The 69,432-nt window shown below is 50.6% G+C and overlaps 3 protein-coding genes across 9 annotated transcripts in view; all 3 read left to right on the top strand.

Moving 5' to 3' along the window:
• Nucleotides 1-15,983: 15,983 nt before the first annotated feature.
• Nucleotides 15,984-37,975, top strand: Itga5 (integrin subunit alpha 5). 2 transcript variants are annotated; one of them, XM_020164083.2, is made up of 30 exons: nt 15,984-16,248; nt 22,209-22,339; nt 24,162-24,274; nt 24,406-24,526; nt 24,716-24,777; nt 24,863-24,908; nt 25,159-25,284; nt 25,679-25,723; nt 25,860-25,903; nt 27,676-27,732; nt 27,906-27,958; nt 28,256-28,464; nt 28,749-28,940; nt 29,287-29,332; nt 29,480-29,581; nt 29,757-29,812; nt 29,946-30,100; nt 30,371-30,508; nt 30,633-30,700; nt 31,114-31,264; nt 31,349-31,441; nt 31,600-31,679; nt 31,822-31,902; nt 31,980-32,085; nt 32,461-32,613; nt 34,257-34,340; nt 34,451-34,564; nt 35,165-35,266; nt 35,816-35,938; nt 36,593-37,975. In XM_020164083.2, exons 1-30 carry the CDS (start codon nt 16,031-16,033, stop codon nt 36,674-36,676), a joined length of 3,153 nt encoding a protein of 1,050 aa, XP_020019672.2. In that variant the 5' UTR covers nt 15,984-16,030; the 3' UTR covers nt 36,677-37,975. The 2 variants fall into 2 exon arrangements, with proteins under 2 accessions (XP_020019672.2, XP_073939654.1); XM_074083553.1 differs by lacking the exons at nt 15,984-16,248; nt 22,209-22,339; nt 24,162-24,274; ... (3 more) ...; nt 25,159-25,284; nt 25,679-25,723 and having other exon boundaries at nt 25,869-25,903; nt 27,647-27,732.
• A 2,963-nt stretch (nt 37,976-40,938) lies between these two features.
• Nucleotides 40,939-63,763, top strand: Znf385a (zinc finger protein 385A). Of its 6 annotated transcripts, none has more exons than XM_074083547.1 (8): nt 40,939-41,037; nt 48,428-48,564; nt 56,790-56,900; nt 58,512-58,674; nt 61,202-61,444; nt 61,791-61,960; nt 62,183-62,278; nt 62,419-63,763. In XM_074083547.1, exons 1-8 carry the CDS (start codon nt 41,028-41,030, stop codon nt 62,647-62,649), a joined length of 1,161 nt encoding a protein of 386 aa, XP_073939648.1. In that variant the 5' UTR covers nt 40,939-41,027; the 3' UTR covers nt 62,650-63,763. The 6 variants fall into 6 exon arrangements, with proteins under 6 accessions (XP_073939648.1, XP_020019658.2, XP_073939649.1 ...); XM_074083548.1 differs by lacking the exon at nt 40,939-41,037 and adding an exon at nt 47,287-47,381; XM_074083549.1 differs by lacking the exon at nt 40,939-41,037 and adding an exon at nt 47,436-48,312.
• Nucleotides 63,764-68,858: 5,095 nt separating this feature from the next.
• Gpr84 (G protein-coupled receptor 84) overlaps nt 68,859-69,432 on the top strand; it is a 2,317-nt gene continuing 1,743 nt past the window's right edge. The window contains exon 1 of the mRNA XM_020164066.2: nt 68,859-69,139. The gene's annotated coding sequence lies outside the window, so the exon portion shown is untranslated. The remainder of the gene's footprint in view (nt 69,140-69,432) is intronic.

Raw genomic sequence — 69,432 nt, 5'->3', positions numbered from 1 at the left:
AGAGGTATGCCTCTCCTCTACAGAAACCCTGGCTCTTCCCCTAAATGAGTAGTAAGCGACTGGGAATCTAACCACAGGGAGAGATAGGAGGTGCTATTGGGGTCAGACAGGGTCCAGTAGCCTGGACTCAAGCCAGCGGAAAAGGCCATTGTGTAAGTTGATTTCTGGATTTCCTGCCCTCAAACACCTACCCCATCCAGCATGCACACTCAATTCCAGGCCGAGCTCCATCTCCCCCATCACTGTGAGAAGGAGATGACTACTGAGATTCTCCTCAAGCGAGAGGGAAAATCTTCCAGACCCATCCACAGTGGGGAAAGGGCAAAAGGATGACACAGTGCAGGCTTTTAGGGCCAGTAGAGAGGATGTTTCCTCATCTTAATAAAGATCCAGGATCCTCTTATCTCTCTCAACCCCCACTCATTTTTCCTAATTCTCACCCAGATCTGGAGTCTGGGGGCAGAAGTGAGCAACAGCTGATGGGGCAGGGGGCGGGGCGGGGAGGTGGAGGTATGTCTGTGAAGGTTCCTGTGCCTCTAGGTGTGTACCAGTGGTTTATGCCTGGGGGAGAATTCAGCAGACTGGGTGAGACTGTGTCCTGACTAGGATGAGGAATCTCCAGCCCACTTCTATTGAAATCCTTGAACTCCCTGTCCTACCAGCCCTAACCCTGATCCCATCTCATGATCCTGGTGAGACCAACTTCCCATTCCCAGCTGACTCCTATTCCCAGTCACCCACTTCCAGCTCCTCAGCCCTCCCCCATGCACATACTCACTCTTCTGGCAGGCTAGCTGGGCTTTTGGCTGGGAACTGAGCTCAAAGCGGAAACGGGCAGTTGGGAGGTGTGATTTATGTCTCTGACTTCACCCAGGCCGGAGCCCAAAAACACTGACCCTCCTCCAAATGCCCTTTTGGCAAATTTCCTCTCCCTCAAAAACCTCAGGCTCTTCTAACTAGTCAGAAGTCATCCAAGTCAGCCACCTCATCCTCACTCCGAGCTCCCCTTCATCACCACTACCACTCTTACCTCCTGCCCCTTTCAGAGATGAAGAATGCATTAACTTTACCCACAGGAGGCAATCTCCTATCAGCCCCAAACAATAGGGAAGTCTCTCTATATATCTAATTTCCTTTTCTCCTGCTGAAAACAAAAGGGAACCTAGCATGCTCAGAATTTTGCTTCTGGTCTCTCAAGATCTTTGTAAGCCCTAAGATCATATCTTTCCCTAAAGACTTCTCAGTAAGTCGGTTGTGGTAGCAAAGGTTTGTAATCCCAGCACTTGGGAGGCTGAGACAACAGATCCAGAATTCAAGGCCAGCCTGGGCTATACAGTGAGACCCTGTCTTTAAAAAAATTTTAAAAGACTTCTCAGAAACATTCTTAAGATATCAAGGTGCCATTTTCTCACTCCTAATCAATAACATGTGATGTAGATATATATCTTTAGCTCCCATTTGTAAGGGACTACAAAAAACACCCACTGGCACCCCAATCCAGAGCCAGGAGCCAGAAAAGATCTTACTAAGATATCAGAGTTCCCTAATTCCTTCCAGGAGCTCTCACCTTTAAAAACAGAAAGACCTTCTGGAAACCTATTTTCACCTTTTTCTGCTTTTTAAAGATTCCTCATCAGTCAAATGGCTTTGTCTTCTTTAGAGGGTGGTTGGGAATATTAAATGAGAAAATTAATTTGAAAAATATCAAATGCTACCTCATAGAATTATTCTGAAGTTAAATGAAGTAAAATGTGTAAAATGCTTAGATCCCTCATTGATATTTAACAACTACAGCTATTTTGAGGTAGCATTAGTACCTCAGAAGTTGCAGAGGACCTGGGAATTTGCCCTTCCTAGATGTCTAGAGTTCAGGCTCTCACTACAACCTCCTTGAATGGGACACTCAGATTCCTAATTTTCATTTCTGAAGGTACATGGTTGGATGAATGAAAGATCCGTCCTCTTTTTACTTTTCTGGAGTCTGGCCTTGCCTGACCTGGCTTCTCTCCCAACACCCCCTACAGAGCCTTTCCCCCAGAGCCCTGAGCTCATCCTGGTTACCAATTATTTGTTTATTCCTGGCCCCAATACTCCAGCTCCCACCCTGGTTTTCCCCTGAGTTTCTATATAAGAATCTGAATGTGTTGGAGGGAGTAAGATGGAACCTCAAGGATCACCTAGTCCGATTTCTTTGGTTTAGGAAAGACAAATTTGAGAGGCAAAGAAAGGCAGTCTTGCTCAAGTTGGAACTTCCAGGACAAGTACCTGGATCCATCCCAGGGAGTCCCTGTGTGCTTTCAGGGCTAAAAGAATTCTCATCCCCTTCTTCCTTTCTTCCTCTCTATGGACAAAATAAATCACTATATTTAACTGCCTGGAATATAGGTAAAGGCTAGGAGAAGCTCCAGGAAGTCCCTCCACATACAACTTTATTAGTTTCTTCCTCCTTCCTCCTCCCAGGTTTTCCTCAACTTTTTAATTTTTTTGTGGGACTGGGGTTTGAACTCAGGGCTTCACACTGGCAAAGTTGGGGCTCTGCCAATTGAGCCACATCTCTAGTCCATTTTGCTCTGGTCATTTTGGCGATGGGTTCTCACAAAAGATTTGCCTGAGGTGGTCTCAAGCCATGCTCTTCCTGATCTCAGCCTCCCAAGTAGCTAGGATTACAATAAGGAGCCACCAGCGTCTGACTTTACCTCTTACTATTCTACACACACACACACACACACACACACACACACACACCCTCTAGTCACATTTATTTGTTTTTTCTGCTAACCTGTGTATCATTTGTATATCACTCAGCAGATTTGTTGTTGGTTGGTTGATTGGTTGGTTATTTGAAACAGTGTCTTGCTATGTTGCCAAGGCTAGCCTGGAACCCACAATCCTCCTGTTTCTTCTACCTATCCAATGCTGGAACTACAGGTATGCACCCTATATGAAGCTCTACACTTTTACATCTGAGGGATGGGGTCATAGTGGCACACACTTGACTACAGATTCTGTGAGCATCACCACTCCATAAGGGAGTGCTTCTGCCAGTGAAGCTCAAACACTCCAAAGACAAACTGAATGGGTTGGTCTCGCCTAGAGTGTAACCACATTGCTTCAGAGTTTGAATCCCAGCTTTCCCACTCACCTTAGGTAAGTTAACTAACCTCTGTGTGCCTCAGTTTCTTCATCTTATGAAGAGGTCAATAGTACCTCCCTCATACAGGGTCAGTGTCAAACAAATTAATACATGTAAAGCTCTTTAAATACATACTGTGTACCATAAAACATAAGTTATTATTATTGTAGGAGAGTCAATATCTCCCCATCCCTATCCTGTTACATACCTGGGCCATGTGGCCCAATTTCTCTATCTTTCTGAGATTTCATTTCCCTTCCCCAAACCTGCCCATCTGGCCCCTGTACAGTCTCATCCTTAGCCAGCCCCTTCTCTCTCCCTGGGCCCCAAACCTAGGTGGGTGAGGCAAGGAGGAAGAAAGGGAAAACGTAGCCATTTTAGGGCAGAGGAGCTGTTGGAGGGGAGAGGGTGGGGGCAGCAGGGAAGTGGACCCAGAGTTGGGAGGCTCCTTATTGGGAAAGGCCCCTGTCTGATTCTGAGAGACAGAGGCCAGGCCTGGGCACTAGGCCAAACCCAAAGAACAGGCCCCAGCCACTAGTCCAGGATCCAAAGCCAACACCGGTGAAGAGACTAGATGCTCAGTTGCTTTGGACCCTTCTCCAGTCAATCCATGACCCAACCCCCCCTCTTCTAACCAAACCCCCAAGACTATTAAACGTAGCTAGAACCAGGAGTATAAGTTGGAAAAAGGAGGGACTCCTGCTTCTGGGCCATAATAAGATCAAACCACTGTTCCAAAAGTGGCTGTCTCTAGGATGCTGTCCACTACCCCCACTACCCCTCTATGTCCAACGGCTGGCTGTGAGCTCCTCCTGCAGGAATTCAGCCAGTTCTGGGGAGACTGCTGGTAAGGGGGGGCCCAAGGGTGAGTAACTGCTCCCATGGGGATCGGGGTGCCCATGACTAATCAATGAGAGAGTGAGAGAGGAAACTTACATTCCTTGACTTGTAGGGCAGTAGATGGAGGTGGGAGGTGGGGCAGGGGCAGACTGAGGCACGGACAGCCAAGTAGGGACACAAAAAGGGAGAGAGGCTAGGCTGGGGTGAGGGTGGGGGTGTCTTTCTAACCCTGCTCTCCACAACTCAGGCAGAAGTAGAAGCAGCCCCAGGTAACACACACCTAGGTCTCAGCTTCCCATCCCCTGGCAAATAAGCCACTTCTCCAATTCACAAAAGCCAGGGCTACTGACTTTGAATGGGTTGAGGAAAGGGCCCACTGACATCTCAGATGTCAGATGACATTTCTCAGACCCTATCCCACCCATCTAGGGTCCCTTTGCCCAGAAGACCCAGCTTAAAAAAACTCTGCTGGGCAAATCTGAGAGCCACACTAGGGGCATAAGAGCGGAAATGAGCTAGGAGCAAAGGTGCTGAGACAAGGAAGGAAGCCAGCCTGCACCACAAAGGAGTCAGGAAAGAGAGGGAACAAACAGCCAAGTGCTTCCTGCCCACCCCCTTCCCTACCTCCCCACAAAACTCCAGCCTGAGAAGACATCTCAGGGCCCCAGGGAGAGGGAAGAAGGGATGCAGAGAGCCACACCAAACACTGCCTAAAACTTCCAGCTCAGTAGCTTTCATGGCAAGAGCCTGAGCCCTTCTCCCAGCAGCCCTTGCATCCCCTGCTTCAGCCAGCCCCAGAAGTCCCCTTGCCCTGATTTCCTCCACCTAAGCAACCCATTCCTCTGTGTTAGGGTTTGATCTCTCTGACCCTAGGCTTCTTATTAGGGGCTGAAAGAAGATCTATGAGTAGGTCAGGGGTGAGTGGCCAGAAGAAACGGGGGTGTTTGAAAAACAGGTAGCCCTCATCCCAAACCTGCCATCTCACCTTCCACTGCCCGCCAAAGGGTTCACACACACACACACACGCTCACACACACACCCCTACACCTCTCCTCACATATACATTTGTATCACAGGATCTTTGTCCAGCCTGGCCAGAAAAATGGTGAACATTTACATGGAGGATGAAGAAACCTAGAACCTAGTCACTTGGGCCCACAATCTATCCCAGCTTTGGCTCTTCTCCAGGACTTTTTCTCTTTTCCTTGCTTCTCCCCTGGGACTGTCCCCTGCAGAATGAAACAGAGGGCAGAGAAGAGGCACCTAGAGTGCTCCAGCCTTCAGCCTGCTTGTTGTGAAACTCCATCAGCTGTCTGGGCTTCTGGAACCCAGCCCCCTCCCTGAGGTGATCACATGGAAAATGTCCAGCTGTGGTTGCTTGGAGAGATGAGCTCAGCCAGTCTGAGTGGGGCTGGGGGCCTGAACTCATCGTCAGACTTTCCACCTCGGACCTTACCCCTCCTCCCACCCCAAAATACTACCCCTGGGATTCAGGAGCAGGAAAGGGGCCAAAAGGGTTTCTGACGCAAACTTCTTAGCCTTGCACTGGCTGGGGCGGTGGGGGGAGGCACTGAGCAGAGTAGATCAGTGTGGGGTTGTACCTCCAGTCTATTTCACAGCCACCCCACTCCACTCCTACCCCTCACTGCAGGGAAATGAACCCAGAGGAGTGGACCAAAAGAGACCAGGGAGACAAGCCTGGGTAGGATGAGTGGAGAAGAGATTGACTTCAGAAATATGTGCCCAAGAGGTAGGATCTGGAAGGGAAGGGGACCCAAGAAAGAATAGTCAATTTAAGGACCTAAAAATTATAAAGGATAAGCTGGGTGTTAGTGGCTCACACCTATAATCCTAGCTACTTGGAAGGCTGAGATTGGGAGGATCACAGTTTGAGACCAGGCTAGGGTTTTTGAGACTCCCATCTCCAAAATAACCACAGCAAAATGGACTGGAGGTATGGCTCAAGTGGTAGAGTGCCTGCTTTGCAAGTGTGAAGCCCTGAGTTCAAATCCTAGTCCCACCAAAAAAAAAAGTACAAAGGACATTGAAATCTGATTAAGGTGAAAGTAGGGAGGGATGGGGGACAGAGCAAACCAGGTGGTCCACTTCCTGCCCACTCCTGCTGCTTCCTGTTGGCAAGTCAAGAGCTTCTGACCCAGAGGGAGGAAAGATTAGCCCCTCCATCCAGGCTTCCAAAGTCCCCGACCTCCCACTGTCCATACTCCGTACCTTCCTCTTTGTCCCCACATCCCCCCACCTTTCTTCCCTTCCCCTTCCCTTTCTCCTGCCCTCTCTCCCACCATCTCTCTGGACTCTCCTTCCTGGTTCCTCCATATTTTCTCCTTTACCCACCACTCAACCATTCCAGGATCTCCCCTGCCAGTCACTTTGCCTGCTCTTTGAGCCCTCTCTCCATCTGCCTCTCTGCTCTTATTTGTCCCCAACCTAGCCCAATTCCCCCTCCTTCTTCCTCTTTATTCCCCCCACCGTAGCCTGCAGAGCTTTGAACATGGTAAGCACTCAATAGTGTATACAGAATTTGATCACAGTCCCCTTCTCTGTCCCTTGCACAGTTTGAGGCACTTTAGAGCAGACAGAGATCCTTACTGGTTCAGATGTGGAGCCACAGAAGGTTTGAGCTGAGAAGTAACATCCTTGGAGCCTTGGCTTAGAATGATTCAGTTGTCTGAAGTGAGTGCGATGAGTTACAGAAGAAATGAGACCCTTTTCCTCTTCCTCCTCCTCCTGCTCCTCCTCCTCTTCTTCTTCCTCTTCCTCCTCTTTCCTTGTTCTCCTTCTCCTTCTTCTTTTTCAGTCTTGCTATGTAGTCCAGGCTGGCCTTGGACTCAAGATTCTCCTGTCTCAGCCTCCTGAATGTGGGGATTATAGACATGCACTACAATGCCCAGCACAAAACCGTCTTTCATTTCCTCTTTCTCTTTCCAGCTGTTCTTTCTCTCTTCTTCCTCATCTTCACAGGCTTCTTTACCTGACAGTAACTTCCTTTCTCCCTTCCATGAACCTTCTCCTCCATTTTATTTTCCTTCCCTTTACTTCCTATTCTGCCTTTCCTCCTCTCAATACCCCCCTTTCCTAGAACATCTGTAAGCAGTTGGCTTGGGGGTAAGGTTGAGATCTCTTCCCAGCCAGCTGTGAGGGTGTGGCCAGCCATGGCAGCCTGGGTAGAAGGGTGTGGCCTGAAGGGAGGGCTATCTCCCTGAGGTAGAAGCTTTCACCTCCATCCCACTTTTCCCTCCTCCAGCCACTCAGCTTTGCACCTAACTCTTTCAACTTTCTCTCTTCCCAGGTCAACTTCTATCACACATCCCTCCTCTGTCTTAGAGACCTAGAGGCCCTAGTCCTATCCTCCAGTCCCAGAGTTCTGTTATGTGGAATCCTCTGGCCAAATATTGACCAGAGACTGGGGCAGAGAGGCCTCTGGTAACCAGCCTGAGCTGCTGGACAGCTGTTGAATGAGATCTAAGGCAAAGGGTCATGGAGCCTCTCCTCTTTGCTTCTCCCCTGGGGCTTTAAAGACTAATCAAGGGTTGAAGGTTGAGGCCTGAGGTGGGAAGGGATGGATGCTTAAAGGGCATGGTGTTCTCATCCTTTACTTCGGGTAAAGAAGGAAGCCTATACATTTTTGGTACATTAGAGCCACTGTAGATTATAAATTTGTAAACTGTGTACAACACTCCTTTATTATTATTATTATTATTTGTGGTACTCAGGTTAGAACTCAGGGCCTCACACTTGCTAGGCAGGCGCTCTACCACTTGAGCCACTCCACCAGTCCCCTTATTATTATTACCTTAAGTTTGTAACTCACAACCTTGGAGTCCAGGGGTTAAAAATCTTCTGGGGGTTGGGCACCAGTGGCTTATGCCTGTAATCCTAGCTACTTAGGAGGCAAAAATCAGAAGGATCGTGGTTCAACAAAGCCAGTCCAAGCAAATAGTTTGAGAAATATCTAGAAAAAACCCTTCATAAAAAAGAGCTGGAGGAGTGGCCCAAGGTGTAGACCCTGAGTTCAAACCCCAGTACCACAAAAAAAGAAAGAAAGAAAGAAAGAATCTTCTTGGATTTAGCAAACTTGAAGTCCTGAGTTCAAACCTCATACTGCCAAAATAATAACAACAATAATCTTTTGGGCTGAGGATATAGCTCAGTGAGAAAATCCTTGCCTGGTATGCCTAGCTTGGGGTTTGACCCCCAGCACCGCAAAAGTATCTTTTTGTTTGTTTGTTTGCAGTACTGAGGTTTGAACTCAGAGCCTACACCTTGAGCCACTCCACCAGCCCTTTTTTGTGAAGGATTTTTTTTCAAGATAGGGTCTCATGAACTATTTGTCTAGGCTGGCTTCAAACTGCAATCCTCCTGATCTCTGCCTCTTGAGTAGCTAGGATTATGGGCATGAACCACTGAAGCCCAGAAAAAGTATCTTCTAAGAGCTGGGAGCATGGCTTAAGTGGTAGAATACCTGTCTAGCAAGTACAAGGCCCTGAGTTCAAACCCCAGTATCACCACAAAAAGAAATCTGCAAGGGGCAGGGATGCATACCTATAATCCCAACTACTTTAGCGCAGGTGACTAGCATGCCTAAGACCCTGGGTTTGATCTCTGGCACAGGAAAAAAATATCTTCTAAGGCATCATTCTAAGTATGATATAGCAACCTACTACTGGGTACATAGCCGAAGGAAATGAACTCAGTGTATGGTAGATACATCTGCACTCCAATGTTCATTGCAGCACTATTCACAATGGCCAAGGTATGAAAACAACCTAAGTGACCATCAATGGATGTGAAAGGATAAAGAAAATGTGGTATAGTAGAATACTATTCACCCATATAAAAGAATGGAGTACCGCCATTTGCAACAACATGGATGAACTCAGAGGCCATTATGTTAAATGAAATAGGTCAGGCACAGAAAGACAAATGCCACATGATCTCACTCATATGTGGAATCTAGAAAAGTAGACCAGATAGAAGTAGAGAACAGAGAGTTGGGGGAGAGGGGAGAATGGGGAGATGTTGGTCAAAATATACCTAACTATAGCTAGATAATTGGAATAAATTTCAAGAGATATATTATACAGCAAGGTGACTACAGTTAACAAGATATATTGTATCTTGAAAAATATAAAAAGAGTAGCTGGTGCTTTCACCACAAAATAGTAACTGTGATATAATGCATTTGTTAAAATTAGCTAGATTTAACCATTCCTCAGCACATATATATATATATTTCAATTTCAAGGTATCACATTGTACATGATAAAAACATACAATGTTATTTGTAGTTTTTTCCTTGTTTTTTTTTTTTTCGGTGGTCCTGGGGTCTGAACTCAGGGTCTCACACTTGCTAAGCAGACACTCTACTGCTTGAGCCACTCTGCCAACCCTTCTTTGGGTTGGGTATTTTCAAGATAGAGTCTCATGAACTATTTGCCTAGGGCTGGCTTCGAATCATAACCCTCCTGATCTCTGCCTCCTGAGTAGCTAGGATTATAGGCATGAACCACTGGCACCCAGCTAGTTGTTTTTTTTTTTTTTTAATTTTTTTAAGGCAGACTCTTTTAAGACTTGGTTCCTCCTCAAGCTATTGCTTTGGGGGAAAAAAGGGGTGGGGGGGGGCAGTCTCTGCTTCCAGGACTGCTCCACATGACTGAGTTCATGACTGTCAGCCCTGGAGACTCTATTTTACCCTTGTGAAATGCTGCTGGGAACATCTGGAACCCTTGCAGGGTTCCAGCTGTAAACTCCATTTACCTCATAGTTCAGTACTCCAGCAGGTTAACGAGGGGGAAGGACAAGGAGATGGACCTATTCTTAGTCTTTTACATGATCCCTGGAAAACAAATGTGCTCATTGTGAGGTGCTGATGGACAGGGAGGAATTTACAGCCAAGGAAGGAGTATGTGTGTTTGTTTGGGGGTGGAGAGATGAGGAGAGCCAGAAGTCCAGGGATCTGATAGGAGAACTTGTTCATAAAAAGCAAGGGGGGGATGGGACTGGCCAAGTGGCTTAAGCAGTAAAGAGCAACTGCCTAGCAAGCATGAGGCTCTGAGTTCAAACCCCAGTGCCACAAAAAAAAAAAGGTTGTCATTTTTTCGTGGACCAGTAGGCTGGTGGCTCACACCTATAATCCTAGCTACTCAGGAGACAAAGATCAGGAGGATCAAGGTTCGAAGCCAGTATGGGCAAATAGTTCTCAAGACCCTATCTCAAAAACAAACCCATCATAAAAAAAAGAGGTAGTGGAGTGGCTCAAGGTGTAGGCTTTGAGTTCAAGCCCCAGTACTACACAAAAAAAAAAAAAAAAAAAAAAAAGGGTGTGTGTGTCATGCTGGGCCTCATTTCCAACTTCATGCCATTGTGTTAAAGACAATGGGAGCCAGGCCAGTGGGTGGCTCATGCCTGTAATCCTAGCTATCAGGCTCAAAGCCAGCCCCGGCAAATATGGGAGACCCTGTCTTGGAAAAATAAATAAATAAATAAATAAATAAATAAAAGGCTCATGGAGTGTTCAAGCAGTCAGAGCTCCCAAGAGAGAAGCCCTGAATTCAAACCCCAGTGCTGCCAAAAACAAAACAAAACAAAACAATGGACATTCTAAGCCACATGCATACTGACAGACTCCTATCTTATCAGAGATGCTATCCTCTCTAAAGAGCCAGGAAGAGCTGAAGCTAGTGAAACAGCATATCTGTGTTTGGGGTGTGCAATCCCTGGCCCTCTTGCCCTCCTCCCTGGCCCCTTCCAATGCCCTAACTTCCTGTCTGAACTATTAATCCTTCCCAAGAGAGGGCTAGAAATGGCAGGCACTCCCTTCTACTCTTGGGAGTAGAAGGGAGTGGGGAGTGCCTGGCTCATCCACAGATCTTTGAATCCCCAATCGGATGTGCACTGGGAATCTTGGTGCTCCAGGTCCCTCCCTGATGGGCTCCAGATGTGCTTGCATCTGGGAAGGCCATCCCAGGAAGCTAACACAGCCGCCCACAGCTCCCACCCCAATGGCTCTCTCCTCCAGCTTCTAGGCCCATCAGCTGAGAGGCAGCAGGAATCTTTTTCCTCTCCAAAGGTAGGGACAAGAAGCAAAGAAAGGAAAGCAATGCGAGTGGGGCGAGCGAGCAAATAAAATGAGGTCAATTGTTAGGACACCCCAGAGGATCTTATTTTCCTTTTAACTTCCTATCTGGGGTTGTTACATTTTGCTATAAAATCCTGGTACCTTCAAAAATGTTGAAAGAAATAGAAAAATTGAAGAACGTTTGGAAGAGAAAACCTTAGCAGGAATAGGGAAATTCCTTAACATTGTTCTGCTTGTTCTGGGCCCTTGGGTCTTGCATTTTTTTTTTACCCCAGAGTCCCCTCATCCCTGCCCTTCTCTGTCAGTGCCTATCGCCTAGTCCCTGTCCCTCTGACCCTCCCCAGCCTAGCCTGACCTGGAAAAAATATCCCAGTTTGGTGTCTGAAGAGATATCTGGTCATAGTCTCAATCTCTACATTCAGAGTCCTAGAAACCCAAGAGAAGCTAAGCATCTTATCTCCCAGGACTACTGTTGTTGTCACCCAAGCAAACATCTTTCATCCACCCCTCTGATACTCTGAGCATAGTGGGGGACTGAAGGGGAGGGAAATCTGGGTTTAAGTCTAAGACAGGGGGGGTTCTCCCAGGGCAGACAGTGGGTAGGAGTGGTGGGTGGTGACTCACAGATGATGGAGCCATCAGTTCCCCTAGGCAGAGACCTGAGTCAGGGCAGTGACAGCACCAGGGTTCACAGGGCCTGCTCCTGTACCTTCCAACTTCCCTCTCTTATACACACAGCACTTCAGCAGGCTCTTCTGGACCCAGACTCCTACTATACCTGGGCTCCTACTCTACTTCTGCAGATCCCCCACCCCTGCAGTTCTGTAATTTTCATAAATGCCCCTCCTTCCTTCCTTCTATGAGACCCAAGTCCTGCTCATCACCCAACCTCAGTGCAGGAGGAATGGGGCCTAGGGCCAAATCTAGAAGCCACAAACTAACAACCTCTCTAGCCCCTTTTTCATTGCACTCTTTTTTGCACCATTGCACACTGCGAACATAAATTTGTGTGCAACCTCCCAAAGTAAGCGAGAGGGGCTGCTCTAGCCAGAAGACCAGCCTGGGGTCACTGGCAGTCCCAGGTCTTTCCATGCTCCAACGACTGAAAGGATCAACATCTGTCTGAGTACACCTATGATCCGTCTGTGTTTGTGTCAACACACCAGTTGCGAGGGTATTTTTTTTTTTTTTTTTTACATTTTTGTTTGTTTGTTTGAAACAGGGTGTTGCTATGTAGTCCAGGCTGGCCTTGACCTTGTGATCCTCTGTCTCAGTCTCCTGAGTGCTAAGGGTACAGATACATGCCACCAAGTCCAATTTTTGCAGGGTTTCGTTGTTGTTTTGCTTTTGGTTTTTGTTTGTTTGGGGGGTTTTGTTGTTGCTTGTTTGTGTTTTGTTTTTGAGACAGGGTCTCACTATGTTGCAGCCCAGGCTGGTCTGAGACTTTCAATCAACCTCTTGAGTTTTGGGGATTACATATTTGGGTCACCATACATGGCTTAATTGGCAGATTTTAGTTCTTAGAGACCTCAGCCTACACCACCTCTTACCACCCAGGCTTTTACAGGATCAGTGAGGCCTAAGCCTATTTCTTTTTCTTTTCTTTTCTTTTTCTGGAGTGTGAACACAGGGCCTCACGCTTGCTGGGCAGGTGCTCTACCACTTGAGCCACTCCACCAGCCCTCTATGGTGCTGGGTATTTTCTAGATAGGATCTCTCAAACTATTTGCCCCAGAAACCTCGAACCACAAGCCTCCCAGTCTCAGCGTTGGGTAGCTAGGATTGTAGGCTCTCGTCAGCTCTAAACTTATTTCTTGAAATCAGAGCACCTAGACTGTGCTTTCAGAATTTCTAGGCATTTGAAAATCTGAAAGAACCCAGAGTCATGTCCCATGCACACAGAGCTTTCCATCAGTTTCAGAGGATTAATGGATTGTATATACAACCTTCCCTTCACCTACCCCCAAGGACAACAGCTCTAGATTAAGATCCCGCTTCCCCCTTGTAGAAATGCAGTCTGGTTTAGAGGGCTAACAATGGGAAAAGCAAGGGCTTTAGAATCCACTGAGATTGGGTTTGGACTCCCCCTCTGCCCTTTCTTTCTGCTGACATTGTCAGTTACTACACTAAGACTCAGTTTCCTGATAATAAAATGAGAATCACATACCTTCAGTGTGGAGAGTTGGGAAGATTAAATGGGAGAGGTAGGTTAAAGGTCAAGTCTGGCATATAGCATGTTAAATAAGTCATTGTTAATACTTCCCACCCTCTCCTATGCCGCCAAAGCTCAGCATGACTCCTGACTTTAGAACTTGCACCTGAACTCTTCTGTGTAAATTCATGTTCTAATTCTAAAACTGAAGACTTCAGGGTAGGCAGGCTGGTGACAGCAGAAGCTTGGTGAGTGTCCTGACCTTGTCCTTCACCCCCTGTGCCTCAGTGGAACAGATCATGATTAATAATAGTCAGTCATCACAGCAAATCATTCCTACTGAGCCATGAAGGCACAGACAGTACCAGAGAGGTCATATCTGAGAGAAAAACCAGAGACACTTGGAGGCATGCACACTGGGCTAGAGATAAGTTGAGAGCTACACAAGACAGAGAAAAAGAGAGAGGGGAGAGAGAGGGCCAGTGGACTCAGAGGAAAGGGCAATGGGCTTGGAACTAAAACACTTAGGTTCTAGACTCACCATAACTGTCCAGCCATGTGACCTTGGGCAAGTCACTTCATTTCTCTATACCCATTTCCAATTCTGAAAAGGATTGGATGGATAGCCTATAGGGACCGCCCTCCTAGCTGGCCTTTCTAGCTTCTAGGCCTGGAGAACTATGCTAAACCAACTCCAACTAGGAAAGAACCCCAAGTTCAGGCCAAACCCAAAGCAGAGAAAAGGAAGGCTAGACAAAGACAGGCATGGCCAGAGGGAAAGCAGGAGGTGTTGGGACCACTGGGAGAGGACTTATAAGGGCAGAGAGAGCCAAGAGAGGAGGGATATTGGGGAGAGTAGAAAAACCAGCCAGAGAATGACTAAGGGGCTCCCGTGTAAACAGGAGCAGGGAATGGACAGGGAGGGAGCCTGTTTGAATTGGCCAAGGCTTGGGGGGAAGGGGGGAGGACTGGGGCAGGACACTATGTCCCCTGTCCCCCACCAAGACTCCTGGAAGGAGCTGAGTCACACACCTCCTTCTCCACACCCCTCCCCACCCCAAACTCCCAAATCCTGGGAAAATCTAAAGAAAGCCTGGCTGAGAAAGGCGAGAACTTCATTCACATACATGGGCTTTGCTGGGCTCTATGGCAGTCAGGTCTTGGTTCTCCTCCCAAAGGGGGTTCCCAGCCCCTGAGCTGGTTTTTACTAGTGGTTACCTTAGGGCACTGCTGTGCTTAAGATCCTGACCCACAGATTCCTTGGGTTTCTCACCCAAAAAAGGGTTAGGACCTGCAGATGTTAGAGTGGGACATAAGCCAGCACCTCCCCCGCCCCCCCATCTGCCCAGTCAGCCTTTCCCTAGCTGCTGGCTCTGGAGAGGGGCTTTTGAACATCTAGCTGGGTGACTTGGGACAGGAAGCAGAGTAACAGAATGACAGAGTGAGGGAAAGAATATGGCAGGGAGAAAACTGTTGAGTCTGGGCACTTTTTTCTGACCGCTCTCCCTTCCAGAGAAGAGTGGAGCAGAAGATAGGGAGAGAGGGGCAGGGTTTAACTTTAAGGTGTATTATTCTGGAAGAAAAGAAGCCCTGGAGGGAAAATGTGGGAAAGATACTGGAAAGGAGAGGGGGTTAGGCGAGAGTCTAGGCCCCTCCACCCCCCTCCCCCAGACTAAGATAAAGACTAGAATCCTGAAAGGTGATCTCATCATTCAGAGCCAGAGGTGGGGGAAGGGGTGGGCAGGGGGTCACTGCCATCACTTCTACAGCCCCTTCCTCTACTTCCACAGATGTGGGGGGAATGGGGAGCTGGATTCCAGTTCCCAGAGTTTAGGGCCAACAGAAACTGAAAGTTGGGCCCCTTTGAAGATACCCCCCCACACACACCACCCCCACCACCATTACCATCCCGCACAATTCTCCAGGCTTGTAGGAAATCCGGCCGGTTTGATGAAGGCAGTAAGGGACGGGCCAAGCATTTCCAGGCTCCTGGTCACTCCTAGATCCAAGGAAGGGGCTTAAACAGAGACTTCTATGCATAGCCTACAACCAAGAAAGCTGAAGAACTGGGGCAGAGTTTGAGTCGTGCTGGTGAGCGACCCAAACTCCTGGGTTTTCAATTCTAGCCGTTTGGAGGGGGAGGGGGACGAGAGAGACAGGAACTCTAGGAGCTAGCGTAGGTCTTCTGTCAGGCTGATTGCAAGCACTCTGTACCTCGACTGCAGAGTCCCAAATCCAGCTGGCCGGAACCCAGGCACCCGATGGCCCCGGAAGGCAAAGGGGAATCCCAGTTGGCCAGCCGCCAGAGGAGTCTCCAGCCTTTTTAGACCCCAAAGTCTTCTTCCTGAAGAAGTGAGAGAGACCCCACATACAATATACGGGCTCCCTCCGCCCTCCAGAGGTGATTCCTTTCCTCATTAGGAAATTCTCCGCTCCCTTTTTCCGACTCCTTTTCCGAGCGTTTACGTTGTACATCTGGAAAGGAGGGGGAGAAAGGAGGGGAAGCGGAGAGGAGGAGGGGGAAGAGCCCAAGCCCGCCCAGTCTGACCCAGGCCAGACAACCGGCCTCCAGCTGGGGCTGGGGAAAGGGGGTGGAGAGGTGCGGCCCCCCCACGCCCCTTCGGGGTGGGGGGCGCGGGTTCGGCGTTCCGAGGACCCAGGAATGCCCCCCCGCCAGTCCCCTAGGCAGGCGGGGGGAGGGCTCAGCCGGGAGTTTGGCAAACTCCTCCCCGCGTTGAGTCATTCGCCTCTGGGAGGTTTAGGAAGCGGCTCCGGGTCGGTGGCCCCAGGACAGGGAAGAACGGGCGCTATGGGGAGCAGGACGCCACGGTCCCCTCTCCACGCCGTGCAGCTGCGTTGGAGCTCTCGCCGCGGACCCCCGCTGCTGCCTCTGCTGCTGCTGCTGTTGCCGCCACCACCCAGGGTCGGGGGCTTCAACTTAGACTCGGAGGCCCCAGCAGTGCTCTCCGGGCCCCCGGGCTCCTTCTTCGGCTTCGCGGTGGAGTTTTACCGGCCGGGAACAGACGGGTGAGTGGCGAGGGTTGGCGGCCGGATAGGGGACGGGGAGCCGCATGGAGACTGTGGACGCGACTGGGATCTGGAGGGGACCAGTTTGAAGGCAGAGTTTGGAAGAACCAGGGCTGCAGTTGGGGGGCCCGCGTTTGGGCAGGGAGGGTACCGTGGCCGGCGTGGAGGGGCCTGGACTTTGAGAGCAATCAGTGGGGAGACGTGTCCGGTGGAGAGAGGGCACGAAGCTAGAAGCTGGAGAAGTCCGGACAGAAGTCTCAAGGCCAAACGAGAGAAGAGAGTGTGAATGGAGAGCTGAGAGGGACTCCGACTGAGATCTGTGGGCTGCCGGGGACCTGAGGCGGATGGGGGCGGAGAGGGGGCGCGGAGGCCGGGAAAGGCTTGGCGGGGCACTGAGAGGACCTCAGGATCCATGGGGCCATTGTGCGGAGAGGAAACGCATCGAAGTTGGATAAGCTATGTGTAGTAAGAGGGGAGACAGACTGAGGGGGTCGGAAGGTTAAATGGGGACTAGCCTCATCTTCCCCTCCCCCCCTTAACTCAGACTAAGGAAAAACCGGGGAGGGAGACGGCGGCTCCCTCCCCTTTCTCCTCGGTCTCCTGCTCCGCCTTCCACCCCCAATCTGTTCAGACTAGGGGGTCCTAGGATTTGGGTAGAGTCCCAGGACCCTGGCAGTGGGGGCGCTGGAGCTGGGGGCGGTCTGAGCCTGGGCGGGTGCACGGATGTGTCGGGAGGGGTGTGTGTGCGCGCTTGAAAGGGGGTGGGTGGTTTCCCTCTTCCTTTAGCTCTTGGGAGGAAGAGAAAAGCTGATTTCCTGTAGCTTGTCGGCTGGAGCTGAACTGAGGCCGAGACTTCTGGGGCTGGGGTCGGAAGCTGGGGAGACACAGGTTCCCTCGGGCCCAAGAGCATTAGAACCAAGGTCCTAAGAACCCTGAAAATTGCAAAGAAGGATCCTTAATCCTAATTCATCAGGATGACAAGCAGACCCAGATACTGAGTGCCTGGAAAGTGGGTTTGCCCACAGGCTTGAGGAAATAGGGATTAGAGCCAAAGGCACATTGGAACCAGAGTGTTTAAATGTGTGTGTGTGGGGGGGTGAAAACTAAGAAGAAGGTGACTGCTTCTGCTCTGGGCCAGGGACCCCAGATGCCAGATTCCTAATCCCCCACAATGACAGCTGTAGTTCTCTTTCTCCTTCACCTCTAAACTTGGAGCCTCCCAGAGTTTGATAGAACCTCTGTCTGGGGTGAGCAGTTTTTGCATGTGATAGTTAATTTATCTCTACTCTCTTTAATTATTTGGAGGGAGAAGGAGTTAATCTACCTAATTCAGTTGAAGAGAGGGGCAGATTCTCCCTTGTTTGGGGAAGTTAGGGATGGGAAAGAGAAAGATGGTTAGGCCCCAGCTGTTAGATCTGGGCTTTTCAAGGTCCCCACCCAACCCCCACCCCACCCCCCCTGGCCTCTTGCCCAGACCCCATTGCATCACCCTGGCCTAGAGATCCTGCCAGGCCTTGCCTTCCCCAGGCCCCCTTCAAACTTCTTACTACAACCCTAATGTAGTAGAAAGGAGGGGATGGTGGTCTCTTCCCCCTAGCACAGTATCCAGTGTTCTGGCTTTTAACCTTTCCCTTACCCCCACTCCATCCCATGCAAGACTGTCATTTCCCGTTTAAAAGACTCCTCTAAAACATCTGGACTTTGACACACTCCTGGTCCCCTAGGTGTCTTCTGGCCCCTAGCCTGATCCTATAGTCCCTGAAGCCCCCTTCTAAAACAGGACCCAGTGTTCTCACCCCTTCCCTTTCCATTCTGCTCATCTGCCCTCCCAAGAGAACCCAGGTGTCCAGCTTGCACTCCTCCCCCTCTCCTTTCCTTTGTGTGAGACCTTCTTAGAGTAGCACTCACAACAGTCTCCCTCCACAGCTGGGCCTTCAACCCCCTCCCCTTCACTGGAGACAGCATAGCCTCAACTAGGGCTACAGCAAGAGAGGGAGGACCTCAGTACTGCTGCTCTCTCCTGCATCACCTCTCCAGGAGAACATTGAAAACACACCAAAGGATGGCAGGAAGGGACAAAGCCTGAAGCCAGGTAGCCCTGGGTGTGTCCTCACTATTTAAAGAACTGTGGCCTGGAGGGATTTAAGCCCTTTGAGTCTGGACTTCCCATGAACATCAGACGCCCAACTTATTCTAAGGACCAAATGAGACAATTTATATATATATACACACAGTGTATGATATCTGCCCACAGAGGGTGATCAGTACATGGGAAGCTTAAGTTTGACGGGGTAGCTGTTTTCTGGTTCTGGTTTTCACTTTCATATCAAATTATCCATTGGATTGTTACAAAAACCCTTGTGTTGGCCAGAGAAAGCATTATTGCCCCATTTTAGATAAATGAAAAGTGAAGCGTCAGGGGTCATAGAAATTTAGAACTAGAAGTTAGTTTAGGGACCATTCACAGACCATCATTTTTTAGGGAGGGAATCTAAGGTGTAAAGAGGAGAAATGACATGGCCCAGAACACTTAAATGCTTGGAAGTGAACCAGTCTCTGCTCAGATCCTTGATCAGCTAGAGGCAGCTGTTCCTCCCAAGCCAACCAGGTATATTGTTAATGTACTTTGGGTTCCAGAAGCAGGTGTCCCTTTCTGGCTTGGCTGGTGCTGCTACAGAACCGGCACAAGCTCGGCCATGTCAACTTGCTGCTATGCATCCTGACCTTGTCCAGCCAGTGGAGTCAAACAGTAACTGAGTATTGAACGGGGACTTGGTTAATCAGAAGTCTGGCTGGGGAGATAATGAAGAAGAGGACGATGAATTGGCAGCGGAGTAGGCCAGAATGCAAGCTTCTGGTTGTTATGCTGGGAAGGATTCAGGGTGACCCTCAGCATGTTATTTAACTTCACTCAGAGTTAGTCTTCCCATCTGTTAAATGAGGACGCAGGACTAGGTCAGCAGTTTGGGACTTCTGGAGGAGTGTGGAGATCAAGCTGGCAGGTGGTGCTGACTGCATATGGCCACCCTACGGCATGTACATCAGTCTTAAAACCAGTGGAGGCTCTCTGCGGTGTCTTCTAGTTGTGGCAGTCTGTCTCCAGGGACTAATCTAGAATCTCAGGCTTCTGAGGCTTCAAAATAAATTATGGCAATCATTTTTTTCTTGGACTGTATTTCTGAAGTTTTTCTGCCAAACTACATTTAGTAGGGAATAATTAATTACCTTCTCGTTTTTCATGGACCGGAAATATAGCTGCCAATCAGAGATTCTGACCAGCATGAGATAACCAGGTTCCCCACAAGAGTTATCATTCCAGCCAAAAGCAAATATAGTTGAAGTTTTAATTAGCCTGGGCTGCCTTATCAGGTAAATGCATGATTTCCGTTAGACTTTCTGAAATTTTGAAAATGTCCCAAAGACCCTCTATTGTTACCTTCTTGGACCCTCAGGAGGACCTAATTGTTGCAGGATTTAAGAACCAGGAACCAGAGAAGGGTGAAGAAGGGCAAGCTAGCTTACATGCCTCTCTGGCACTTGACATGGGCAGCACTATGTGTTGTGTTGACTTGGGGCTGCTGGGATGGGTGGGACACTGAATCTCCTCAGGTTTAAGCCATGGGTAGTGGGGGCAGATCTGGATCTGTGTCGCCTGTCTATATGCAGGTGTTCTGAGCCTTCTCACAGCCAGAGTAGGTATGCCCGTGGTCTATGCTTATGGGCTTCATAAGCTTTTTAAGAACTCTTATACCTCCCAGTCCTGCTAAACTCCACACTTCCTCTCCAGACCATGCCAGGAGTCTCAGGCTTAGCTCCTATGCAAGAGCAAGCTGTGCTGGAGAAACAGGGTGGTAGGAATAGGGTCCCTTGATCTCAGCCCTGTGTTCCAAGGGACTTTGAAAAAAGGGACAGGGACTTGTGCCCAAGTCCACACTGAGCTAGCTTCTTTGTCCAGTGGTCTGGTAGGGTTGGTGGCCTTTCTGCTTTCTGGAGCCTGAGGGCATCAGCCACATTCTCTAGAAAGGCCACACTCCTCTCTCCTCTCCCAGCCCCGGGGCCATGCAGCTTCTCACTGCCATCAGCCTCACCCCAGGGAATCAGAATTCCCAACTGAGCATATCACTGGGTCTTTGCTGTGGCTGGTTCCCACCCCTCAACTGGTGGGCAATGCCTGAGTGAGAGGGGGTGGGGCTTGGTTGGTGGGAGACAAACAGAGAAGTGAGAGGTTGGAAACAGACAGGAAGCCACAGGCAGTAAACATTTCCTGTCCCCAGGGTAACTGAAGCTGGTACCTCCCTCTCCAGGCCCCCCATAATTTCAGGAACTCCCTCTCCTGCATCACCCCTCCTATTCCTCCAGACCCTGTCTTCTCTCCCCATTCTCAAATTTTGGGGTTCATTACACCCTGCCCCCACCACACACATACCCTGCTTTAGTACCCTTGGGCCTGCTCTCCCTCATGTTCCCATCCCATTCCTCTTGGACCTTAGCTCTCCCCATTCAATATACCTGGTCCTCTTGGAAGACATCCCCAGCCTTTGTGACCTCTACCAAAATCCCCCTCTTGGGCCTTCTTTCTTAGTGAGAAAGACTGAAGAAGATTCTCCTAGACCAGGAAAGACGCGGATATTGGGAATGTTGAAAGCTGAAAGGGGACAGAAACCAGTAGAAGTGGAGAAACCTAAAATTTCAGATCAAGAGATAGAGAGGACCCAAAATCTTAAACCAAGAGCGCAAGCAGTCCTAGGGGCAGAGGGACAGAAATTGAGGAACAGTGCCAGAGGCAGACACAGGAGGCAAACAGAGGCCAAGTCTAGCAGGGAACTGGCCCAGAGGCCAGGGCAAGTTGCCCAGGCTGCCAGATGGAGTCCTTGCAGGAGACCCTGGAGAAGAAAGCCAAGAGAACTGAGGGCTGTGTGGAAGCCCTGGCGGCAAGGGACCCAGGGATGGTAGAGGCCAAACTGAAAGCAGGAAAACTGCCCAGGATATTAGCTGCCACCACCCCATGGTATGGACCCTGTCAGAGGCAAACTTTTCCTCTGGGGAGAACTGAGCCACATGTCCAGGACGAATACCAAGTAGTAAATTCAGTCTTCTAGGGCTGATATTCAAGGGATTCAAAGGCTGAGACAGAGACCCAGAGAGGAAGGTGAGGTCCACTGAAGGGCCCCAGGGTAGGGCAGGCCTTGGCCCAGGGGAACAGTCTGTTTTCATCACCCTCCAGCTCCTCTCTCCAATTCTACTGCCTGATTTCCAAGACTCACATTTTCCTCCTACACGCCCCAAGGCTGAGCAACCCAGTGCTGGACGCCTGGTCTCAGCCCAGGGAAGGGATTTGGCTTGGGAGGAGAGGACATGGGCTGGGTGAGAGGACCCTGAGGTTCCAGAGAAACCAGGGGCTCCAGGGGCTGTACATCTAAATTGTCCCTTTTTAAGAAAAAAAAAACATTTTGATTCAATTTCCAATCAAAGGCCACATGTTGCATTTGAGTGTTATGGTGTTTTTGTTTTTGTTTTTGATTTTTTCTGGTGCTGGGGATCAGCCCAGGGCTTTGCACATGCTGAGCACACACTACTACTGAGCTACACCCCCAACTGGGCTGTATATCTAACCTTGGTAGGTAGATAGAGGAGATGGAGAAACTGGGGTTCAGGCCCACTGGCCCCTCTTCTCCCTCCAGGAGTTGATTCTGGTTGCCCTTCTCTATTAACAGGGAAAGGTAAGAGAGGAGTGATGGGAGGAGGGGAGGAGTTGGGTTAGTGACAGCGGCACATGGGGACCGCCTGACTCCAGCCCAGGCCTCTGGCATCTGTGGCATCTTCTGAGATATAAATACAACCCAGGGGGCATCTACCCCACCCCCAGCCAGCCAGGACCAGAAGCCTGGGTCCCTCCTGCCTGCAAAGACTGACAAAGAGCTTGGAGCCCCTCTAAACTGCCTCTCCTCTCCCCTCCACAGGGTCAGTGTGCTGGTGGGGGCGCCCAAAGCTAACACCAGCCAGCCAGGAGTGCTGCAGGGTGGTGCTGTCTACATCTGTCCCTGGGGCACCAGTCCTGCACAGTGCACGCCTATTGAATTTGACAGCAAAGGTAGGCTAGTGGTGTTCAGGGAGTGCCTGAGGGTCGGTGGGACTGCAGCTTGGGGGTGGGGCCTGGGTGGGACTTAGAGCAAGGGATGCAGGCTGCTCAGCCTGCAGCCAAGTGCCCTCCCAGCAGCAGCTCTGGAACTGCAGCTCGGAGCAGTGACTCCCCATGGCACTCCACGTTCCCAGCCCAGCCCAAGGAGGGCGGGCATGATTCAGAAACATGTGGCTCTCATTTCCACTGAATCACCCACAACCCGGGGAGGCCAGGGCCATAACAACGCAGACAAAGACAGGGAGAGTCTCACAGACGATTCAGTTCCTTTAACTAAGCACTGACTGAGTGACAGTTCATACCACTGAAAGATGACACGCCACTGCCATTGGGGACCTCAGTCCCCAGACTGACAGATAACACTCAAAGAGCACTTGCTGTATGCCAGGCACTGTTGTGAGCACTTCACATCCATTAGTTCACTTAATCCTTCCAACAACTTATGAGGTATTATTATCCTCATCTTATAAGTGAGGAAGCAAATGTTAAGTCACTTGTCCAAGGTTTCACAGCTAGTAAAAGGTAGAGCAAGTATATGAACTTGGGCAGTCTGTCTCCAGAGGTAAAGATTGGGGTGAGGAGACAAGAAGAAGAGAGTATAACAATGTGGAAGCCATAGGGATAAGAAATGTGAAACAAGACAGTGGTGCATGCCTATAATCTCAGCATTTGGAAGGATTCAGAACAGCCTGGGCTATATAGCGAGACCCTGTTTATATCATATGTGTATATATGTGTGGATAGATAGATAGATAGATAGATGTGCTGGAGTTTGAACTCAGGGCTTGACAGTGCTATTCAGGCACTCTACTGCTTGAGCTGCTTGAGCCGTATTTCCAGACCTGCAAAACCCTGTTGAAAAAAAAACATGCCAGACACTGGTGGCTCATGCCTGTTATCCTAGCTACTCAGTAGGCAAAGAGCAGGAGGACTGAGATTGAAGGCCAGCCAGGACAAGTAGTTTGAAAGGCCCTATCTCAAAAATACCCAACCCAGGGCTGGCGGAGTGGCTCAAGTGATAGAGCATCTGCCTAGCAAGCTTGAGGTCCTGAGTTCAAACCCCAGTACCATAAAAAATAAAAATTAAAAAAAAAAAAAACCTATGAAACGGACTGATTTGAGCATGGGGATGCTGGGGATCAAATCCAAGGCCTTGTGCATGCCCCACTCCTAAACAGACTAATTTTTAAAAGCCTAAAAGAAGAGAATCAGAGGAATGAGAAAGGTGATAATGACAGGCATGGTGGCATGGGCCTGTAATCCCACACTTGGGAGACAGAAGCAGGAGGATCTTGAGTTCAAGGCCAGCCTGGGCTACATAGCAAGACTCTACTCTGTCTTGGAAGGAAGGAGGGGGGAAAAGGGAAGGCGAGAAAGAGGAAGGAGGAAAGTCATAGAAGACCGAAACTAGGCTCAGAAAGAAAGAAAGAAGAAACAAAGGTCTAGAAAGGAAATGAACAAGATGCTTTGGAGGCACAGGACCAGGTACAGACAGAAGTCTGAGAAACAGTCACTCTTCTCCACCACCCTCCTGCCCCCACCCCACTGCAGGGGCAGCCAAGGGGAGGCAACTCTAGAAACCCCAGAAGAGTGAATGTATGTATTTAGAGGGAACAGGAGGGCAGACCCTTCCGCACTTCCCTCTCTCCTGGTCACTGGGGCTCAGGGCTTAGAGCTTGGAAGCTGGGTATCCCTAAGCTGGGGTTGGGGGCCTCCCTGGAGCTCAGCTGCCCAAGGCCCAAAATGATTTGACTCCCCTTTCTCACCTCCCAAGGCTCCCGGATCCTGGAGTCCTCACTGTCCAGTGCCGAAGGAGAGGAGCCTGTGGAATATAAGTCCTTGCAGTGGTTTGGGGCAACAGTTCGAGCCCATGGCTCTTCCATTTTGGTGAGGAATTAGGGGGCTCAGTGGTGTGGTGGCTAGAGGATGGGCAGTAGTTGAATAAGGCCAAGCCTGAAGGGAGGGACAAGGGGCCTTGCTGAACTAAACCTGAAGCTCTTCCTCCTGGGCTCTCTCAGGCATGTGCTCCTCTATATAGCTGGCGCACAGAGAAAGAGCCGCTGAGTGACCCCGTGGGCACCTGCTACCTCTCCACAGACAATTTCACCCGAATTCTAGAGTATGCACCTTGCCGCTCAGGTAGGGACCAGAGAGGGCATTTGCCTCAAGTCTGCCTTCTCATGGGAGGGTCTCATGTGGTCTGAGTTGACTCCCTCTGGCCTCCAGGAGGCTCTTTCTCTGGTTCCCTCTCCTCCTCCTACCTCACGCTTTTTTTTTGTGCTGGCCCATTTGTGTACGGCTCCTTCTCACCTCCTTCTCCCCACACAGATTTCAGCTGGGCTGCAGGACAGGGCTACTGCCAAGGGGGCTTCAGTGCTGAATTCACCAAGGTAAGAGGGTGATGGGAAAGAAGGAGAGGTGGGTGTGGGCATGGTATCAGGAGCAGATGTTGAACTCATCTCTTTCCCCCTGCAGACTGGCCGTGTGGTCCTGGGTGGACCAGGGAGCTATTTCTGGCAAGGTAAGTCCTTCTCCCTACCCTCCCGTGGGCCCTGGCACCAGCCTCCTATTCCCACTCCCAACCTGGAGTCACCAGTCTTCCCCACGTCTGCCTCCTCATCCCTTCCAGTTTTTGTTCTTCTCGCTTCAGACTCACACATCCTAATCTGTCACCCTCCACGCACTTCCCTTTCCCGAGCCAGACCTCTAAAATTCTCCCCAGAGTCCCTCTGCCACATTCTCTCCACCATTTCTCTGCTTCTCCTCCCCAGGCCAGATCCTGTCGGCCACTCAGGAGCAGATTGCAGAGTCCTATTACCCTGAATACCTGATCAACCTGGTTCAGGGGCAGCTGCAGACCCGCCAGGCCAGCTCCATCTATGATGACAGCTACCTAGGTGAGTGAGCAGGTGGAGAGAGGTGGCAGGGGAGAACTCGAGGGCCCCTATCTCTACTCACACTCTTGCCTACTTCTCCCATTTGGGTACCCTAGCCCTTTTTTTTTTTTTTCCAGTACTGGGCCTTGAACTCAGGGCCTACATCTTGAGCCACTCCTTTTTGTGATGGGTATTTTTGAGATAGGGTGTCGCAAACTATTTGCCCAGGCTGGCTTCAAACCTCAGTCCTTCTGATCTCTGCCTCCTCCGTAGCTAGGATTACAAGCGTGAGCCTCTGGCACCCAGCCTCCTTCTGCCATTCTTGTCATGTGCAGACTACTTATGAAGGGTTTGGGGAGCCAAGTCAAAGAGTCCCTGAGGCAGGAATGCTAACATCTACCCACTTGTCCCCCAGGATACTCTGTGGCTGTTGGTGAATTCAGTGGTGATGACACAGAAGGTGAGTGTGTTCCCAGGCTGGGCCAGCAGAGGGGTGGACAGAGAGCCAGGTCCTAGGGGTTGCAGTACTTAGATACGCACCATTTTGCTGCTCCCGTTCCCCCACCTTAACCCACAGCTGTCTCTTCTCTCTGCAGACTTTGTCACTGGTGTGCCCAAAGGGAACCTCACCTATGGCTATGTAAGACCCAGCCCAGCTTCCCCCTTCCTTCCCTGGCTAAGTAGAAAGAACTATGCATGGCAGTTTGTGGGCGCTCAAAAGCTAGATCAGAACACAGGCTCTAGAGTCAGACCTGGGTTCAGGTTCTGGTACTTATCTGGATAAGTCATTCTGTTCATTATTCCTATCCTGCTTCCTGCTCAACCTCTCTAAGCCCCATTCTTCTCTATGTAATGGGATAATAATAGTTCTGACCTCACGAGGCTCTTGTAAAGGTGAAATGAGATAGTGCCTATGAAAGTACTTAATGAATTGTTAGGCAGTGTGCAACAGGCAGCTGTTATTATTAGACAGTGACAAGTGCCTGTTAGATAAGGGTACCATACACATCTGTTTGGTTAACATTTATTAAGGTGAGGTAAAGATAAGATGATGAAGAAGGCATCTTACTCCATCTCATAAGGTACTTTCTAATCAAATAAGTAAGATAAGACACATACAATTCTCATGTTAGTGGAGGGGCAATTCATGAGCCCCTCTGCTCCATGCGCTGACCATGTTGCTGTTCCTCACCACAAGTCTATGGGATAGATATTCTCATTCACATTCTGCATATGAGAAAAACTGAGATCCTAAGAAGCCAAGTAATTTGCATAAGATCACCCAGTTAGTAAGTGGCTGGATAGATTTAAAGCCAGTCTACCTTATTCCAAAATCAGCATTCTGTTTGCACTATGATAAGTTTGGTTTTCATTTGTTTTTGTGGGACTGGGGTTTGAACTCGGAGCCTTGTGCTCACTAGGCAGGCACTGTACCTCTTGAGCCACACTTCCAGCCCTTTTGCACCATGATACGTTTCAGAAAAGCAATCAAGGTGATATAATAGTTTGATGGAAGGAATAACCTCTTTCCAGAGAGGGGTGGATCACAGAAGGTTCTGTGAAGGATCAGCAGTGATGAGGCAAGAAGGCATACTAGACAGGAGCATGAACAGAAGAACAGGAAAGTAAGGAAAGACTGAGCAAACACAGATGAGTAGGGCCAGCCAAGAGGCTGAGATTGGGCAGAGGCTGCAGGGAACCACAGGGAACCTGCTTATCCAGGACAGAGATAAGCATCCTGGATCTTCTCTGGGGTAGGCAGTCTACTGCATTGGAGGGAGGGTGACAGCAGCAGAGGGGATGTCTAGCAGTCCCGGGGAGGACTCACACCAGAGTCACAGCAGCAAGAGTGGATCCAAATGACTTGGGGACCTGGCAGAGGCAGTGGCTAGGGGAGAACATAGAGGAGACATTGAGTGTTTGTGGTTTGGGGTATTGGCAGTTGGGATGACTTAGGTTTGGAACATGTAGGGTTTGAGACCCCAGTGTGCATTCACTTCTTCTTCTTCTTATTGGTGGAATTGGGGTTTGAATTCAGGGTTTTGTGCTTGCAAAACAAGCACTCTACCACTCACTCCCAATTTATTGAGCGTCTGTTGCTTGCCAAGCACTACTTTAGGCTTTGGGGAGAAGCAAAAACAAACCCAAGCTCCTGCACCACTGATGTTATTTTCTGGTAGGTAGACATGGATACCAAACAGATAAATGTTAATCTGTCAGTAGTTGATAAGTGATGTGGAGAAAAATGGTAAATGGTCAGCTGGAGGCAGTAGGATGGGAGTGGAAGGGCGAAGCTCAGGAGGGAGTAGGGATGAATAGCCAGTGTCTCTGAGGAAGGCCTGCCCCCAGGCACTCATTTATCCTTCACCCATGGGACACATAGGACCAAGAGGCCTATCTCCTCATCCCCAGGTCACCATCCTCAATGGCTCAGACATCCGATCCCTCTACAACTTCTCAGGGGAACAGGTGAGAACTCCCCATCCCAGCTTGGTCCTCTGCCAACCAACCCTCAGCCCTGACCCAAAGATGTCAAACTTCCTGAACTCCCTAGAGCCTCTGAACTTCTGCTCACAGTCTCAGTCCTGTTTATTGACCCCACCTTGTTCTGATCCAGTGTTGCCCCCTTCTCTGCCCCCCAGATGGCCTCCTACTTTGGCTATGCCGTGGCTGCTACCGACATCAATGGGGACGGGTAAGTAGTCAGAAAGGAGCTCTCTGTGATGTCCTTTCCAGGTCTAGGAGGGAAATGGGATGGGACAGAATGCAAGCAGTGTTTCTCCAGGGCATTTCCTCTGGATCCTCACTCTTACTTTCATTCCCCTTGCTTAAAGACAAGGAGAGAGCTGAGAGCTAAATCAGAGCCCTTGGGTCTTCTCACCTGGGTGGGAAGGAGCCTGGTGATCCAGAATGCCTGGCATTTGTGGCATTAGGTCTGGGAGACATGGCAAGACAGTGTGTCAGGATGCCTGGGTCTACCCTTCTCCCCCAGGCTGGATGACCTGATAGTGGGGGCACCCCTTCTTATGGAGCGGACTGCCGATGGGAGGCCTCAGGAGGTGGGCAGGGTCTACGTCTACCTACAGCACCCAGCTGGCATGGAGCCCACACCTACCCTTACCCTTACCGGCCATGATGAGTTTGGTCGGTTTGGCAGCTCTTTGACACCACTGGGGGACCTGGACCAGGATGGTTACAATGGTAAGCACTGTGGGCTCAGGGAAATTAGGATGAGTTGGAGGCCTGGGTCAGGAGGGATTTGGGAGTGGGGTCTGTCAGCTAAGATATCCGGACACCTTCCCCATGCCTTTCCAAGGAGAAGTGTGAACATTAACTTAACTATGTGGGTGCTGGGATTTGAAAAGATTAAAACACAGGGATTGACAAATGAGAAAAAGATAGGATCCCAAATCCAGGGTGTGATGGCTGAGATCTGGCCACTGGATTCCTGGCCTGCTGACGGATGTGTGTTATATGTCTTGCAGATGTGGCCATTGGGGCTCCCTTTGGTGGGGAGACCCAGCAGGGAGTAGTGTTTGTGTTTCTTGGGGGCCCAGGAGGTCTGGGCTCTAAGCCTTCCCAGGTTCTGCAGACCCTGTGGGCAGCTGGCCATACCCCAGACTTCTTTGGCTTTGCTGTTCAAGGAGGCCGAGACCTGGATGGCAATGGATACCCTGGTGAGTTGTGTCCAAGGTTCCTTTCACCTTAGAATTCCCTGGTCACTATCCCCCCGCCACACACACACACACAGACACACACACACAGACACACACACACAGACACACACACACACACAGACACACACACACACACACACAGACACACACACACACACACACACAGACACACACACCCTGCACACCTGTTCTTCACCTTTCCCAAATTCCTGGATGCAGTAGTTCTAGAATGTTGCCACCAGATGGTGCAGTCCCCTCACTTTAGCCTTGATCAATGAAACTGGTTAGGAAGGAAGGATCCCAATTTGAAGCTTGCTGTAATGGGAGGTCTCTTAACTTTTTGCAGATCTGATTGTGGGGTCTTTTGGTGTGGACAAGGCTGTGGTATACAGGTATGAACTCCAGGGGACACTGAGGCATCTAAAGTTGGGAAAGTCAGAACAAAAGGGAACTGGCATCCTGGGGCTAGAGCATCATGCTCCTGTGCCTAGCCCTCAGAGGAGTCCTAATTCTGTTTACTCCACATCCGCTGTTGGCAGAGGTCGCCCCATCGTGTCTGCCAGTGCCTCCCTTACAATCTTCCCAGCCATGTTCAACCCAGAGGAGCGCAGCTGCAGCTTGGAGGGGAACCCTGTGGCCTGGTGAGCTGGACGAGGAGACTGCAGAGATCTGAGCCTGGGAGCAGGCAGGGGGTCATGTCTGCCTTAGGAAGGGACAAATGGGGCTGTCTTAGTCTGGGTCTGTCTGGGAGGTAGGTAGAAGATAGAATGCTGGCCCCAGTTGTGTTCACCGGCTTTCTTCTTGGTCTTTCTCCAGCATCAACCTTAGCTTCTGCCTCAATGCTTCTGGAAAACACGTTCCCAACTCCATTGGTGAGTGAGACTGCCTGGATCTCTCAGGCCCTGGGACAGGATAGAGGGACTGGGGACCTGGGCACCTTTCTTCTCACTGACTAGAGATGGAGGGAAAGGCAGATTCTCAGACCTTCTGTGTCCCTGGCTGCAGGATTCACGGTGGAGCTCCAGCTGGACTGGCAGAAGCAGAAGGGAGGGGTACGACGGGCACTGTTCCTGGCCTCCAGACAGGCGACCATGGCCCAAACTCTGCTTATCCAAAATGGGGCTCGGGAGGACTGCAGAGAGATGAAGATCTACCTCAGGGTATGGGCCTGAGGACAGTGGGTTATGGACTGGCCAGGGTGGGTGCCTACATAGAACTGAGGCCCTTCCTGAAGGGAGAAAGATGGGAAGTTTTCCTGACGGACTTGGAATCTGAGGAAGGGGAGCGCTGGGAACTAGGCTGCAGGGCCTCTGAAGCAATGAGGATGGTCAGAATTTGACCCTGAGCAGACAAGGGGAGATATGAGGGTGAGGAGAGGGCCATCAAGTCTCCAGAGCCCCTAACCCTGTCAGCTCTCTTCCCGACCCCAGAACGAGTCAGAATTTCGAGACAAACTCTCCCCAATTCACATCGCCCTCAACTTCTCCTTGGACCCCCAAGCTCCCATGGACAGCCATGGCCTCCGGCCAGTCCTGCATTACCAGAGCAAGAGCCGGATAGAGGATAAGGTGAGGGCAGGGTGGGGAGAAGGGCTTTGGAGAACAGAGGCCTGAGCACTGGGCCTTAGGGAGTGGGGAGCCTACAGCCCAGAAATAGTAGAAACTCCGCTCTGAAGGCTGCCCTGTTCCCCAGGCTCAGATCTTGCTGGATTGCGGAGAAGACAACATCTGTGTGCCTGACCTACAGCTGGAAGTATATGGGTAAGTGGGGCTGACATTAAGCTAGGGAGTTCTGGCTGGTGGAGTGGCTTAAGTGGTAGAGCGCCTTGCTCAGCAAATGTGAGGCCCAGAGTTCAAACCCCAGTAACACCGAAAAAAAAGCAAGCTAGGGAATTTTCTGAATACATTAGAAAGCAGAGTAGGGACATACTAGCTATGTGACTTTGGGAATCACTGGACTTCTCTTACTCAGCCTCTTTATCTGTAGAGTAGAAATAACTCTGATCTTTTGGAAGGATTGGATGCAGTAATCTACATAAAGCATTTGGACTAGTGCCTGCCATAGAGTTAGAAGTCAGCCATTGGGGTCTGTTACTAAGATATTATTATTAGGCTCCATTGTTCTGGTTTAAAGACTAATTCCCTAGTGTCCTTATTCTGTGTGTCCCCTCCAGGGAGCAGAAACACGTGTATCTGGGTGACAAGAACGCATTGAACCTGACTTTCCATGCCCAGAACATGGGTGAGGGTGGTGCCTATGAGGCTGAGCTTCGGGTCACGGCCCCTCCAGAGGCTGAGTACTCAGGACTCGTCAGACACCCACGGGTGAGAGGGGACTCTCAAGAAGGGCTGGGGGGGACACGCTCCAGAAGAGTCACCAAAGCCTGACCTGTGCCCACCCGCCTCCAGAACTTCTCCGGCCTGAGCTGTGACTACTTTGCTGTGAATCAGAGTCGCCTGCTGGTTTGTGACCTGGGCAACCCCATGAAGGCAGGGGCCAGTGTAAGTCCAGGACGGAAGAGGAGGACGCTGTAGGGAAAGGGGACCTCAGGACAGGGATCGGCCAGTCTGGAGCATAGCTGAACATAGGGAGATAGCACTGGAAATGGACCAAGGCAAGCGCTCACTCTAACATCCCCTTTCCTCTCCCTATCTTGCAGCTCTGGGGTGGCCTTCGGTTCACTGTCCCTCATCTCCGGGACACAAAAAAGACCATCCAGTTTGACTTCCAGATCCTCAGGTAGGGAGCCAGTGGGGCAAGCTAGGGCTGATTTGGGGGTGGAAGAAGGGATCAGGGTGGGGCAGGTGGCTGAGCCTGGTGCTATGCAGAGTTCTTATGAGCTGTGCTCTGGCCCCACCTTGGTCCTGTCTCCATCCCACAGCAAGAATCTCAACAACTCACAAAGCAACATCGTCTCCTTCCCACTCTCTGTGGAGGCTCAAGCCCAGGTGTCCCTTAACGGGTCAGTGCCCAGGCAAAGCGGGTCCTTTCTGGGAGGGGGGTCCCTTCCACCCTCCTCTAAACCACCCTCCTCCTTAGTGTCTCCAAGCCTGAGGTGGTGCTCTTCCCAGTAAGTGACTGGCATCCCCAAGACCAGCCTCAGAAGGAGGGGGATGTGGGTCCTGCTGTCCACCATGTCTATGAGGTAAGGCAGGTGGGGAGGCTGGCCAGGGAGAGGGAGTGGAGAGGCGGGCCTGGGTTGCAAAGGAAAGGAGGAGATGGTGCAAGAGAGAGTGGCTGGGACCAGAGTGAGGACCAAGAGGAAGAGGAGGGCAGGTGGGTGATGTGCACAGGATCCATGAGATACGCCACAGGAAAGACAAGCCAGTTGAGTGGTTTGAAAAGGAGGGGTGACACTGTCTAACAAAGTGCTGGCTGAAGCAGATTTCATCTGTCCCTTGAAGTCCTTCACTCCTGAGATGGGAGCCCTACAGCAGGGATGTGGAGCCATGGTGACCTGGGGTCTCAGTGTAGCCAGAATATTTCCTTCCTCCTTGTAGTGATACACTCTTCCCCTCAGCTCATCAACCTGGGCCCCAGCTCCATCAGCCGGGGTGTACTGGAGCTCAGCTGCCCTCAGGCTCTGAAAGAACAGCAGCTCCTCTATGTGACCAGGGTAACGGGGCTCAGCAATTGCACCACCAGCTACCCACCCAACTCACAGGACCTGGAGGTAAGGGCCTGAACACTAGCACAGTACATGCTCAGACAACCAGGCTGAGGGGCTGAGAAGCTGGGAGGCCAATGGAAAGGGTTGGAAGACACAGATGACTGGGAGGGAAAAAAATGCCTTGATCTACCTTTACCCATCCACTGCATTTCTTCCTGCCTTTTTTGTTTTTTCCCCAGTACTGGGGTTTGAACTCAGGGCCTACACATTGAGCCACTCCACCAGTCCTTTCTTGTGAAGGTTTTTTTTTTGTAACACAGTCTCGCTAGCTATTTGCCTAGGCTGGCTTCAAGCTGCAAACCTCCTGACCTCTCCCTTCTGAGTAGCTATGATTACAGGCATGAGCCACTGGCGCCTGGCACATTTCTGCCTTTCTGACTGAAGCGTCCTTCCCTATTTCCTGTCATACTCCTACAGCCTGGATCTGTGGCACTTCCTCTGGGAAGCCTTCTTCAGACCTGTCCTGGTTTATGTTGTGTTTACTCAAAAACAACATTCAGTGGAATGGGTATCTGAACTGAACACTGTTTGGCTCAGGAAAAACCTGTACCAAATGAAACTGACAAGTTTTCTGTATTCACAGAGCTTGCATTCTAGTGGAAACCAATAGACAATAAAAAGTAAAAAGAGAGATGGGCACTGGTGGCTCACACCTGTGATCCTAGTTACTTGGGTGGCTGAGATCAGGATTCAGGGCCAGCCTGAACAAATAGTTCACAAGACCCCATCTCCAAAATAACCAGAGCATAACGGACTGGTGATATGACTCAAGCGGTAGAGCGCCTGCTTTGCAGGCATGAAGCTCTGAGTTCAAACCCTAGTCCCACAATAAAAAAATAAATAAATAAAAATAGAAAGAAGCCTGTAATTCCAGCTACTTGGGTAGAGATCAGGAGAATTGTGGTTGGAGGCTAGTTAGGGGGAAAAATTTGTGAGACTCCATCTCAACCAATAAAAGGTGGATGTGGTACACGCCTGTCATCCCAACTAAGCAGGAAGTGTAACTAGGAGGATTGTGGTCCAGGAATAAACCAGAGGCTATCTGAAAAATAACTAAAGCAAAAATAATAATAATAATAAATAAAGCAAAAGGTTCTGGAGGCATGACTCAAAGTGGGAGAACACCTACCTAGAAAGCACAAAGTCCTGAGTTCAAACCCCAAGTACTGTCAAAAAAATTTTTAACAAGTAAAAAGAGAAAAATTACAGGTACTGAAAAGTGATGAAAGTACAGAGATAACACATTAGGGGAAGACTGGAGATTGTCTTAAGTTGCACCATCAGGGAAAACCTCTTAGAGAGGCAACTGTTAATTCATTTGAGACCTGAAAGAAAAGGATGGATCTTGTGATACGCAGGGGACAGCATTCTGAACAGAGGAAACAGCTAGTGCAAAAGCCCTAAGGCATGAACAGGACCTGATGACTGATTTACATATCTCCATGTAAACTCCAAAACCTGAGTTTCACTTATTTTCATTTTCAGTGCCGAGTTTGCTTGGTGTCTTACACATGGGAGATGGTCAGTTGGGTGGATCAATACAGAGGCAGATAAATAGGTTGAGCTGCTCTGGGACTCAGGTGCAGGCTGACTTAGCTGCTGTAATGAGGTGGGAGAGGCAGCTAATGATCTCTTTCCTCTTCCAGTTGGATCCCGAGGGCTCTCCACACCACCTGCAAAGACGTGAAGCTCCAGGTGGAAGCTCTGCCCACTCCGGACCGCAGGTCCTGGTAAGTCATAGTGGGAATGAGGTCTGGGCCTAAGTGTTGAATATCTGTTCGGACTCTAAGAAACACGAGAAGGTTAGAATTCTGGGCTCAAGCCTCTTCTTTCTTCCCAGAAATGCCCAGAAGCTAAGTGTTTCAGGCTACGTTGTGAGCTCGGGCCACTGCACCGGCAAGAGAGCCGAACTCTGCAACTACATTTCCGAATCTGGGCCAAGACCTTCCTGCAGGTGAGGGAGCCTTCCCTCAGCCCTGACCCTGACCATTGGGCCTGCCCAGAATGACCCTGCCTTTTCCCTACTGCCCTTGCCACCTCTGCTTTGGTGAATGGACCAGAACTGCAGCTCCTCTCCTGCCTCCTGGTCTTGACAAGCTATGGGTCCCTTGCGCCACCTTGTGGCCACAGTAGGAGAAACCATTCCCTTTCTTGGCCCATTCAGAGAAGGGAGGATAGGTGGAAGGGAAACCAGTGTAGAAAGATCCTAACAGTGAGGTAAGATGAAACCACAGTGGACAGGCCAGGAGATGCGGTAACAGTTATAAGCAGTCATTTATTGAGTACACATCATGGACCAAGCGTGGTCCTGGGTGTTAACCCACATTAATGATTAAAAAAAAGATTATTGAACATGTAGTTATCTGATTATAAGTTATTTAGTTATCATTATCCAATTTCACATTTATTATCTCATATAAGAAACATCAAGAGAGAATCAGTAGAGAATGATTCCAAAATAGGGAAAGATTACAGCCTGAGCCAGACCATGGGGAAGTCCTGTGGGCACCCTCTTGATCCCAAGAGGGTCAATCCTGACTGCCTTTCCCTACAGCGGGAGCACCAACCATTCAGCCTGCAGTGTGAAGCTGTGTACGAAGCCCTGAAGATGCCCTACCGAATCCTGCCTCGGCAACTGCCCCAAAAGAAACTTCAGGTGAGTCTAAGACCAAAGGTCTAGGTCAAGGAAGATAGGCTCAGAGTGCTGGAACTAGGACTGGTATACGAGTAGGACTAATCTTGTTATAACAAGTATTTACTGAGCATCTGCTATGTGTCAGAATCTGTGCAGATACCAGAAATACAGTAGTAAGCAGGATGGACATGCTATCTGCTCCTGGAGTTCACAGACTAGCAGACAATGACATGTAGTGTGCCAAGTGCCATGGTGTTTATGGAAACACCTCATGGGAACACCTGAACCCAGTCTTAAAACGTCAGGGAAGACTTCCTGTGCAAGCTGAGAACTGAGGGAACTACCCAGGCTACCATTCAAGAAAGGAAGATTCTGGGGAGAGGGAATAGCAGATGTAAAAGCTCCAAAGACAATATTGCACACTTTAGGCACTTACACCTTCAGGTTCGGAATGCTCTTAGCTCCAAATGAGAAGTGGGAGGTAGGGCTAGATCCAGTGTCAAGTAGGGGCAATTGTAGGGTAGGAAGAATTTGTGAGTTCTCAGTAACTTCACCTGACTTGCTTCCCAGGTGACCACGGCTGTGCAGTGGACCAAGGCAGAAGGTAGCAATGGCGTCCCACTGTGGATCATTATCCTAGCCATCCTTTTTGGCCTCCTGCTCCTAGGTCTGCTCATCTACGTCCTCTACAAGGTCAGCCACATCCTGCCCATGACTTGGCCACCCTCCCATCAGGTTCTGCCTTTGATCCATGGTCCCCAGTATCTACCTCCAGCTCAGCTTTTCAGAATATTCCCCTACCTCTACCCTGGCGATTTGCATCCAATCCTGTCCCTTCCCATAGGACCCTTCCATTCCTCCTATAGCTCCCAGCTTAGAATGAGTCCTCTTGTCTCAAGATGATAAGGTTCCCATATTGCAAATTTAATGCAACCCACTGATGGCAAACACATGCATTTGTACTGTCACTTCCTCCAAAACTCCATGGCAGCCACCACTAATTGATTATATCCTAAAAGTGGCCTAGAATCCTCAAGAAGCAGCCACTTCTAGGCAATCAGTCTTGGTACTTGAGTTGAAAGTTTGACATAAGGGGACTTTGCCCATCCTGGCTTAACTGGGGGCATTTTTAAGACACTGGTAAAAGATTCCCCCATATTAAATCACCCCTGATTCCAGCTCTCTTGTGCCTATTGGACCTCTTGGAGAAGTATTTTAGTCTGAATTCAGAAGCTAGTTTTGCTGGATGGGGAGGTTGGAGGCACAAGAGTCCTCCTGTGTCCTCTTGGAAGCAGAGCTGGGAAGAAGTGTTGGTACCTAAATGCGCCCTCCTTTCCCCTTCATCAGCTTGGCTTCTTCAAGCGCTCCCTCCCATACGGCACTGCCATGGAAAAAGCTCAGCTCAAGCCTCCAGCCACCTCCGATGCCTGAGTCCTCCTGATCCCAGACTCCTGATCCTGAAGAGCCAGTCCCCCACCCTCTGTCTGCTGACCAAGAGGGGACTGGGCACTTCCTGAAGGTGCTGAGGGCCAGGGAGACACTCCTCTCCCTCGCCCAGAGACATACTTGAAGGGCCAGAGCCGGGGGGTTGGGAGTGAGAAGATAGGGATCCCTCCCACCATGCACTGTGAAGGACCCTTGTTTACACACACCCTCTCATGAATGGGGGAACTCAGATCCAGGGACAGAAGACCCAGCCTTTCTGCAGCCTTTGTATTTTGGAGAGTTTCCTGAAAACTTGGAACCACAACTAGGGAATCCACTTGTGGTTCTTTGGGCCAGACATGCCACCAGGACTTCCTGTCCAGCTCCAGTCTGTAAAGATGTATCATTGGCCTTGCCAGAGATCCAGAAGAAGCCCCCAGCTAAGAACCTGGGACTTGGGAAATGAGATCTGGCAGCTCCGACAGCCGCCCCCTGGTGGGCCAACAAGGAACACTAACTGTGGATGTTGCCCCAGGACCAGCTCAGGACAGATCCCAAACAAAGGTTGATGCTGGCCCAGACCCAGCTCCAGGGGAGTCAGAACTTGATTGGATCCAGATCCAGTTTGGGACCTGGGGTTGATCTGAAGTCCAGCCTCCGGTGTTGATAACCTAATCTAGGCAGATCCAGGACTGCATTTGGATCTGCTCCAGACCTGAGTCTAGAGGCCATGATGACAACCGATCTGGAATCTCAGCCTAGCCAGATGCAGGCTCTCTCAGTCCCCAGAAAAAGGGGAGCCCCAGGTCTGCAGGACTTGGGTTCTACCCACCAGCTGCACTGACCCTGCCCCTCTCTCCCTGCCCAACCTCCCCTTGGCTCCAGACCCCCGGAACTTATTTAAACTCTGTTGCAAGTGCAATAAACCCAACCCAGTGCCCCCACTGACCAGACCTGCAATCTGTGTCATCCCACCCCCCTCTTTCCAAACCCCTCCTGGAACCAGATGGAGCAAAAAAGATGCCTGTCTTCCATGGCTTCTTTCCACTGGGTGCCAGGAGTGTGACACCCCAGTAACTAAGAGATGATGTAAGAGGAAAAGGAAGGCTTTGTCTCCTTTGCCCCTCACCCAGCCCCCACCAGATCTGGTCCCTGACACTTCCAAGGGAGAAGAGTTTCAGGATCATGGAAGAATACAGCAGGGGAAGGTCCAAGTTGAAGGTGGGGGAAGATGGTGCAGAAGACTCACCTGGACTTCCCTTAAATCAGAATAATAAAATGAAAGGAAAAAGCCTTGAAACTAAATTGGAAGAAAGCTAATTAGTTTTTTGTGTTGTTTTAATTGCTATTGTGTGCTGTTGCAAGGGAAGGTGTTAAATAGTTTATATAGACAATTCCATTTAATTTCTATCAATCCTGGAAAGTAAGTACTATTAATCCCATTTACACAAGGGGAAACAGACCCAGAGGTTATAACTTGCCCAAGGTCATGCTGTGGCAGAGCCTTATCTGACTGTGAAAGCTCTCATTCTTCACCAAATGGGCTTCAGATCAACAGTAGGCCCCAGGTCCTTAAAAAAATCATACAACATGAGGGAGCCCCCAGGGTCCCATTTTCTCCTCAGGGTGTATCTTGATATGCAGAAGAGGAAAGAGGAACAGGGTTGTAGGACGCAGATGTACTTGTCAGGCTACATCAGAATGTTGCCACCAGAGGGCAGCACTGCCACAAATTTATGGAAAATTGGGGGAGGCTATGAGGCCCACCTCTGTCTCCCCCTTGAGCAGGGCTATTACTAACTCAGGTTCCTGCTTAGCAGTGCCTACATCGCCAAAATATTCCTCCTGATAGAGCATCTGGACCACAATCCAGTCTGTAATCCAGAATTCTGTTCCTCAGGAATGTCTTACCAGAACCCATAAATGAAGAGGGAAGAAATGGTGAGACAGAGAATTACCTAGTGTTTCCAAGGATGACAGCTATGGTCTAAGGCACTAGAAATACTCAGGGAAGAAAACCCCATACTTCTTGGGAGAGGGGTGGGGAGGCAGCAGCCGAACTTCAGGGACCAAATCTGAAATTTCTCCTGTTGTGAGGGGGAAAGGAAGAATGGAAGTGGGCTGGTGTTACCGGTGTGTCAATGTGGGGTGCCTGTTCTTTTGAGAGTGACAAGGTCTCTCCCATACACAATACACAGTGGATACACAATTCAAGGAAAGAATTCCTTGGGCTTAGAAATCCCACATACATAGTCTAGTACCATCCTCTGTCCCTGAGCTGAATTCTCCAAACTCCCAGCTAAGTCTCCTCTCCCAACTCTGCAGAGCAAGTACGCCTCCCACTTTGAGACTTAAATGATCCAGAGGAAGATGAGGGTGGGGCCAGAAGGTCTGTGCTCTCTCCTTGTCTGTTGGTGGAGATGGAAAAGAGGGAAGGAATCTAACAGCAGCTGGGGGTATAAGGAGGGGGAGGGGGCTCAGAAGAGGCAGCTGGCAGGCAGGAAAATGATCTGAGGGTCTCAAGTTTCTTGACATCAATTAGAGCAGCCGGCCTGGGCTCATTAGTAGCCCGGGGTGCAGGGCTCATCAATAATGAATTCACCCCACTGCCCCCCCACCAGCTGCCTGCAAGGTCACCCCGCCCTCCAGCCAGCTGCCTCCCATAGTAAGCTAAGCAACCCCTCTTCTGAGACCTCCCTAACTCAGAATTCCCAGGAAAAGTGTGGAAGGGTGGACAGGGCTGAAGGCAAAGGGAACTCAGTCACCATTCAACCATGGCCTTTGTTTAGTCTCAGAGTCCACCCAGGAGAGAAAACATGGGAAGAGGAAGGGCAGGGACAAGGAGAAGCAAGCTTTCTGATGACTGGAGTCCAGTGGTATAGTGACAGATCAGATTTGGAGCAAGAATAGCTCCTCTGATGGACCCAGAGACCCCATATCCTCCCCCAGGGCCACATGTGGGCAGCAAGGTCACATAATCCCTGGAGATCTCGGGCCTCTTGATCAGAACAAGATCAAGATGTTGGCACCCACAGCATTCTCTCACCCTTGAGCTGGTGTGTGTTGGCAGGTGCAGAAACAGATCTTTTCTTCAAACCAGATCAATGGGATGAGGGCAAAGATTGCTGGGGCCTAGAAATAGGAACCTGCGCTTCCTGCACCTTCCCCTCTAGAAACCAGGAATACCAGTCCTCTTTCTCTTTCCTAAACTGTTCCAAGCTTCCACTCCTGACATCCTTGACCGACCTCTTCCCGCCTCCACCCTCCAGTTGCCAGTCACACCCCCTTGCCCTCTGGCTGGGGCTGGCCTGAAGCAGGCTACTTGGCATTCTGGGAAATCTGCCACCCTCCTCTTGAGGCAGGTATGGACAGGTCCAGGCTATAGCAGCTGCATCTTCCCCAGACGCCTTGTAGACTCACAGACTCCAGCTTCATGCTGAGGTCCCAGTTGCCAGCCTCCAGCCCAGGCACCTTGCTGGCCTTAGAAAACATCCAGGTGTTCTGAACTCCCTCCCCAGGTCTTTTGGTCCTCCCCTCCACCTCACCACTGCCCTTCATTCCAGGCTCTCTTTAGTGGGAAGTGCCCTGCCTTTGGATCTTGGATAGATGCTACCCTTCTCCAGACCAATCCAGGACATCTCTACAAGGTTGTGCCTCAGTTCTGATCTGTCATCTTCCAAATGCCCTAATGATCTGGATTACAAGCATCTGTTTCCACCTCCTCAGAACCACTGATTGCAGTCTTTTCACTCAGAACTTCCCTAAGGTCCCAGGGATTCTGACCCCAGCCAGAGATCAACCTCAGATCCATCTTCAACACCCTCTCCCCATTCACCTCTGAGACCCAACACCCAGGCGTCCTGCTCCAAAGCCAAAAAAACATACTATCACCCAACATTCTCTACTGCATCTCCCCACCCCCACCCCCACCCCCACCCCCACCCCCACCGTCCCAGTCCGTCCTTCTGGAAGGGATCCACTGGTCCCATCCAACCCAATTCGCGCCCTCAGACTCAGCCCCTCCCGGGATCCGGGGCATCTTAGTTTACACCCTCCTCCATCACCTCACACAGCCGTCTAGATGTCTTGTTCCCCCAACCCCGGCTTCAGGGACATCCTAAAGCCCGGAGATCCAGAGGCAGGAATCAGAAGGGTGGGAGGCGGCCAGGACGCCCCCTCGCGGAGCCCGGGGTGCTCGGGTCCCCCCTCCTCCAAGCTTCACCTGCTGCAGCCCCGCCCCAGCTCCGCCTCGGCGGGCCTCTGCTCCTCCTCCGACTCCTCCCCCCCGTACCCCAGCCCGGCCAGAACGGCCCCCGGGACAGAGCGACGCGGAACCCCGGGCGCCTGGGTCCCCAGCATGATCCTCGGTGAGTGGCTCTGCGACTCCGGGCTCCAGGCTCCTGGGACCCTCTGTATAGGTTACCCCCGCCCCAAACCTCCTGGCACCGCGGTGACTGTGGCCGCCCGTCAGCCACCGGCTCCCCTTCCCCCTTCGTCTGGCTTCACATCTGGGGTCCTCTCTTCTCCTCTTCCCCGAAACTACCGCTTCTCCCGATAATCTAGGGAGTGGCGAAGGGGGAGGCGGAGTGAGACCCCCGCCCCATAATGAGAACATTGCGTATTCATGAGGCTCATGAATATTATATGACAGTCTACGAGAGGCTGGGGGAGGGGGCTGGTCCTGGCCTGGTGGAGTTGGGGGAAAGGTTCTGATCCGTTCCCCCCTCACCACCACTCCCAAGCGTTTTCCCCCATCCTGTGCCTTGACACTCCGACATCCTTCTGGGCCCAGGATAAGAGGGAAAGGAGGAAGTGGCGGGGCGGGGTGGGGGGAGAAGATGGTGGGTGTAGCTTCGAGGTGAGTGTGGTGGGAGGTAGGAACCTGCGGGTTGAAGATAAGGGGGCTAGGGAGAAGAGGGGGTGGGAAACTGTCCATCCCAGAGCTGCTGCGGCTTAGATCCTGTCTCCGCAGCCATCCTGCCCCAACACGCCGGGACCTGCCCCTCTCTCTCCCTGCTCTGGCTGCCTGAGCCCTTCCTTTCCTTCTTCCTTCCTCCCCTCCACCCCAGCCTTGGGCCGGGGGGCTACCAGAGGAGGGAGGGGCGAGGGGAAAGTGAGGGTGGGGGAGGGGAAGTCCCGCCGGGCTCTGACAGCCCGTCTGCCACAGCCACCCCATCCTCATGACCTACATTGGGAAGGGAGCCCCAGGGATGGGGGAGGAGAGGGCCTAGCTGTGCTCTGGACTCTGCATCAGCTCGGGAACCTGGGCCCTGCCTCCACCACAGTGCATAGGCCTGCTCTGACCTCTACCCTCCACACTGGCTAGGCCAGTTCCTGGGCCCTGTTTATGGTTGGAACCCCCCACCAGGCCCAGACACCTGTAGTCTCCCTGCCCCCCACTGGGGACACCTGGCTCCATTCTGATGCCTGAGGGCTCAACTGGCTCCTGCTGCCATCCCTCTCTTGAGACCCTCTGCTGTTCATCTGCCTTCCTTCTCTTTCAACTGATGGCCTAGCCCATTGACTTCACTTCTCAACCTCCTTCCTCCATCTCAATCTCCTTCTCCTGGGAGGCCTCCATCTCTCTACCACTTTATGTCTGGGTCCCCTCCACCTGGGATTGCATCATAGCTATTAAATGAATGAGAGAACCAAGGCATGAATGGCTGCTTGCCTGCCCCCTTCCCAAGAGTGTTTCTAGCAGGGGAAGATATTCTGTGCCCTTCTATGAATACTCCCTCAAGAGAGACTCTCCCCAACACAGACTGGACTCAGACCCCTCAGCACACAGGCCCTGCATACCCCCAACCTGTGCCATCCCTGCGCTCTGGCTCTATCCTGGGCTCTGGCCCCAGAGGCAGTATCCAGAGTAAGCAGGACTTGCGCCAGTCCGGAGGCCCTGAAGAGAAGGGCATCACAGACCTGCTAGAGCCCAACCAAGACCCTAGCCACAGGAAAAATGCCTGGGTCCAAATTCTGTGAAATTGGACCCAGCCACAAATTGGCCCCCCACCACATCTCCCTGGAGGACACTATGAATTACCCCTCCCCAGAGGGCACTGTAATTAACTCCCTCCTTGTGCCAAGCCCACAGAAGCCTGGTAGGGCCCATACTTTTTTTTTTTTTTTTTTTTTTTTTGGTGCTGGTATGAGCCTAGAACTTTGCATATGTAAAGCACAAGCTCTCCCATTGAACTACATCCCAGCCCTCTTTGAGGAAGAAAGGAGAGAGGGAGGAAGCTGCCAGCCAAAGCTCAGGTCCCACCCTCAGAACCCACACTAAGGTATTCAATTCTGAATGCTGAGGTCCCTGAGTATGTGTGCAAGGTGGCCCTCGAGAGGCCCTAAGATGTTCCTGCCCGGCATATCCCTACCTAGCCCTGCTCAAGATCTAAAGTCAGGGCCCCACGTTCTAGATGGCAGTTCTGGATTCACGTTCCCTGTTCTGAGCCTTTCTGTACCATCCTTTCCGACTGAGTCCTTGACACAATGAGGGGCGGGGCATTAGGGAGGCCCATTCCAGTCAGGTTGGCAATGTTTCCCAAAGGTCTGCCTCCAGCTCTTCCCATTCCAGCCACCTCCTCCCTCTAGGCCCTGCCCCCACCCACATCTACCCTGGGGTTATTAGTGGTTCATAATCGTCCCCTTGTCTCTTTCATCTTTGACTTCAAAGTCTTTCCAGCCCTCAGCCTGCCTCCTGTCCAGATGAGGGAACTGAGGCAGAAGAGGACAAAAGCATTGAAGGTTAAGAGGATGAGACCCAAGTGTTCCTGTCCTTTAGGAATTTCTGAGGAGAGAGAACCCAAAAGTTCTGAAGGGAAAAAGAGATGGATTACAGATGGGATCTCAGTTTCTCCCTTGGCCCCAGAGTTTAACTTCCGTTTTAACCCAGTGCTCACCCTACACCTTTCACCACCTTGGGCCTTAACCACTTGTAACCTTAACCCCAATACATCTCTCTCTGGTCTTAATCTTATCCCTGGCTCAGTCTTCAGACTAACATCAACTCACAGCCCTACCCTCACACCTTCTCTGGTTCCAGTGCCTACCCAGACACAGCCACTCCCCAAGACAGCTCATAGCAGACGCTCCCATTCTTTCCCCAGTCCCTACCACCAGGGCTGCCACAGCCCCACCTAAGAAAGCCAAAGGGCTAAGTCTGGGGACCTGATCAGAGAAGGAAAAGACCAGCCCTGGGTGGGCGGAAGCCAGGTGTGGCTTGACTGTGCCTTACTGCAGGGAGGGAGACCTGCTTAGGACTGAGTAGGGGGTAGAAATAGCCAGATGGACATGTGACCAAGTGTCTGCGAGCTCACCTCTCTGAAGCACCTTGGGAAGTGTCTTCAATAAAGCATGTGGCAATTCTCCATGGAGTTGGGTAAGGCTCTGTCCGCTGGAGGTAATTAGTCTAATGAGGTTTCTGTGGAGGGGCCTGCCCCAGCCAGGCCCCAGCTCCTCCCTGCCCCGACTAACATGGTGCCACACACGCACACACTCCAATTTGCTCTCCTGCTCTTTCTCCAAACCTGCCTGCAGCTCTCATTTCACCAGATAACAAAAGCCCCAGATTTCTTACCTCATTGTCTGATTCCCCAGCCTTACTATTTTCCTGCCTCTCCCCCTCCCTTCCCTAGTCTATCCAAAAAAACATAGTGTCCAAAGCCCTGCCTCTGGAGCCAGACATGTTCAAATCCCCCACTAGCTGTGTGACCTTGGTCAAGTAACTCCCCATCTTCGAGCCAACTGTCATCATCTATCAGATGAGAACTCCTTTATTCAGCAAACATTTATTGAGCTTTCATTGTAACATGCCAGCACTTGACATGGATTCGTTCAATCCTCTCATCAACTCTGAGAGGCAGGTACTGTTGTTCTCCCTTGACAGATGAGAAATGAGACTGAGAGACTCAGAGGAACCAACTACAAACCCAGCTACTGCTCCGTGCAACCATCTGCCAGGAAATTGTGTGGAAAGTGCCTGGCAAAGCTGGGTCTGGAAATCCACGCCCAGTTCGAGGCCTGCCTGGGCTGTACAATGAGACCCTGCCTCATAAAGCCAATCAATCAGTCAGTCAATAGACTGGCATAGAATAAGCCCTCAAAAAGTCACAACTACTTTCTTTTTTTCTTGGCAATACTGGGCTTTGAACTCAGGGCCTCACGATTACTAGGCACTGTACCATTTGAGCCACTCTGCCAGTCCTCTTCTGTGCTAGGCTTTTTTCATGCCTATTTGTCCAGGCTGGCGTCAAACTGCAATCCTCCTAATCTCTGCCTCCAAAGTGGCAAGGATTACAGGCATGCACCACCAGCGCCTGGCTCATGACTATTATTCTCAGAAAAAGGAGCCAGGTGCCAGTGGCTCATGCCTATAATTCTGCTTGAGAGGTTGAAATCGGGAGGAACTAGGTTCAAGATCAGCCAGGGCAGTGGCAAATAGTTCAAGACTCCAACTCCAAAATAACCGGAGTAAATTGACAAGTGGTGTGGCTCAAGTGGTAGAGCGCCTGCTTTGCAAGTGGAATCCCTGAGCTCAAACCCCAGTCCTAACAAAAAAAAAAAGGGGGGGTGGGGGAGGGGGCTGAGGGTAGGGCTACATAAAACTAAGAGCCCTGAGTTTTTTGTTTGTTTGTTCATTTAGGTGTTTTGTTGTTTTGCTTTTTGCAGTGGTGGGGGTTGAACCCAGGACCTCATGCACGCTAGGCAAACACTACCACTGAGCCCTCAAGAGCCCTGTTTCTACCCACCCAACCCTTAAGCTGCCATCTGCCCTTCTACCAAAGATTTCAAAGTGGAGCAGACACAGGAATCTGGGAAGGAGACAATGCACCACTGGTCACCCACTCTGCTTCCTACCCTCATCTCACCCCTCTGTCCTACTTCCCTTCTCCCCACCTTAGGGCTCACATAAGTGGAAAAGATGAGTTGCTAGCCATAGGAAGCTGAGTGACTGCCGTCTGTTTTCCTCTGTCTCTCCTCTGGAGATAAAATGAGGACTCCAACCCCAGGAAATGCATGGGACTTGCTCTCCACATCCTCTCAAACAAGGTGGAAGCCTGTGCTCAGATCTCTGCTTCAGAGTTAAATTACAGCTCCTTGGGAGTGATGTAGCAGAGAAAGAATTTGCTACAGATCTTGATTTGAATCTTGGCCCTGATACTTACAGGCTGTGTGACAACAGCCAAGTTTTTTAACTTCTCTGAGTCCCAATTTCCTCATATGCTAAAAGGAAGAAATCAAAAGCCCTGAGTTCAAACCCTAGTACTGCCCAAAACAAAAACAAAACTAAAAGGAAGAAATCCTATCAGCTGTTGCATAAAATCATAGCAACTCATAGATGAAGCTACTTCAGGAGACTGAGTGTGATAATGCAGTTCATGACTTGGCACATAGTGACTTCTCAAATTTTTTTCTGTGACTTTTTCTGGAACTCAGCTCTCTAAGATGGGTTTCAGAATGGGAGTCCAAAAAGTCAAGAACCAGGGAATTATGCTGGCACCAGTAGCTCATGCCTATAATTCTACCTATTTACGAGGCAGAGATCAGGAGGATCATGGTTCAAAGCCAGCCCTGAGCAAATAGTACATTAGACCCTATCTCGAAAAAACCCAACACAAAAAAGCCACTAGTGGAGTGGCTCAAGTGGTATGAGTGCCTGCCTAGCAAGTGTGAGACCATGAGTTCAAATCCCAGTACTACCAAACAACAACAACAACAACAACAAAGCCAGGGAGCTAGTTAAGGAACCAAGCTACAGTCCTGGGTGTTGTGAGCAGGACAAGTGCCAACCCCAAACCAGCTGCTAGGGGTGGGTGCAGGAAGCTGGGGACACTGGGCACACTCAGGTTTCTCTCACCATTCCTGAGGCTCATTAAGGCTGCCCTGGCTGTGTATGCCAGGTGGTAAGGAGGGGTGGGGCACAGGGGAGAGGCCATGAGGGGACAAACCAGGAAGGGGAGATGGTCAAGCTGCCAGTCTGTCTGCTTCTCTATCTTCTCACTCTCTTTGTGCTCTGCCTTTTGGTCTTTCTGACCTGGTCTAGCTCTGCACTCCACTTCTCAGCAGTGTCTCTCTGTTTTAATGTCTCATTTCACTTTTTTCCATCTCTCCATTGTTCTCTATCCTTCTCTTGGTGTCTCTGTCCCTTTTCTCAGTTGTCTATTCCTACTCTGCCACTCTTTCCCATTCTCTGTTGCTCATTTTTGTCCGTCTGTCTGTCTACCTCTGCTCTCCCCATCCCATCCCAACACTGAAGATGTCAGAGGAGGAAGTGGACATAAGGTATACAGACCCCCAGCAGTTCAAGGGCCAAAGTCAAGCATCCTCCCCTCTCCTTCAGGCCTTGGAATATGGAAGCCCATGCTCCTAGCAGCCTGGCCTCTCTGCCTTAGGCACCACTCCTGGCATGGAATGGAAAAGACAGACCCCTCCAGACCTTTCTGGACCAACTCCCTGCCCCCAGCTGTGCCTGAGCCCTCCCCACTCCCTCCCTCTCGCCTCAGATTCCCCTAATCCCTGCTCCCCCGCCCTCCCCTCTGCCCCACTTTTCCAGGACTCTGATTGGCTGATCCTACTGACTGGGCTGGGGGAGGGGGATGGCGAAGGAGGGGGCAGAGGGCAGAACCAAGGGAAGGGGACACTATCAGGCCCAGGCCCCTGGGGGGCCAGGGCCAGGCCACTGCCTAGGGGCAGCAGGCACCAGAAACCAAAGGTATGAAAGGGGTCCTCTCTATGGAGGGAATAGGAAAGGATCCTGGGGACCCCCTGCCCTAGGAAGGTCAAGGTAGGACAGGGCCAGGCATGCAGCCTCCTGTGTTTGCCTTTGTTCCTGGGAACTCCTGTTGCTGGCAGGGGGTTACTGGAGAAGTGGAAGGCAGCCAGAGCTCCACAGCTGGTGGACAGTGGGTCACAGGAGGAAACTGTGAAAGCCCAGAGGGTCCTGAATGCCTCTGGGCTGCCCCTTTGGAACTTGGTAGAGTTCCTCCCAAGACTCTAGGGGGAGGAGAAGTTTCAGGAGAGGGTATTGAACTGAGCGGCTGGCCTGGACTTTCATTTCCCCTTGGGGTCAAACCAAGGTGTTCCCCTCCCAGAGGCCTGGGCAGTGTTTCCTCCTGCAGAGCTAGAGCCCAGCACTCCCAGAGAGGGCTGGAGCCAGGGAGGGCTGGAAAGGGGCTCAGAGAAAATGCCACCCACCCACTGCCTGCCCCCAGAGATGTCACAGTTAATTAAGAATTATGATTGGGATCAAATCATAACTCTAGGGATCCTGACAGATTCAGCACTTCCCCCTTCAAATCTAGGCGTCAGTGTCCCCCTCTGGGAAGTAGGATAAATCACCCACTTGACTCTGTTCTTCCTGGAATGATACCAAACCTTCCGATTCCCTGGGAAGAGCAAGACAAGAGAATAAGGAAGTGTCCAGGGGCTTAGGGCTCAGAGTTCCTGACTGGGTGAGAGGCAGCCTGCAAAGAAAGTCTAGGCTTTTCTCCTGGTCTGCAAAGGGCCTAACAATCTTGGGGGAGGGAGGGAGACTGGAGAAGGGGGAAGTGAAAGCCACCCAGAAGGGAAGCAAGGACTGTGCTCTCCCCCAGGCCCACAACAGACCTGCTCCATTGTTTGAGAACCAGCAGAAGTGTGTGTTGGTCAGACATGTGCATACCCTGGGGGGGGTTGTACCTCTGAGTGTGGGGGCCCTAGCTGGGGAGTGGGACTGCTTTAATCTTCCTACCCCACAGAATGTTTTCTTCTGCCCTTCAGGCAGCCTGAGCCGGGCAGGGCCCCTTCCTTTGCTGCGGCAGCCCCCCATCATGCAGCCCCCATTGGACCTCAAGCAGATCCTGCCCTTCCCACTGGAGCCGGCACCCACCCTGGGCCTCTTTGGCAACTACAGCACTGTGAGTACTGCCACCCACTTTCCCCACCTTCCTGTGCCAGGCCCCTTTTCTTCCCAACCCATCCCTGTCTTCTCCTCCTGTGCTTTCAACTCTTCCTCTCTGCTTATGACCCCATCTTGCTTACTTCATTGGCTCTGTGGTATACCATTAACAACAATAATAATAGATCTGCTAGGGACCAGACAAGGTTTGCTGTGAGTTATGTCACTCAGTCCTCCAGTGGCTTGCCCTGCCATCCACAGAAGTAGAGACCTAAACTGGTGATGGCTGGGGGGTGAGGAGCGCAGATGCTGAGTCAGAAAGAGGAACACGGAGGAAGGCGAGTATGGCTGTTTTGAAGTTCCAGCTCTCTGGAACCCACAGCTGAATGGACACTCAACAGGTAGGGCTTAAAGGGCTGGCAAAGTTGTCTAGATCTGATACAATATGAAATTGAGAGCTACTGCCCATTCTTGAGCAGGAGAGTGACTTGATAAGACCAGTGGTGGAGGGAGGTGAGTAAGGCAGCCTGGTGAAGGGAGCAAAGCCTGGAGGAGGCTGTCCTAGCAATGCAGGTCCCAAGGAAAGTTAGAATGGGCCAGGAGCAGTGGCCATGTAAGGGAGAGGAAGGGAGGACCAGTGAACTGTTTCCAAGGAAATACTGACAGGCCATGTGACCAACTAGTATTAGGGGTGTAGGGGAGAGAAGAAAGGGTGAGCCAAAGACAACTGCAGCGTTCAGGCCTTTGTGACAGGGAGGAAGAAGTCACCACTGACAGAGACAGGAGTTGGGGGAGGAAGCTATTTGTTTTGTTTTTTGGTTTTGGTGAGACTGGGGTTTGAACTCAGGGCTTTCCACTTGCAAAGCAGGTGCTATTACCACTTGAGCCACACTACCAGTTCTGAGGAAGCTATTTGTACTGAGGGTGCTGAGGTCACTTTAGAACTTGCTGAGGAGATGTACAGTAGGACACTGATCCAAAAAGTTCCAACACACAGCTGGAATTTGAGGCCTGGGGAGAGAGCTGAAGCTAAAGGTTTAGGGGGAATCAGCATTATTCAACTCAAGTCATCCACTGTCAAACCACATTCAGCCATAAATACACACAGAGCGAGCTGGCACCCGGCCCGTTACTATGTGAAACTCATTGAATCTTTGCAACAGCCCAACAAGTAGGCACTGTTATTTCTGTTTGACAAACAGGACAACAGAAACCAAGGCTCAGAAGAGGTTAGAACTTCATATAAGTTGCCACAGTATGTGCCTATGATTCGAACCCATAGCATCTGACTCCAAATAGAGTTCTCTTTATACCTTAACTGCTTCCCCAAATCGCCACCCAAAGACCCCCCAAACCACCATTTGCATTGTCCTTTGAAGTTTTCAAAGTGCTTTTCATATCTTAACCTTTATAATACCCTTTGGGGAGGCTGTTGCTATTATCCTCATTTTACAGATGAGAAAACAGAGCACTGATGATAAGAGAGGCACTGTTCTAGACACACAGAGACAGGAGGGTAAATATAGACAGTCCTGTCTCTTCTGGCAGTACTAAGGTTTGAACTCACACTCGCTATGCAAGGATTCTACCATTTGAGCCACCCCACCATCCCCTTTTTTGGTTGTTTTGTTTTTTTTGAGATAGGGTCTCGAAAACTATTTGCCCAGTCTGGCTTTGAACCACTCCTGATCTCTGCCTCCTGAGTAGCTAGGATTACAGGCATGAGCCACAAGCACCCAGTGACATAGTCCTGTCTTTCAGGGGAGAAAGACAGACATGTATGTATATGGCAAAACAGAGGGATAGTTTTAAATATTGTCACAGAGATGCAAAGATTTAATTTTTAAAACTATTTGAGCACCTATTATGTTCTGGGCATTCTTAAGGACAGAGAACTGAGTCCTTGACCTTATGGAGCTCACAGTTTAGTAGGAATAATAGCAGGTTAACAGTTATAGTGCTGCAGAGTCATGTCAGAAGCATTTAGCTTGCATGGAGCCCAAGGGGACATTAAGAAAGACTTGCTGAGCCAGCCCTGGCAAACAGTTCCGCAAGACCCTAGCTCAAAAAAATCCTTCACAAAAAGGGGCTGGTTGAATGGCTCAAGGTGAAGGCTCTAAGTTCAAACCCCAGTACCCCCAAAAAAAAGAAAGAAAGAAAGACTTGCTGGATGTGGAGATGCCTAAGGTACCAACAGAGTTAAACAGAAAAAAAAGGGAGCAGAGGGGAAGAAAAAAAGGACCTAATCTAACTGGAGACATATGACATGATTTTGACTTTGAAGAATTATTAGTAAGATTTTTGTTTTGGTTTGGTTTTGATTTTGGGTTTTGAGATAGGGACTCGCTATATAGCCTAGACTGGCTTCAAACTCTGGATCCTCCTGCCTCAGCCTCCCAAGTGCTGGGATTACAGGCATACACCACCATGCCCAACTTGTCAGTAGGATTTTATTGTGTTTGTTTGTTTTTTGTTTTCGCAGTACTGGGGTATGAACCTAATAGGGTTTTAAAAGTAGCCTTAGAGAACATTCTAGGTTGAAGCAAATTGCATGAACCAGAGTTAGAAAAGAACATTTGAGAAAATGCAACTGATTGAGTGTGACTGGAACGTAACGTCAGGAAATGCTTTCCCCCATCTAGATACCTGACTTGCACTTACCTCAGGTCTCAACAAGCCTATCATTGTCCCCCCCTTTTATAGATGAAGAAATACAAACCTAGAGAGGTTAAGTGACTAGTCTAAGATTATACAGCTACTTGGTCCATTCACATAAATAATCCAGGGTTTCTGACTCGGGAAGGGTTCTTGACTCCACTACTTCCGGCAGAGCTCTTTAAAGCCATGGGCATAGGGGGCTGAGGGTGGAGCTCAGTAGTAGAGCACTTGCCTAGCATGCATAAGGCCTTAGATTCCATCTCTACCACCCCACTAAAAAAAGTGAATAAAAGACTGGGTATTGTGGTACATGCCTCTAATTCCAGCATTTGGGATGTAGAAACTGGAGCATGTTGAGTTCATGCTCCATGTAGGCAGCCTGAGCTAGATAGTCAGTTTCAAAACTGTCTCAAAAAAACAACAACAAAAAATAATATAGTCTTGGTGGAGTGGCTTAAGTGGTAAAGCACCTGTGTAGCAAGTGAGAGGCCCTGAGTTCAAACCCCAGCATCACCAAAAGAATAAAAATAAAAATAGTAATAAAGCCATGAACATGAGTGGAATATAGGCTGAAAGGCACCATCTTTGGCATCTGATTGGCAGACTGTGAATTGATATCCCAAAATACTGGTTGTGTACCCTCAGGCAAGTCATTTAACCATCCTGACCCCTAAGTTTATCAGCTATAAAAGGTGGGCACACACCTATAATCTTAGCATTTAGGAGACTGAGGCAGGAGGACCATAAGCTCGAAGCACCCTGGTCTAATAGCAAAACCCTATCTCAAAAAAAACAAGACAAACAAAATAGGGGTATAGTAATAGTATTAACTTTCAAGGTTGCATGAATCACATTACACAGTCATACAGCCTACCACAGGCAAATGCTCAGCGTTAACTGCCATAATTTTTACACTACTATTATTTTTATTTAAGGGGAAGCAGAAAGAGAAAGGTAGGAGGGTCAAGGCCTCAACCTTGGGGAACAAACAGAATTAGGTAGTGAGACCAGAGGGAGGCTCCAGAAAAGGAAGAAGAGGAGCCACTAGAGGAGGTGGGGAGGAAAATATGTTCCTGTAGAGTTGGAAAAGCCAAGAGAGAGTGTGTGGCAGGCTGCATCAATAGTGTCAAATTCTGCAGGGAAATGAGGACTGCAGAAAAGCTGCGGATAGGCCTTTGGAAGTACTGTGCAGCAGTTAAGTACATGGCTTTGGAGTCAAGCTGCCCAGGTTTAAATTCAAATCCCAGTTCAGCCACTTACTAGCTTATGACCTTGGGCAAATTATTTAACCTCCCTAACCCTCAGTTCCTTCGTCTATAAAATGAAAATAATAACAATATTTACTTGAAATAGTGGCTGTGATGATTTAATTAAATAATCCATGCAACTAGCTCAATACAGAGCTGGCACATTCCAGGGGCTCAGTCAATATTAGATGGTGGTTTTATTCATGGCAGAGTTTCTCCCTTCCGGTGTGCTGTTACCTCCTGCTCTCTCTCTTATTTGGGCAGTTTCAATCCCTTTAGGCCCCTCCGTTATTACTGTCTCCCCTCATTCTTCTCTTACTTCACTGCTTCCCTCTGCCCTTGGACGTCCCTCACAGTCTCCCAAAGCCAGCCTCTCTCTGGATCCAGTCCCCTGCTTCACTCATCTCTTTGCCTACAGTAGGTGGAATGGGAGGGGTGAGACCAAGAGATGAGAGAGTGGGAATCCCAGGCCCTGTCCAGAGAGAATGTGGTGTCTGGGGTGGATGGGGGCTGGTTTGCCCTCCTGCCGCTCACCCCCCAGTGCTGCCCTAGACACGACCGCCAGAGGGCGGTAAGTGCACGAAGCGTAGCTCTGGGTAGCTGGTGCTCGAGCAGGTGGCGGGCAAGGGGAGATGGGAAGAGGTTAGGACGTTGTCCCCAATCTGAGGTCGCTTCTGCTCCAGTTGCCCCCGGATCCACCGGCGGAGGAGTCACTGAGACTCCTGGTTACTTGGACTCTGTTTCCCATTCCTATAAGGGTAGCGACTTGTAAAAGGCAGCAGCATAGTGTCTGTGTGCAAATGTAACTGGAAAAGTGTAGTCTGGAGACTAGGAAGAAAGGCTGTCCTCCGAGGACAGCTGGACAAACAGAGTCTTCCGTAGGATTTGTGGGGCCAATGAACCCAAGAAGGAACCCCAGTTTAGGGAGTCGAGGTCATCAGGTCAGTGCCCCGCCGTCGGGCCGAGTGGAACCTCGCCAAGGCAGCGTCTTTCCTGGAAGCAGTGTCTGGTAGTGGACATCATCTGCTCTCCTCTTTTCGTCCTAGCCCCCCTTCATTCCTCTCCGGCTCCCTGGCCCCGCCCCAGTTTTCGGCCCGCCCTCCGCCCCGCCTCCGGGGCGGGCTCCGGACCCGGCCGGCGCCGCCTCCCCTTCTCTGGGCCGGCCGGGCCTCACAGCCCCGAGCCGCCCGGGCAACGAGCGCTGCGTACCCGGCCTGCCCGGCCGGCCAGGCTCGCCCCCCGCCCGGGTCCATCACCCCGGGCCATGGAGCCGCGGCCCCCAGGGTCCCGCAGGGTAAGCCACCCGGCCCCTCCCCTCCCCGAGCTCCGCGGCTGCCGCAGCGCCCCCCCACCCCATCCCCACCCGCCCTGCGGGGCTGGCTACCTCTCCCTTCGCCCAGTCCTCGGGTTGTCCGCCCATCCCCCACATCGGCGCGGCCCTAACCAATCTCTGGATCCCAGCTAGCGCCCCTGACTACTGCCACCTTACTGGATACCCTAACCTCTGTTTCCCAGGTCCTTGGAGTCCCCCAGATCTTCAGACTTACCATCAGATCTTACACCTACCCTCAAATGACCACGCTGCTCATCCCTCTTAACCAGCCTTGGCCCCTTCCCAGCATCCCTTTCCCACCAGCTTCCACCTGCTGTTTAGACACCCCCTAGTTCCTTCTCTTTCCTCTGTCTATATTGCCTGTTCCTCAGGTCTTTACATCCCTGAGATTCCACTCTCATTCCCCTGTCGCCTTATTTTGAGAGGGTGGAAACTGAGGTGGTCAAACAAGGGGCTGCAGATTCCATCAGATAAAGGGCAATGGAAGAAAATATAATGATAGCCCCGCTCCTCCTGTTCGTGATCTGGTTTCTCCCTTGCCCTTCCTGATTCATTTTGCCCTAGCTTCAGGGAGCCATTCCCCTTCATGTCGGCTATTGGAGGGCAGGTGGGAGGTGACTGTTAGGGGACTTTTCCAGGCAGTATCTGAGCCAACGTCCCAGAGAAGGGGCTCTGGAGTAAGATGGGCTCTGGCAGATGATGGCCTCCACCCCTCTCCAGGGAACCTTCATCTAGGTCACCAGGGCCTCCTGACCTTGGCCTGGAGCACCACTTCAGTAGCTCACATTCCACCTGCATCAGGATTTGGCCCAGGAAACTTCACCTTCAGCCCAATGTCTCCTCAGTTCCTGGAGGAGAAGGTGGAGAGGGTCAGTCTGACTCCATTGCTGCCCCCCCCAATTCCACCCCTAATTTGTTTCTGGACTTTCATCTGGGGAGAAGGCTGTACACATTAAATTCTCAACATGGACAAGGGACCCAGGTGGGACAAAGACTGTTTTCAGGAGATGGAGGTTGGGATGGTCAGTCCACAACTCATCCTCAGGGTCCTGGGTCCTCAGCCCTTCTTGGGAGCAGGCTGGGGTGACGGGGTGGGCAAAAACAGAACTGGGAGACTGCTTTCTCCTCTCTATCCTACTCCTCTCTCCCTACTGTTTTCATGCGACTTAAGTTTCCTGGCCTAGATTGGGTTTCTGCCTGGGCTGAATTCCCATTCCCCACCCAGCATGTGAGGAAGCCCAGGCTAGGAGAACCCTGGGGCAGAGTTGGGGGCTTGTGAATAAGAACTGAGACCTGGAGGCTGAGAGCAGCAGTCTGTCTCCCCTTTCTGATTAAAGTCTGTTTCTAACTTGGTCTGTCTTTCTTTCTGCCAAACACATCATACACTCACACAAACACACAGCTGAAGATTACACAACCTGACCATTCATGGTGTCAGCAAAGCCCCCAACACAGAAATGTTGATACATAATGATGTACACACAGTACATGACACTCATTCACACTCCACCCATGCACAGATTGATCACAGCCTGCCTAACACACGCAGACACACCCATTCTTCTCTTTTCCTTGGATGTGACTAGGGCTCTGGGACGCTCATGGGGAGGTAAGAAGACAGCCATTGAGAGGGGCTGCTTCCAGCCAGGGGTAAGCCAAGGGTAAGTCTGACATTTGTCAGACCAATTATCTGAACTCTGTCATGATTCCTCCATCCACTATTTACCAAAATGAGGTGAGGCTTGTACCCAGCTCCCAGGGATGCTGGAGCCACTTTCCTGACACAAACCCCAACCAGACAGCAAGACTCCTGTAGGGAGGTGAGGAAAGTCAAGATGTCTAAGTTTTCCAAACTGTGCTTCATATTCTGTCTCTTGCCATGATTCTTGCAGAACCCTGAAACCTGTGCACAGGGAGGGCTCAACTGAGGAGCTAAAGACCCCAGAGTGCCCAGCAACTGTCTCTTACTTGATTCACTCCACCTGTAAGATAAGGTTTCAGCCCTCATTCTTATGAAGGACCCAGCCATCACTCAATCCTCCTCAGCCACAGCTGCATTCCAGTCCTGCCCCTCCCTGGCCCCTTAGGGACGTAAGGGAAGTGGACTGTTCAGAGGCTGTTTCCATGTCTCTAGGCCCTTGGCTTCATCCCCTGATAGCAGAAGTCCTCAGAGAAACTCCCGTCCTCTCCTCCTCTCATGTGAACTCTTGGCAGGAGACTGCAGAGACATCTGCTGACCCAGGGTGGAGGCAGAAATGGTTCCTAATCCCACCCACCCCACAGCCCTGCCCCAGAAGCCCTGTTGATCAGGGAGGGAGGGTTCAGGAGATCCCTAGGCTGCCTCAGGCCAGGCCAGCTGTCCAGGTCCCCTCTTATTCTCCATTATTCGCTACAGCCACCTATTCTCTCATAAACTTTTTATTCCCTTTAGAAGCTGCTATTTTACTTAAAGAGGTTCAGAGAGTCAGTATGTTAGGTCAAGCTGGGGCCCAGAGATGGGAAGCTGGGAACATCTGTCTCCTGGGACCAGAGGCTGGGCTTGGCAGACAGTCTTACCCACAGTGGGACCACAAGGATCAGCTGATGTCCCTAGTATCTAAGGTGCCTTGGGACTTCTGTCAGTGGGCCTCTGAAAGGTTGGCTTAGCTAAAGGATATGGGTCAAGGTAACAGAATGGTACCTTCATGGTATAAAATGAACCAAGTCAGGAATCCAAGTTCAGGTTCCAGCTGTGCTCTTAACTCATGGTGTGACCTTGGACAAATAACTTCTACATTCTGTGAAATGGGAGCATTTGGGCCAGTGACTCTATCAGATCCCTTAGAGTACTGTGAAGATTAGGCTGGGGAGAATCTGAGGACCCAGCTCAGTCATCAGGCATACTGAGGGATGGGAGGAGACTCTGGGACCTTGGTTCAACCCAGCTGCTGCAGGGTGGGGGAGGGGTGGGATGATAGACATGAGCTTGTGCTGGGGCTCCTGGCTCACCCCAGCCTGCCTCCACAGATGGACCCTGTGCAGAAGGCTGTGCTCTCCCACACTTTTGGGGGGCCCTTGCTCAAGACCAAGCGGCCCGTCATTTCCTGTAATGTCTGTCAAATCCGCTTCAATTCTCAGGTAAGAAGTCCAACTACTCACCCAGTGGGTGAGACAGGGAAGTCAGGGGATCTTGAGGAAGGGCAGAGGCTGGGAGCTCTGGGTGAGGGGCAGGAATTAAGGGAGTGCTGGGGAAGAGCAGGGAGGGTCAGGGGCTTGTGGAAGGCACTTGAGAGGGATGTGCAGTTGCTATGTGTTTTGACATGAATAAATCCATCCTCTGAGGCTAACCTCTCCCTCACTTAAGGACTGGGGCATCCCTGTCTCAGGGCTTCTGGAAACACAGATGTCTGGGTAGGAGTGTGGCCTCTGGCCCTTAGGCACATGGCTGAGTTAGGTCATTGGCTCCCTGCAAAACCTATGCCCCCCCCTCTCAAAAAAAAACCTATGTCCTCTTTGGCCTCATTTAAACGCCTGCCTGGGCCCACCCACTTCCCTCTAACTAGGCTTCCTCTTCTCTTCACCCCATTTTTTACTCTCCTCCCTCCAATCACATACAAAGTAGCCCCTCATCCTTTCCATGGAACTTTCCCCATGCATAGAAACCACCTCGAACCCACATGTCCACCCACCCAGATCTCCTCCTGCTGAGGCTCCACTGAGAATTCTGTTTGGGTCCAGAGGAGATTTTGTGGGGTGTAAGCTCTGAGAGCTTTTGGAGAAAAACAGCAGAGCCTCATTCTGCTGAATAGGGGGAAATAAAAGCATTTTCTGTTTCTCTCTACACACACACACACACACACACACTCACACTCACACTCACACACACAAACACACCTCATGCTGCTGGGCCCTGCACACCGCTACTCTACCCGGAGCTGTCAATCTTCTTTTCCTGCCTATCCACACCTTTTATTTCTACCCCTGTTTAGGTGACCTTGTGCTCCAGGACTGACATTCTTAGCAGGGGTGCAAATGGGAGTGGAGGGTAGGAGTGGGCAGAGAGTAGGTGGAGCCAAGACCAACCCAGCATTAAGCCTCTTGTTTAGCTTGGACCCCAGGCATCCTATCTACCAACCCTGTCTCCACTTACTGGTGGAAGGAACAAGACAGAGGGGTAAGGAGCCAATAGCAGGCAGCCCTTCCCTCTCGTTGCTCTCTTTTTCCCTCCCCCCATCAAGTGGCTCTGTTTTGACAGCTGTCTCTGCTGCTGTCTCTTGTCTCCAGAGCTGGGCTTGAAGCCAGGGTCCTCCAGGGTGTCTGCAGAGGCTTTAGGGAAAATGAGACCTGAGGGGGAGTAGTCAGTACAGAACCCAGGCATCTGAGCTCCCAGGACTGAGGAAAGCAGGCAAGGCCTCTGCCAGTTTAGCATTCTTCCATAGGTTTGGGGTCCCCCTCCTTCTGCCTTGGGGCTAGGTGGAGGTCTTGAATCAGCAACCAGATCCTGATGGTGGTGGTGGGGTGCGGCCTGGGCTAGGTGGGGATCCAGATTCCCAGAGACTCAAGCTTGAGAAGTTCATGTGAACCTCAGGAATAACCAGACTTACTGGCATGGGGCTTTACATCTCAGGAGTATGGACAGAGATTCTCTGCAGCCTGCTGAGTCCACCCTAGGACCTAAAGGAGCTCTGTAGGAAGGTCAAGCAGATGAAAAGTGATCTCAGATTCCATTTTCTCCTTCCATCCCTAAAGAGCCAAGCTGAAGCACACTACAAGGGTAACCGTCACGCCCGCCGAGTCAAAGGTATTGAGGCAGCCAAGACCCGAGGCAGGGAGCCTGGCATCCGGGAACCTGGAGACCCAGCTCCACCAGGCAGCACCCCTCCAAGTGGGGATGGGACAGCCCCCCGTCCAGGTGTGTCTGAATCCCCCCACTTTCTTCAACTGTTCTGTCTTCTCTGTTCTCTTCCTATTTCCCAGAACTCTCCTCTGCTTCTTTCTTCTGCTCTCATTCCCCACCCCCAACCCCACCCAAGGTGAGTCCAGACATGATGATGTAAAATTTCCATACTGTCACTCTCACTCTCACCCATCCCCTGCCTCAGCTTCTCTCAACAGAGTCCCCACTGTCTATCCTCCCCACTGCCCAGTGACTCAGAGAGGGGCTAGGGTGAGGCCACCTGGCAAACCTCCCCAAGAAAAAGAGAACCGTCCAATCCAGAGAGAGGCCCGTCACCCTGGGGAAAGAGAATCAGGATATCTGAGCCCTACTGGGGCTCCCCCAGGGAAGACTGAGTTCAAGAAACCCAGGTGACTCCCTGGATGATCTTGGGTAGACCTCCAGACCCTTCTGTGTCAGAATTTTTTTTTTCTGGCAAATAAGACAGCGAGACTTAAGGTCTTTGAGGTCTTTCCAGGTTTACAAAAAGAAACTCTGAAATTCTTTTTCCCTCATGGCTTGTGGCCATGCTTAACCATATTTCCAAGAAACTGAGAAGAGGGAATATGGGGACAAGAAGATATGAGCCACCCTCATCCTGGGATTACCACATCAGATGTCAGTTATGGCCAACTCCAGAGAGATCTGCCATCTCCCTCGTTCCCAGTTCCTCCTACCCTGGCCTGTTTTTCTTGCCATACCCTACCCAAAGAAGAATGAGAAAGCCTCTGCACTGGCAGCTTAGGACCATGGCCTCCGCTCTTGCCACCACCCCCACAACACAGAACCACCCTCAGGCGTGCACAGAACAAGGGGGCAGGCCTGAATTCTAATTATGCTCTGGCTGTTTCCTAGCCTGATCATTCTGGATTAGTTTAACATCTCTGTAAAATGGAAATGTAGATGATGATGGTGGTGGTGGTTAACATTTCTTGACTAGCACTGTTCAAGGTTCTTTTTGTTTTGTTTTGGTTTGGTTTGGTTTTGGCAGGATTGGGGTTTGAACTTAGGACTTCACACTTACAAAACAGGTGCTCTACTACTTGAGCCACACCTCCAGCCCAGTTTGTGCTAGTTATTTTGGAAATAGGGTCTTGTGAACTATTTGCCCAGTCTGATCCCAAATCACGATCCTCCCCATCTCAGCCTCCCAAGTAGCTAGGATTACGGATTTGAGCCACTGGTGCCCTAATAAGCACTCTACTATTTGAGTTACTCTGTCAGCGCTTTTTTTGTGTTGAGCATTTTTTTTTTTTTTTGTGGTACTGGAGTTTGAACTCGGGGCCTACACCTTGAGCCACTCCACCAGGCCTTTTTTGTAACAGGTTTTTTCAAGGTAGGGTCCCGTGAACTACTTGCCCATGCTGGCTTCAAACCTTGATTCTCCTGAGCTCTGCCTCCTGAGTACCTAGGATTGCAGGTTTGAGCCACCAGCACCCAGCTGTGTTGGGTATTTTTGAGATAGCATCTTCCTTCCTCCCTTCTACCCCCCAGGCTGGCCTCAAACTGCAATCCTCCTGATCTCGGCCTCCTGACTAGCTAGGATTACAGATGTGAGCCACCAGCACCAGGCCTGTTCTAGGTTCTTTACACATATTACCTCATTTAGTTCCTGCACTATCTCTTTGAGGATACAGAGCAGGATAACTGTACCTGCCCTGCTTTCTTAAACCATGAAGTATTATCAGACTGAGACGTGGACGTGCTGTCTGGACTGGGATGGAGATGGGGGATGTCAGAAATGAGTAAGAGAAATAAGGAAAAGAATCATAGGATGGGCAAACAAATGGACACCTGCAGGGGTCAGGTATGCCCATCCCACCAGTTCCCTACCTCCACTGTGGGGCTCCCCCACCCCATGACCCGGAAACTGGATCAGCTGCTGGAGTGAGAATAGGAGCACTAGAGTTTCCCCTGTACAGAGGCCGGAACCCAGTGCAGAGGCCTGGGGCCTGTGCATCTTTAATCAAGCCATGAATTATAGAGCAGCCTGCATCCCTGTTTCTTCCCTCTCCAGTTCTGCTGTTTCTGTTTCCCTTTGCCATGCCTGCATCTGTCTCTCTTGACCTTCCCTCATGCTGGTTCTGCCCCTTCCTACAGTTCCATGGTGCCTCCCTGGAGGCTGAGCAGGATTCTGGGAAGGGGCTGTCCTGGCAGGAAACTCACACTGGCTGGCAGGCCACTGGGGGGGGGGGTGAATCCTTGCTCCATGCCTCTGCCCCTGGCTGGGCAGGCTGCCAGCTTTACCCTCAAGGTAGGCTGGTGGAGACTGACCCCCTTGTCCATTCTAAGTTTATGGGGAAAAAGTCAGGCATTGGAGTCTCACACCCAGCCAGTGGCAGCCGAACTACATTTGGCTCTGGCCCAGGGCATGAGAACATGCATGTTGTCACAGGGTGGGGATTCCTGGGTCCCTGCCCTCCAGGAAATGGGGGTGGGTCTCCACATAAAGAGTCTTCTCCAAGAGCCATCTGGGATGACCCTCATGTTTCTCCCCCAACAGTTTCCATGGAGAATGGATTGGGTCCAGCCCCAGGATCCCCAGAGAAACAACCTGGCTCCCCATCCCCTCCCAGTGTTCCAGAGACTGGCCAGGGTGTAACCAAAGGTGATGGGGGGACTTCAGCCCCAGCTTCCCTACCTGGAGGTAGCAAGGAAGAAGAGGAGAAAGCTAAGAGGCTGCTCTACTGTGCGCTATGCAAGGTGGCTGTGAACTCCCTGTCTCAGCTTGAGGCACATAACAAAGGTATGGACTCCCTGCCTCCAACCACACTCTCCTATTCCTGGCCCCTGCATTTTATTACTTAATTCTTCTAGCTTCCATCCCCAGATTCTCTAAGACCTTCCAGCCTACTTCCTTTCTCAGCCACCTCCCCATCCCTTAGTAGCTTCCTCAGCTCCCCCTCCACCTTCTTTCACCTGACTCTCCTCTGGCCCACCTTGTGTTTGGGAAGAACCCAAGAGGCTTGGAAAAATCCTACAGTTGCCCCCACACACTCCCATATTGTAACCTGGAATGTGAGCACTTAAGGCCTGGTAGGCCTGGAGAATTTTTCCTCTACCCCTTACTTCCTGTCCTCTGTGGGCTCCAGGTACTAAGCACAAGACAATTCTAGAGGCCCGAAGTGGGCTGGGGCCCATTAAGGCTTACCCTCGACTGGGGCCTCCCACCCCTGGGGAGCCAGAGGCTCCTGCCCAGGACCGAACCTTCCACTGTGAGATCTGCAACGTCAAGGTCAACTCGGAGGTACAACTAAAACAGGTGCGTCCAAGGTTCTTCCCAGGAATTCTGGGGAGTTCTACCTGCTAAGGGAAAGGGAGACTAGGAGCCTTGGTAGGGGTCCTTCTTCAGGCTCTGACCCCTGTGTCAAAGAAGGGGGTGTACCCGGTGCCTGAAGTGCCTATTATCCAAGCTATGACCTTGCCCTTTCATGATTGCCCTTTTCCCGGGGCTCACAGCCCACTACCCACTCGTTCCCCTCAGCACATCTCCAGCCGGCGGCACCGAGATGGCGTGGCCGGGAAGCCCAACCCACTACTGAGCCGTCACAAGAAGCCTAGGGGTGCCGGGGAGCTGGCGGTGAGGACTGGGCACTGGGGAATTGGGCCACGGGAGGACCTGGGTGAATTGAAAAGAGGGACGCGGGCCGGGGCCAGGAAAGGTGGTGTTTGCAAGACCGCCGGATGACCTCTCTTTTCCCTCCTCTCTCCTGGCTGCAGGGCACGCTGACTTTCTCCAAGGAGCTCCCCAAGTCCCTGGCCGGCGGCCTGCTCCCCAGCCCCCTGGCGGTGGCTGCAGTCATGGCAGCGGCAGCAGGCTCCCCGCTGTCCCTGCGTCCAGCTCCGGCCGCACCTCTTCTGCAGGGACCGCCGATCACCCACCCCCTGCTCCACCCGGCACCCGGGCCCATCCGAACTGCGCACGGACCCATCCTCTTCTCTCCTTACTGACCTCAACCCTGAACCCCTCCCATTCAACCCTCCACCTCCAGCCGGGACCCAGGCCTCCGGGCTCCCAGCCCGTCCCTCCTCCCGGCACTCCCTGAATGATCTCTCCTCCCCCACCCCACCCCGAGGTACGGGGTTCCAGGAAAGGGGAGGGGTAGCGGGGGAGGGAGGCTTCAGAAGGGGGGGAACACCCCAGATCTCAGGGAACCCCGCCCCCTGCCCTTCCCTCTCCCGTAGAAAAGGGGGGTCCGTCTCACCCCCAAGTCTCCTTGGAGACACCCCCCTCCCAAAAGCCATGTCCATCCAGCCCTTCCTCCCCCAAACCTAGCACAAAATGGGGTTCACAAGCCATGGTCAGGGGCCGGGGTGGGGGAGGAAATGGATTTTCTTGGCAATAAGCGGACTCTGGGACTCCGGCCCTCCACCCCAAACTGAAGCGCTTCCGTGAACACCCCCGTCCTCCGCAGGGGGAGGGGAGCAGGCGGGATCCTAGGTCCCTCATAAGCACTTTGGTGTTACCGCCTGCAACCTCACTGTGCCCGCCCCGCACCATGCCCCAGCCCCAGGTCTAGCCAGGCCCATCGGAGGGGCAGCACTTGGGGGCATCTCTGGCACTTGGGTGGGACCAAGGAGATGCCCCCATAGACCCTTCCCTCGCTCCGTCCTCCCTAGTCCGGGTTCCATTCTTTTCACCAGCACCCATCGCCCAAGGGGTACCGAGGGGGGCAAGGGGTGTCCAGTCCAAGCCCACGCCCGCCTCGCCTTCCGCAAAACTGTGAGCAAAAAGCAATAGAAGCCTCGCCCCCGCCCCTCCCCTTTCCGCAGGATTCGCCGAGTCTGTAGCCTCCCTTATCCCAGCTCCTAGACCTCATGGCTGTCCTCTCCCGTGACACCTCCACTGCACAACTCGGGCGGGGGCGTGACACCTCCACCCCTTCTGTGGTTTCCGTATTGTCAGCCCTTCCAGCAGCCGACCTGGGAGGGGGACCGGTCCCTACTGGCCTTCCCCTCCCCATCAACTCTTTCTGCTTGACAATGTAGCAACCCCGGCCCTCCACTTCACCCTCCCCTTTCCTTCTCCTTGACAATAAAGTCTGGATTCGTTCTGCCCTCCGCCCCCCAGACTCAAGACTCTGTCTTTGCCCGCTATCTATATGGTGAGGGAGGCGGGCTGGCTAGAAAGAGAAGTGGAACTGGAAGACTGGAGCGGGAGGAGTCTTGTGCAAGGCGAGTCCAGGTTCCCCATCCCACCCACTCCCAATCCCGCCTTCTTTGAGTAAAATTGGCCGGAGGGAATCAGTTGTAACCAGGTCTGGGATTGCAGCTGTGGCTGATGAGTTCGCAACTCCACCAGGCGGCGCCCGCGACACAGAAAAGAGTCTCCCCTAGGCTAAGCCGCTCCTTTTATGTGTTTTCAAAATTCTAGGGAGATGGGTCTAAACTCAGACAAAGGAAAGAATCCAGCTTTTGTGCCTCTGGTGGGAACACACATCAGCAAGACACAAGGCGAAGGAAGAAGTGGGGACAAATAGTATTTGAATTCTAGCTTCTGCTTGGCCTGATAGGAATAGTGACTTTGGGTCAGGCCTTGCCCTCTCTGGACCTCAGTTTTCTTATCTGCAAAAATGAACAGGCTTGGGTCTTAAAAGCTCATTTAAACCTCATGTACCTAAGACTAACACACTGAGACTTTCATTTGCAGATATAATACAATACCCTCTCATCTGGCCCTCTAAAAGACCTGGGACAAGGGAGCACTCAGCTACTTTGCACCTCACACATAGGGAAAGGGTCTCCTTAACCCCAGAATTCAGTTTAGCCGTGTACTGCCAAGAACAGCCAGTAACCCGTGACCCCTCTGTCCAGACTTACTAGGTGACAGGAAAGTCAAGCCAAAAAGCTAGGACTAAAACTTGTCTATGTATGTTGTACCTTCTTACTTCTACCTTCTGCCTACTTCCCAGTCTTGCACAAGACAGGAGGAGGGAAGGTGGAATGATGACTCTGAAAGAGGAAGGAAAGGTCATTCTTTTTTTTTTTTTTTTTTTATTCATATGTGCATACAAGGCTTGGGTCATTTCTCCCCCCTGGGAAAGGTCATTCTTGTTCTCACTCTAGAGATGACCCCCTTTCAGTCTATTGAAAGTATATTCTATTCCTAATAAACATGACTATCACTTGTACTACAAAAGAGAGAGAGAAGAGAGAGGGGATTAGGAGCCTCTTGGTTTGTCAATAATGAAGTTGGGGGTGGGGGTTCACTGTGGGTTCAGAACTGGAACAAAACAAGGAGATTTTTGTTTTGTTTCAGGTCAGCCTAGCTCAAAAAAAGGTAGAGACTGGAGACCCACAAGGATAAGGGGCAAGTGTGGCTCCTATAGAAGAGCAGGTAGAAGCCAGGCATCAGTTGCTCACACCTGTAATCCTAACTACTTGGAAGGCTGAGATCGAGAGGATCAAGGTTCAAGACTAGCCTAGGCAAACAGTTCTCAAGACCCCTATCTCCAAAATAACCAGAGCAAAATGGACTAGAGGCATAGCTCAAGCAGTAGAGCGCCTGCTTTGCAAGCACCCTGAGTTCAAACTCCACTTCACAGAAGAAGAAGACAAAGAAGAGTGGGTGGGGAATATGGCTGGGTCATGTGTGGGGAGGGTGAAAGGGAGGCCAGAAGAAACTGTGATTGAAGATGCTGGGAAACTAGCACCTCTCAAGACACCTCAAACCTGCTGGTTTAAAACTGAATTCAGAGCCAGGTATGGTGGTGTGCATCTGTAATCCCAGAACTCAGGAGGCTGAGGCAGAAGGATCATGAGTTCAACACCCTGGGCTACATAGTGAGACTCTGTCTCAAAAAAAACAAAAACAGCCAGCCAGGCACTTGTAATCCTAGCTACTCAGGAGGAAGAGTTCAGGAGGATCGTGCTTTGAAGCAAGCCCAGGCAAATAGTTCAAGAGACCCTATCTCAAAAAATCCATCACAAAAAAGAGCTGGTGGAGTGGCTCACATGTAGGCCCTGAGTTCAAACTTTAGTACTGAAAAAAAAATTGAACTATTTACTTGTTTCCCTAAGCTTGTTCCTCTTCTGACCTTCCCTATCTCTTTGGGAAGTGCTGGGGTCCTACATGTTAACCATGCATTTTACCCTGAGCTACCTTCAGCTCTCCCTATCTCATCCATACATCTGCTGGAAAACAGGAGTCTTCCTTTTCCCCTTTTGCACCCTCTTCCTAACCCTTCATCCAATGAATCATTTATTAAATATGTCCAATCTGGCCAGGCACCCGTGCCTCATGCCTGTAATCCTAGCTGCTCAGGAGGCAGAGAGCAAGAGGATCTTGGTTTGAAGCCAGCCCAGACAAATAGTTTCTCAAGATCCTATCTCAAGAAACCCTTCACAAAAATAGGGCTGGAGGAGTGGCTCAAGGTGAAGGCCCTGAGTTTAAGCCCCAGTACCACAAAAATAAGTAAGTAATAAATATGTCCTATCTGATCTTTCCGTCCCCTAACTTTTTGTGTGATACTAATGCCTCTAGCATGCTAAGCAAGCATTCTGCCATTAGAGCCAACCTCCCCCCTCCCAAGCCCTTTTGTTTTTATATTGTTTTGGAGACAGGAACTCCCTACTTTTTTGTTGGGACTGACCTCAAACCTGGATCCTCCTGCTTCTCTCTCCAGAGTAGCTGGAATTACAAGCCTGCACCACCACAGTGGGCCCTATTGGATCTCTTAATGACATAGGAGCTTGGTCATGATTCTGCACGTCTCCACCACCACCCTAATCAGGACTGGGTACATAATTTTTGGACTCATTGCAAAATAAAAGGCCAAGCCCTCAGACTGGCGCCAGTGGCTCATACCTGTCATCCCAAGCTGTACAGGAAGTTCAGATCAGGAGGATGGAGGTTCCAGGCCAGCCTGGGTGGGAAAAAATTTGCGAGACCCCATCTCAATGGGAACAGCTGGGCATGATGGCATGTGCCTGTCATCCCAGCCATGGCAGGAAGCATTAACAAAAGAATGGAGGTCCACGCAGGCCTGAGCCCAGAACAAAACCCTATCTCCAAAATAACTAGAGCAAAAAGAGATGGAAGTGTGGTTCAAGCACTAGAGTACCTGCCTAGTAAGTGTGAAGCCCTGAATTCAAATCCCAGTACAAAAATAAAAAGGCAGACCCCTTGCTCCTAAAGTATTAAGAATTTCAAGACAGTGACTGAAAAGCAAGCACCAGACCCTTCTAAGTGTGGGTTTGTGCAATTATACAGGTGGCCTGGACCTAATGCAAGCCTTCTCTATCTTTTGTCTAAACTGGTGCCTTTTTGTTTTCATTTTTGTTTTATTTTTTTATGTTGAAACAGGGTCTCATTATGTAGCCCAGGCTGGCTTAAACTCTTGATCCTCCTGCCTCAGTCTCTGGAGTGCTGGGATTACAGGTTTGTGCGTCCACACCAGCTCTAAACTGGTGCCTCTTTACTGGTCAGTCTTACTTGAGGCCTGCATGCCTTCACTTTGTACAGCTATTTGAGTGCAAATCTCCCCAAAGGGGCTGAGAATATAGCTCAGTACTAAAGTGCTTGTCTCTCATTAACAAAGACCAAGGTTTGATCCCAACACTGCAAAGGAAAAAAAACAAAAAAAACACCTCTCCAATACAATACTTCTACCTAACCCTGTGTGTTCTGTGCATGCTGTTCCTTTTGTCTAGAATATCCTTCCAGCTGTCTTCCAAAAACACTCCTGTTCACTGAAACACTCAAAACTCTCAACTCAGGTATTTCTGTGTGCTCTTTCCTTTCCTGATCTCCTCCTTCGTAGTTTTCTCCTTTTCTCTAAGCCTCTGATATGCTTTTTTTTTTTTTTTTTTTTTTTGCTGTACTAAGATATGAGCACAGGGCCTTCACCTTGAGCCACCCCACCAGCCCTTTGTTGTGAAGGGTTTTTCCGAGAGAGGGTCTCACAAACTATTTCCCCAGACTGACTTGGACCTCAATCTTCCTTATCTCTGCCCTCTAAGTAGCTAGGATTACAGGCGTGAGCCACCAGCACCCAGATGCATTTTTGTTGTTGTTGTTATTTTATTTATTTACTTTTTTTTTGGCAGCACTGGGATTTGAACTCAGAGCCTCACATTCTGCCACTTGAGCCACTCTGCAAGCCCCTCTAAATACACTTTAGAGCAAGTCTCCCTCAGAAAACTTTTCTGAGAGCCTGATAATAAATATTTTAACTATGCTGATGAAGGGGCAAAATTGAGGATATTACATAGCTATTAAATAACCACTTAAAAAGCAATTTTTTATTTATTCAGTTAGTTATTTAATTAATAACTAATTAATAGCCTCACAGATGCTAGGCAAATGCACTATCACTTAGCCCTAAATATGATCAGTTTTAAATGAATTAAAAAAAAAAAAAAAACAGCCAGGTGCGATGGCACATGCCCATGGTCCTGGCAGTAGATGGGCAGGAGGCTGAGGGATGAGAATCGCCTGAGTTCAAGAGTTCAAGACTAGCATGGGCAACATAGCAAGACCCATCTCAAACACACACACAAATTGCAAGCCAGATTTGGTCCAAAAGCCAAAGTTTGGCAACCCTGTCTTTAAAGAACCATTTAAGCATTTATATATTTACCTGTCTCCCTTGCCTTGCATCAGGCCTAAAATCCCCAGTGTCTAGCTCAGAGTCTGGTGCACAGTAGGCACCTAATAAAGGTTTGTGGAATGAATGAATGAATGATTAATGGGAGCCTGAGTCTCTGTGGGAAATGAAGCCAGAATTCTGGATACCTTGTTTCCCACATTTTTTATGCAACTCCATTTCCCAGATGTACTAGGATATTACCTGGGGAGTCTGACTTGAATCATCTCCCAACCCTGGAGAAAAGAAAGGCAGCATTTCTTCCTCCCTCTTCGTCCAGAAAAAAAAAAAAACAAGTCCATGGCTTCTGGGTTGCCTAGAGTAATTGCTTCTGGAAACTGGTCTTATCTTTTTGCCCCTTGAGAAGTGGCCCAGCTGATCTGATGCTATCTACATGTCCCAACTATTTTTGACAATGATCTTTCAGGGGTTTGTTTGTTTGTTTGTTTTCTGTACTAGAGTTTGAACTCAGGGCTTTGTGCTTGCTAGGCAGGTGCTCTACAGCTTGAGCCAGTCCACCAATCCTTCAGCAATGATCATATCATGTCCCGGCATACAAAGAAGGGAAGGAAACAGCTTGGGTTTCAAAAAGGAGAAAGGAAAGAGTGGAAAAACTCTGAAGAAGCAGAGAAATTTCAACATAGAAGCCCTGATCTCAGTAGCCAAGGCAAAATACATAAGACCAACTGGAGGTGGGGAAGGAAGTGGTTGAGGTTGGGTAACTGGGGAGTTTCTTATTCTTTTAGTCTAACATAAAAGGAAGCAGCATATTTCCTGCCTGAAGCCTGGATGCCCACAAGTAAGGACTGCTCCTTTCTTCCATTGAAGAAAGAATTGAAGACTGGGAGACTCAAGTGAGTATTTCCTTTTGCTTTCTTGCCCCCATCCTCCCCCCTGCCCCCCATCTCCCAGGTGGTAACAAACAGAAAAACTGAGACCTGTATGTATGTCTCAGCAAAGGACACTGTAACAACATCCTGAACATGAAGAAGGGACTCCTGTGTGTGTGGTCTTTTGGAACGGGGAAGGAATTAGAAAGGTTTGGAGATACTGGGTTTACTGGGAGTAGCTGGATGGATAGTAAAGAGGCCTAGGGTTTGGGGCAGACAGAGACCTGTGACATATTTAGAAAAGAGATGTTTTGCTA

This window comes from Castor canadensis, chromosome 8 (assembly GCF_047511655.1).
Source record: "Castor canadensis chromosome 8, mCasCan1.hap1v2, whole genome shotgun sequence".
NCBI classification, from domain to species: Eukaryota; Metazoa; Chordata; class Mammalia; order Rodentia; family Castoridae; genus Castor; species Castor canadensis.
The sequence above is the reverse complement of the archived record's forward strand: the minus strand, read 5'-3'. Positions and strand labels throughout refer to the sequence as shown.

Bases quoted from the DNA above. Each gene is read 5' to 3' on its own strand.
- Itga5 (XM_020164083.2), top strand. From the start codon at position 16,031: ATGGGGAGCAGGACGCCACGGTCCCCTCTCCACGCCGTGCAGCTGCGT. The intron at 24,909-25,158 runs GTAAGTCCTTCT...TCTCCTCCCCAG, and splicing joins AGGGAGCTATTTCTGGCAAG to GCCAGATCCTGTCGGCCACT. The intron at 29,582-29,756 runs GTGAGCTGGACG...GTCTTTCTCCAG, and splicing joins GAGGGGAACCCTGTGGCCTG to CATCAACCTTAGCTTCTGCC.
- Znf385a (XM_074083547.1), top strand. The intron at 61,961-62,182 runs GTGCGTCCAAGG...CGTTCCCCTCAG, and splicing joins CGGAGGTACAACTAAAACAG to CACATCTCCAGCCGGCGGCA. The intron at 62,279-62,418 runs GTGAGGACTGGG...TCCTGGCTGCAG, and splicing joins GGGGTGCCGGGGAGCTGGCG to GGCACGCTGACTTTCTCCAA.